Raw genomic sequence first — 72,089 nt, 5'->3', positions numbered from 1 at the left:
CGCATAGAAAAAAGAATGGCACAAAACGCCCCAGTCAGGTGACTGAGTACAGAGCGCTATGAGCATCAAATGTCCCAGGTAGGGGACAGGGAGAAGGTTCCAGAAAGGGTCTGAGATGCAGGGACAAAGACGGGACAGGAACAGGTCCCAGTTAAGTTAAGTTGAAAGAAAGGAGCAGAGAAACAAGCTCCAAATTAAAGAAAAAGTTGCATTTAGGAAACTAAGTGAAACAGAGTGAAAGATCCAAGAAGGCAGCCAAAGGTTGGTGACTGTGTGCTGTGGGCTGTTTGGGCAAAGGTAACCCTTTGGGGCAGTGAAGTTCTGCTTGGCACAGCTGAAGATCTGAAAATGTGCTTGTGCGGTAAAGCTTGAGTGTACGCGGAAATCCAGGGGACAGGAATCTCGGAAGGCCAGATTGCAACCCTGCAAGGTGGGCCATTGTTGAAGCCATCCAAATGGGAGCAACTTTTGGATAGAGTCCCAAGGAGAGATCTTCAAATGTGGAGATTGAAAACCCTCATGAGAAAGAGAAAGTTTCCGTGGAGATTGGTTGGCTCACAATGTGACAAATGTCTGGGTGGGTTGTTGAGAAATCCATGGAATCGGGTTTGGTCACATATGACATTTATAACGTGGTATGTCCAACCACAGTTTGCCTATTAATTCATCTGTACCTCATACTTACCCTGAATGTTAGAGTATAAGATAGATATTGTAAATCGCTTTACCTTTCTGAACTTGTACGGTAAAATTTAGTTTTGCTTGTTCAAAACCCATGGAATCTTGTGGCTTTTTTCACTTAGTAAACATCTTGAATCTCAAACTTTGTCTCCTGTATGAAATCCATTGATCTGTGTGTCCCTGTGGATATTGAATTATTTGGCAATTTTTTTTTTAAAAGGCTACAAGTTCACTCTGGTCGAAGAAATAAAATAACTTCAGCTAGATAACCAGCAAGAAACCTGGTGAGATGTTATTTACTTGATAAAGAGAAAAAAAACCTGCTGTTTCCAGGCTGTAAGCTCCTGCAGATTAGCTGAAAATGCCTGGCCTGGGAGAAGCTCTCTCTGAACGTTTCATTGTGAACTCAGAGTGTGAGTGTATGCCTTGGAAGAAAACTGTGAAGGATGACTGCTTTTCTTTCTCCCTCCTCCTCTCTCCTCCTGCATTGCCTGATCCAGAGTGGAGTGCTCACCTTCATTCAGAAAATTCTCATCTCAGTATAACTCATCTGTATTTTGAAAACCGGCAAAGCTGCGACAAGCGAGCGTTAACAAAGAATGGGTTTCACCGAAGATCCAACTGAAAGAACTTTCAGACAACTGCTGTGACAGTGTTCTGTCAGATCAACAGCATCAGGACCTTTTCAAAATTCATCCTTTTTATAGTGCTCCTTTACACCGACCTCTGCAGAGATCTTATTTGTCTTGCTCTGTTTTGTTTTGTGCGTGTGTATGTGTGTTGGGATTTTTAAGAGCGGGTAAATTGTTACACTTCCGGATTATAATTTGTGTGTTAACCAGTTTTGCAACTTATTTTAAAAAGGAAGTTTTGTTTCATAGTAAATCAATTATTCTGAATTTGTTGAAAGAAATATGGTTAAAGTCTCTTTTATTCTGGGTCTAGCAGTAGCGAAGGTAAGCAACTGGTCATTTTTGTGAGTGAATTAAATATTTACACTATTGTTGCAATGTGTGGAGTAGTGAGGCTAGAGAATCTGCACACTCCTGTAATCCCGGTCATTATACTACATTAAACAAAATGTTACTGGTCCCTAACCAGATCTCTCCAACAACTCAGGGTCTAGCCAAGGATCGTAACAACCATATAAAAGATGCACTGTAGCAACTCGCCCAGCTTCTTTTGACAGCAACTTCTAAACCCCTGATCTCTATCACCTAGAAGAACAAGGGCAGCAGATGCATGGAAACACCACGAGGTCCCCATCAAAATACACACCATCCTGACTTGGAACTATATTGCTGTTCGTCCACTGTTGCTGGGTCTAGATCCTGGAACTCTCTCCCTCCCCTTCAATGGTTTAATTTATCTGAATTTGATTATGTTGGTCTGTTCATTGGTCTATCTTCACTGTGCTTGATTGCTTAAGCCTAGATGGTGCCATTATGAGCTAAAGTAAAGAGCTTCCAGAGAAAGACCTGTGACTCCTGAGCTCTGAACATGTGTGGAGACATCTTGTAATTGCTGAGATATTTTAAAGCACTGTAAATGAACCTGTTGTAAACTTAGAACTGGTGTCAGCTCTATGTTGCTCTGAGGTAAATCAGATGTAAAAAATAAACAGCAAACCAGTGAATGTACAACACCTCCCCTAACAGCACTGTGGGTGTGCCTACACCATGTGGACTGCAGCGGTTTAAGAAGGTGGCTCACCATTACATTCTTAGTGGCAAATAGGGGTGGGCAATAATTGCTGGTCTTGCCACTGATGCTCAAATCCCAAGAAGAATAATAAAAAATGAAATTGCAAATCAACTGTGGAAGAGAGGGCTGCAGGTAAAAGTTATTATACTGGATCTTACAATAGATGAATGTTAAATAGGTTCAAAAATAAGTGAAAATTGAGCAGCATGCAAATCCTTTGAAAAGTTCAATGATTCAGTTAAGAAGCTGTACTTACATTCTGGGCTAAAGATATGAATTATTCATGTTTGCAAACTCAAGAAGATGTTAATTAAGCAGTGACAGGGTACATGGACTTGTCGAGAATGCTGTAGCTCTCCTGTATTGGTGCATTTGTGATACCTGGTGTTGCTGCTGCTACTGAGTTTGTGAAGCAGCCACTGTAGTGTCCCAGTGAAGAGCACTGTACCGATGGCTGCTACAATGGTACACACGCTGCCGTTGAATTTGGCTTCATATCCACACCAGCCTGATAGGATGAAACAAGCCTCTGTCAGGCGTAAAGCATTTTGAACTGAGGCTCAACCCAATGCCTAATGGTCAAAAATGTGTAACACAAAAGTGTCCTAATTCGACTGCAGCAAAGTCACTGAGAGAGGCCAGTGAGAAATGGCTGCAGGTGAAGTGTCACACCTAGAAGTTGTGTTGCAGCCTTCTGTGGTTAAAGAACAGAGGAAAAGTTTCATTTATATAGCGCCTTTCACAACATCCAAAGCACTTTACAGCCAATGAAATACTTTATTGAAATCTAGTCACAACTGTAATGTGGGGAAATCAATTTGTGCCCAGCAAGATCCCACAAACAGCAAGGAGATGATGACTGGGTCACTTGTTTTCAGTGATGTTGCTTTGAGGGTTAAATATTCACCAGGACACCAGGGAGAGCTGCACTTCTCTTCTTCAAACTAGTGCTATGGCATCTCTTAGATGCACCTGTGGGGTAGACAGGGCCTTAGCTCAATGTCCCACCTGAGAAAGGCCCAGCACTTCCACAGCATTGCACCGGAGTATCAGCTTAGATTTCAGTGCTCAAGGCACAATCTTCTCACTCAGAGGCAAAAGGTTGCCAACTGAGTCACGGCTGACATTGTTGGGACTAGAGTCCAATGATAGAGCAGTGTAAAATAAGCTTGAATTTTCCCCTGACCCGAGACTGTTTTACACTGATACTGAGGATTGGCAATCACTTACTGACACATCCACAATAGAATAAACAGATCGAGGGGCTCCTGATCATATTCCCCAAGGGGCAGTTTTCCCAACGGTGTACATCACAAGTGAAGCTATCAGATATTTATCGGACACACTGCATCCCAGTCTACAGCCCACCGTCATCAGGCACTATCCTACATAGCCAGTGCCCAATGGAAGTCACATCAGCCCTGAGCTCTAGTACTATAGAGTCATTCCAAACTGGGGCTTGATGGTGTCAGTACCAATACTCAATCAGCCTTGCATAGGTACCTATCCTTTGCGAGAGCCAAGCTTTTTACTATCAGTGCCTGTGAATATGAGGATGATGTTTACTGCTCTCACAGGTTGTTCCAAGTCTCTTTTTGCTATAATGGACTGTCTTGCCTCAAAATAATGAAAGTAAAGTAGTTTCAAAAATCATTAGCTGCGATAGAACACTGATAACTACATGCAATCCCATGTTTAAACTGTTGACAAGCAAAGTCACCAGGCAATCGGATTTCTGATGAGGCTTTTAGTTGGAAAACTGTGTGCAAGAGGGAGGTTTTGTGGTGCAGTGGGTAGTGTCCCTACCTGTGGGCCAGAAGTGCTGAGTTCAATTCCTGCTTCAGGACTTGATGGTCATGGAAGGTTCATAACCTGACCAAACAGGTTGATTATCAGCTTGTAAATCCTTCCAGGCAGCAAGAGCGGGAGAGTTTCCTGGTCAGCCAGACTGCAGAACTCAAAGGCAAGCCACTACAGTACTTTGCCAAGGATGAGCAGTGGAAGTACTCTTAGGGTATGGTACCTGGAGGAGGAGGAGGATGAGCTGTATGCAAAGATATGAGTAAAAGACCACTTCCAGTTGAAGGCTGGGAATGTGAAAGGCACTTTACTGCTTCATGGGTTTTGACAGTAAGCTCTTAATACGTTAGCACACTAAAGCAGACATGGTTTGTACAAGGGAGACATACTGATTATAATGTGCTTGTGGAAAGTTGTGACTTTTTGTTAATTGGTGGTGGAGTGTCTTCTCCTTAAACCATTATAGCTCTTGTGGTGATGGTTCTCCAACAATGGTGCTCGATAAGGAATTTGAAGATTTTCACCCAGTTATGAACAAGGAATAGTGCTGCTTGTTCAATTCAGAATGTTGTTCGACTTGGGACTGGGAACTTGCTGTCCCCCTGATCTTCCTCCTTCAGTCCAATGGGTGGTAGAGCTCACCTGCTGAAGTAAAAGCTAGTGAGTTGATGCAGCACACACCAGTGGAGGAGGGGATGGCTATTGATTCAAGGACAGGGACAATAATCAAACTGCTTTGTGCTGGATGGTGGCGAATTTTTAAAGTATTGTTGCAGTTGCACCCAGCCAGGCAAGTGAAGAGCGTTCCGCCACACTCCTGACTTGTGTTTTGCAGATGATGGAAAGACTTTAGGGAGATGGGCAGTGAGCCATCTGTGTCAGAGTACTCAGCTGTCCCGCTGTTGCAGTCACATTCTTGATGTGCCTGATCCAGTTAATCTTATCGAAGAATGTTGATGGTAAGGGATTCAGTGACGATATTGCAGTAGATGGTCTGGTGTAAGTGACTGCAGCTTTTCTTGTTGGAGAAGGCCATTACCTAGTATGAATGTTATCTTCCATTCCTTAGTTCAACTTTGAATGTTGTCTAGGTCTTGCTGTTGGCTGGAATGGGCTGCTTCATTATCAGGGGAGGCTGAATAGATATGGACACATTGAATCATCAGAGGACAACCCTATTGCTGACCGTATGATGAAGGGGTGCAGATCATTGAAGAAGCAAATGAAGATGGTTGGGCCCTGGACACTGTCTTAAGGAACTCTTACACTGGGGCTGAGATGATTGAAGCCCCCAACAATGATGACTACTTTCTTTAGTATTAGGTAGGACCCCAACCACTGGAGGAGTTCCCTTGCCTACTATTGACTTCAGTTTTGTAAATGTACTTAGTGCCATACTTGGTCAAATGCTGCCACAAATCAAAGCTGTTGGTCTTATGCCTCCCTCTCCACACTGCTCTTGTGTTCAAGTGTGGACCAAGGCTGTGATAAGGTCAGGAGCACAACAGATCTGATGTAACTCAAACAAACAGTTGCTTATTGGTGACCTGGTCTTGCTTGAGGGCAGAATGAATGACTTCTCCCATCACCTTACTGATAATTGGGAGGAGCGGATAGAGCAATAATGTGCTGGGTAAAATGTGTCTGTTTTGTGGATTGGATGCACCTGGGCAATTTCTCACATTGTTGGGTAGATACCGCTGTCACAGCTGTAAACTAGAGCCAGTTCTGGTATGCTTCAGTAACTCAGCCAGATGTTGTCAGGACCCAATGCCTTCTCTGTGTCCAGTGGAGTAAACGGAATTGCACCAGACAGTGGCATCTATATTGGTGGGGACCTTGAGATTAGGATCATCTATTCGACACTTTTGGCCGAAGATCCATTCAAATACTTTAGAATTGCCTCGCACTCATGTTCTGGGCTCTACTACAGTTGAGATTAGAAATGTTCATGGAGCTTTCTCTACCTTCTAGTTTCTGGGGCATGAACCTCCATTCTGGACTGGATATCATTGTGCTGCAGAGCCTTAATCTGACCCATTGGTTGTAAAACTGCTCAGCTCTGTCTAAAGCTCACTGCTTTAGATGTTTAGCATGCAGGTTGCATCACTGATGTAGCACCTCATCCTAAAGTATACCTGGTGCTGCTCCTGGCACACACGTCTCTCCTCCCTAATGAACCAGTTATCTCTAAGCCTAGCTGACATTATTTATGAATCCAAAGATTTCTTCGATGAAGTGAATTTCTAGGATGACTCCACAGGATAACATTTCAAAAAGAAAGAAAGATTTTTCTTGTGTTTTATGCCTTGGAGATATGCAGAGATGACACACCCCAGGTTATATGCCTGAACAGGAGTTTTATTCAATGCTTTAAAATGTCTGCTCTGATGCTTCCAACTGCTTGCCTACAGTTTAATTTCTCTTTCTCAGTCACCGCACCCAGGCCTAACTAATCACATATAGTGAGTAGTCAACAGTTGACAGACACACATAAACACCAAACAATTGAACACTACAATCTATATACTGCTTTTCACAACCACCGAATGTATCAAAGTGCTTTACAGCCAATGAACCACTTTTGAAGTGTAGTCACTATTGTAATGTAGGGAATGCCATAGCCAACAGCGCACAGCAAAGACCCATGCACAGCAATGTGACAATGGCCAGACAATCTGCTTTTTGTGATACTGATTGATCAATACTGGCCAGGACACTGGGGATAACTCCTCTGCTCTTTTTCGAAATAGTGCCAAAGGATCTTCTATATCAACCTGAGCAGGCAGATGAAGCCTTGGTTTAATGTCTCATCAGAAAGTTGGAACCTCCAACAAAGCAGCACTCCCTCAGTGCTGCAGTAAAGAGCCAGTGTAGATGTCTACTTTTGTGCTCACTCCCTGGAATGGTACTTGAACACAGGACCTTGTGATTCAGAGACAAGGATGCTACCAACTGAGCCTGGCTGGCAACCTAAAAGATTGAGTCTGGCGCATGCTGGAAGGGTGAAATTTTCTGATTGGCATTTCCAGCTGATGTAAGGAGCTGACATAGTAGAGCATTTATTGCTATATTGCAGATCAATGGAAAAGGAGAGGTCATTATTTCAATGCTGTATAATAAGCTCTTCAGGTCACATGCTAAGGTCAAGAAGAGCAACAAATCTGTAAAACATAACTGAGAGGATCATTAATGACAAATATCAGGCTTAGAAGAGAATAGTCTGTGTTAGCGCAAATGTAACACTAAAGCCAGCTCCGGGATGTCAGGTTAAGCTCAAAGGTTCTTGGAAATGGACACAGGGGGTTTGGCTGGAATGCTGACCATTTACAGATATAAACTTGGGAACTGGGTGAAGGGCAGGAAGCAGGAAGCAGTTTGGTGGAGTTATTATTATAATTAGCAGACCTCGTGCTATAAGTACAGGCTATTAAGGGTTAGAAACCTAACTGAGTTAGAACAATAGAAAGCTAGGGCGCAGAAAGAGGCCATTCAGCCCATCGTGTCTGCACCGGCCATAAACAAGAGAACCAGAAATAAACTACTTGCTCATTTTAATCCCACTTTCCAGTGCCTGGCCCATTTGGGAACCTTGCAAAGGAAGTGCTGGGCAAGGACTCAGAGAATTGCTGCCATACTGGTCGCACTGGCTTTTAATTGACAACTCTGGTATAATAGAACCTGTCTATCTGGCTACACAACTCATCCCACTCCTCACTCTTTCCCCAAAACCCCTGCAAATTTCCCACTTGCAGTATTCATCCAATTCCCATTTGACAATTACTATTGAATCTGCTTCCAACAGCCTTTCTAAGATGTCATTCCAGATCGTGACACCTTGTACATTCACATTAAGCTTCTAATCCCAAGCTTCTTGATAACGTTAAGTACCTGAAGCTGCAGCCAGTTTGCAGCTCTGTACATTCGTGCTCCTCTACTCCCCTGATGTCTTTGTTTCCTGCTGTGACACCATTCTGGAAACTGAATCTCCCCTTTGTCCAAGCGCCTACACTTTATGTGCAAGCCTGTTTAAGGTGGCTGACAAGGTTTGTTGCTGCATGTGGACAGTATCAAAGGCAAGTCCAGTCCTCTTTCCTTCTGAAACCTGCATTCTCCCCACAGAGCCAGCCTCTGGGCACCAGTATTAGGAAGGCTCCGTCTCTCCCTTAGCCTAGCACTTGACGTTCCATTGTTAACCAACCCAAGATCTGGCAGCTCAGCACATAACGATAGTCAAAGCAGGAACCACATGGCTGAACTACTCACTGAGTGACCGAGGGAGTCTTGCTAATTAACTAATGCAGAGGCTTGCTTCAAAATGGGAGCAAGGTGTACCTTAAATATATAATTTCGGTGAGGAATATCTTGTTGGAGTGGAAATACTGGAAAGCCTTAAATTAGACATTTATAACTTAGTAGTATGGCAATTGGACTTTGTTATTCATGGTAATATTTCTTGTGAAAGTCCCAGCATAATAGTTATCAACATGGTAGTGTCACTGGACTAATAATCCAGAGGCCCAGGCTAACGCTCTGGGGGTACAGGTTCAAATCCCACCATGTCAGCTGATGGGATTTAAATTCAATTAATAAATCTAGAATTGAAAGCTAGTCTCAGTAATGGTGATCATGAAGCTATCATTGATTGTTAAAAACCCATCTGGTTTACTAATGTCCATTTAGGGTATCTTAACCTGGACTGGCCTACATGTGACTCCAGACTCATAGCAAAGGGGTTGACTCTTAACTGCCCTCTGAAATGGCTTAGCAAGCCACTCAGTTCAAGGGCAATTAGGGATGGGCAACAAATGCTGGCCTTACCAGCGATGCCAAAATTCCATGAAAGAACAAAAGAAAACCTTAACATCAGCATGTAAAACGCAGGGTTCTCAAGGAGCTTGTTATAATGAAGATGTATTGCATTTATTCAGTGCTTCATTACATGTTGGGAGAAGCGGTTATGAAAGAAACTCCAAATTACTGATATCCATCTATCTCAATGATTCCTAGTGAAAATCAATATGTTTTCTCTAACTTCAGAAATAAATCCAGGTGTAAGTTAAATGTCTTAAGCTTCTTAATAATAAGCATGGGAAGCTGCTTCTCCATCAAGAAGCTCCCATTCCTTTTATATTCGGCTGTCCGTAACCTTTATTCTTCATGGGTGTGCTGGACACATCCAAACCCGATTACATCCTCAGTTGGCACCGATAAGAGGACCAGCAGTTAACGGAAATCAGATTGCAATTTTGGCCAAGCTGGATTGTTAGGTTGGTAGTTCGACTGCTTGTGTGTTGCAATGGAAACAGGATGGATCTGTACTTCTGCTAATTGTTCCCTGCCTAACCAAAGGGCGCAGAAGCCAGTTAGACCAGGCATACTATCAAGCTTCTGAGGGTCAGCTCCTCAGGACAGCCCACGTGGGGATTGAAGTTGGCACCTGGAATGTGGAACCTGAAACCTGGCAAGCTAAGCACTATTATTCTCATTGCAAAGGCACGCAGTGCCTCCATATGTGAGAAAATGGCTTGCAGCATTGCCAGCTCATTAACCTTGTCACACTTCAGTTTATTTAATTAATTCTTTTTAATTGAGTGTCGACACGCTGAGCTTTAAATGCAATATAAATGGAGGCCGATATATTTTAAGGTCCAGCATTTGCAAAACTTGGGTGAATTTCCTTTCACATTGTGTTGAAAGAAATGCCTGAAATCCTGAGACTGCTGTGTGCAAGTTGGATGTGGTGTGTGAGAAGCACTTGTCTAGTTGCTAGGGTCTTGTTAGGCTATTTCTAGCACAGACGCAAAGGGCTGAATGGTCTTCTTTTCTGCTGGATATTTCTATGGTCCTATTATTCTATTTGAACAGGGGTCTTCTGTGGTTTTGCTGGATGCTGATTGGAAGAAATCTGCCTTTTCTTAACTCAATTCTGGGAGGGCACCATTCCTCTGAATGGTCGAAGGTGAAAAGTTCACACACTATAAGACCAGTAATTCATAAGACATTCCAGTCAGCAGGGTGGTTTTAGCTGAGAAACATTCTCTACACTTCACTTCCTGGACATACAGATGATAGAGAGACAAATGGAAGCTAAGACGGGGTAAATTAAAATCACTGGGGCTTAACAATGCAGCAATTTTACTGAGCAAGGTTTTAAAAAGGTGAGTTGGCCACAATCCTAACCTCCCACCTCCTGCTTGTCACCCAAGTGAATCCTACGAATTTACCCACAAGATTGGTCAAAGGTAGAACCCAATGATCTGCCTCCGGTCCGTATATTCCAGCTTTTGAATGGACTGTCCAATAAACTAAGGCTCTGTGTTTTGTGCAATCAAACTGATTTTCTTCTATTGCTGATTGATGTTGAAGCGTTAAGTATTGAGACATTTGATGAATTTTTCCCTATCAGAAGGACAACTGTCATGGGTGTCAGCCCTTGGTGCCCACATGCAAAAGGCTTATGAAGAAGATTTGTCCCCCCCTCTGCTTTTCAATCCTAAATGGCTGACCCCCTATTCTGAGATTACGCCCTCTAGTCTAGACTCCACACTCTGGCAAACATTTTCTTAGCATCTACCCTGTCACAGCCCTTAAGAATTTTATATGTTTCAATTAGATCGCTTCTAGTTCTTCTAAATACCCAGGGATATAGTCCTAATGTACTCAATGTCTCCTGAGAGGACAGTCCTCTCATCCCAGGAATCAATCTAGTGAGCCTTTGTTGCACTCCTTCCAAGGCAAGTATATCCTTCTGGTTGCATATTTTATATATTTGATTGGCCTCAAAAGATACAGAGATGACACTAGTTTCTAAGTGTGTAGCAGGTTTTATTTACAGTGCTTTAAAATGTCTGCTCCATGCTTCAGCTCTGGCTTCCAGCTCTTTCGAAAATTTGTTATTTCTTCAGATTCCACACCTAGGCTCAAACAATCAAACACAGTGAGCATCAATAGTAAACAGACTCACATAATCAAACAAAAACATTAAACTCTACACTCTCTTTGAACATAAGAAGATAAGAAATAGAAGCAGGACCAGCCCACATGGTCCATCAAGCTTGCTTCACCCATTCAATGTGATCATGGCTGATCTCCTGCCTCGATTCCATGTTTCCTCCCACTCCCCATATCCTTGATTCCCTGACAGACACAAAACCTATCTATCCCAGTCTTGAATATACTCAATGATGCCACATCTCCAACCCTCTAAGGTAGGGAATTCCAAAGATTCACAAACCTCTGAGGGAAGAAATTTCTCCTCATCCCAGTCTTAAATGATCAGCTCCTTATCCTGAGACTGTGCCCCTGTGTTAGGAACTGAGGAACATAGGAGCAGGAGGAGGCCATTCGGCCCCTCAAGCCTGTTTTGCCATTCAACTAGAACATGGCTGATCTTCTATCTTAAAGCCATCTTCCTGCATTATCCCTGTATCCCTTGATGTCATTGGTGTCTAGAAATCTATCGACATTTGCTTTGAACACACTCAATGACTGAGCCTCACAGCCCTCTGGTAGAGAATTCCAAAGATTCACCACCCTCTGAGTGAAGAAATTCCTCCTCCTCTCAATCCTAAATGGCCTGCCCCTTATTCTGAGATTGTGGCCCCTGGTTCTAGACCACCTCCCAGCCAGGGGGAGCATCCTGCTTCTGTCGATCCCTGTAAGGTTTTTGTACACGCTAATTCTTCTAAACTCTAGAGAATCCAGGCCCAGTCTCCTCAATCTCTCCTCATAGGACAATCCCACCATCCCAGGGATCAGTCTGGAGAACATCATTGCACTCCCCCTATGGCCAGTATATCCTTCCTTAGATAAATAGACCAAAACTGCACAAAATACTCCAGGTGTGGTCTCACCAAGGCTCTACGCAAACTGCAGTAAGACTTCCTTGCTCCTGTACTCACCCATCCACTGCAGGTGTAACAGCGGGTGGGAGGGGAAAATATCGCGGGAGTGAAAAGGTCAGTTTCCCATCGGTGTAAAAACATGTTGCGATCCTCCGCTCCTGCACTCAATGGGGGCACGCTTTTCCCGCTCCGCCATGTCCTCAGGGTAGTGTCCTCGGTCCAACCATCTTCAACTGCTTCATCAACGAACTTCCTTCCATCATAAGGTCAGAAGTGGGGATGTTCTCTGTCGATTGCACAATGTTCAGCACCATTCATGACTCCTCAGACACTGAAGCAGTCCATGTACAAATACAGCAAGACCTGGTCAATAGTCAAGCTTGGACTGACAAATGGCAAGTAACATTCGCGCCACACATGTGTCAGGCAATGACCAATCTCCAACAAGAGAGAATCTAACCATCGGCCCTTGATGTTCAATGGCATTACCAGCAGTGAATCCCCCACTATCAACATCCTGGGGTTACCATTGACCAGAAACTGAACTGGACTAGCCATATAAATACTGTGGGTACAAGTGCACGTCAGAGGCTAAGAATCCTGCAGCAAGTAACTCACCTCCTGACTCCCCAAAGCCTGTCCACCATCTACAAGGCACAATTCAGGAGTGTGATGGAATACTCCCCACTTGCCTGGATGAGTGCAACTCCCACAACACTCAAGAAGCTCAACATCGTCCAGGACAAAGCAGCCCACTTGATTGGCACCACACCCATAACCATTCACTCCATCCACCACGGATGCACAGTAGCAGCAGTGTGTACCATGTACAAAATGCACTGCAGGAACTCACCAAGGCTCCTTTGACAGCACCTTCCAAACCCACGACCACTACCATCTAGAAGGACAAGGGCAGCAGACACATGGGAACACCACCACCTGGAAGTTCCCCTCCAAGTCACTCACCATCCTGACTTGGAGATATATCACCGTTCCTTCACTGTCGCTGGGTCAAAATCCTGGAACTCCCTCCCTAACAGCACTGTGGGTGTACCTACACCACATGGACTGAAGCAGTTCAAGAAGGCAGCTCACCACCACCTTCTCAAGGGCAACTAGGGATGGGCAATAAATGCTGGCCCAGCCAGAGAAGCCCACATCCCGTAAATGAATTAAATAAAACACAAGGAGGGTCAAAAGTTGTCTGGAAATAAAACCTGAGGATCACCATCTTGGAACCTCAAGCAATGGCACTGCAGAAAGTGAAACTAAGATGAAACACTGCTGGGGAAGGCTGTCAGGGCCTCTGGGAGGAGTGGGTCACAGCACTGGGCGGCCAATTAAAGAGGCACCCATCTGGGATCTGTATTACCACATGAGGAGGAATGCACAGCTGAGACATGTTAGGAGCATCTCAATAACTACAGAGGCAATCTGGAGCCTTCGATGTAATAGTGCACTCATGCGAGATTAATTCTGATGCGTTCCAATCATTGATCTCCCTGCAATAAGCCATTGTACCAATCGTGAGTGGCTCCTTCCACTACAGGATCTCTCAAGCTCCCACTCACAAGCATACTGGAGGTGAAGGACCCCCTCATTGCCAAGGCCCACAGTTACCTGCACCTTGGTGTCAGCTGTGGCTCAGTTCATAGCACCCTCGCCTTTGAATCAGAGGGTTGTGGGTTCATGTCCCGCTCCCAGAAAACCAAGAACTGTGATTGTACTCGAAGGAGTTGCAATCTGTGACTGTTGATAACTCGAAAGAGTTTGCTAGATATCAAGCTAGCCAGGCAGTCCGAGCACTGGGATTTGCTGTGGTTTCAGGATTTCCGCGGGTGCAAGGTGCTATCGACTGCACTCATGTGGCTGTAAGATCTCCCTGGAAAGAGCTGATGCAAAACATTAACAGGAAAGGCTTCCACTCGCTCAATGTGCAGCTGGTCACTGACCACCAGAAACACATCATGCCAGTTTGTGCGAGATACCTGGGAAGCTGGCTCGACTCAGGCATCTTGAGTAGATCACAGATCCCAGGCATCTTGGAGCGACCACACAACATCCAGGACTGGCTCCTCAGTGACAAAGGCTTCCTGCAAAATCCGGGGCTGATGACATCCATCAGGCAGCCACACACTCCATCTGAGAGGAGCCTATGAAGTCCACATCCCGTCAATGAATAACAAAAAAAGAGTGTGTGAGAGGGTGAACTGAGGCTTACCCTGGCTGTGCAGATGAGAACATTCATCTGTTTGTGGCACTGTATCACTGCTCTCCTGTGGGCTGAGGTGGCTTCATGAGGAGCATTTCCTGTTCACCACCACAGACACCTCCTCCCAAGCCGGGCTGGTGACATTGTTGGACCTCTGTCGGCCATCCTGAGGGTAGAGTTGGTCATGACAGGCCCCAGGCTCCGACAGCGTCCAGAAGGTGATCCAGTGAGGCATCACTAAACCTGGGGGCTGCACTCTTCCTCCTTTTGGGGGCCACCTCTCGCCTGGAGCAGTCCGGAGCTGTAAACATTGAAAGATCTGTGTGCGGGTGTGGTTTAAATATGGCGCCCGGAGGGAGGATTCACTGAAGTCACGGTCACTGGTTAAATGCTGTCTCCAGCTGGTGCATATTTAATGAGGCGAGAGGTGGTCAATTGGGCGCGAAAACACGCCATTGCAGTCAGCGGGGAACAATCCGCTTTTCCTTCCCACCACTGCACAGTCTGTGGAGGGGACCCCATCCTGTATATGAGACAGTTATAAACTTATCATTAATGTTTCTTTAAATACAGTGCAGCAGCAGCGGTTTGCATAGGCATGTTTCATTTCAAATTATCATTTGCTTTCTGTTTGGCAAAGAGACCTGATTACATGGAAACTGAACCTTGGTTACCATCTCACAGCAGCTCTTCGGAATCTGCAATTCTCTGCTTCGAGATTCAGGTTCATAAGACATAATCCTTAGCCTAAGTGAGGAGGCCCAATATTGCACCCACTCCACCCCCCCACCCCAATGACTCCCACACCCGCCCCACCCCGATATTGCGCCTGATTTCCATGAAGCGATACAGCTGCCTCTCTCTCTCCTTGAGGTCCTGTTGTAGGTTGACTTACTTATCGAGGCTCTTCAGTAAGTGAAAGGGAGGATTCGCATTTCGATAATACCTTTATCAACCTCAGGATTTCAGGATTTCTCAAAGTGCTTTACCACCAATGCAGTACTTTATTTTGAGGGGTAGGCACTGTTGTAACATAGGTGGGATGGGGCTGGGGGGCATTATCGCAGATTGAAGGGGGCGTGATCGAACCTTGGGTTGTGGAGGAGGGTGGCAGTAGCTGGGTTGTTGGGCAGGAAATGGGACAGATCAAACATTGGGCAGAAGCCTTGCAAGAATGCAGGAGCCTAATTTACATACACCATTCTTGCCTTTCAGTGGTGCTGGTGTGCACTCCTGCTACTGCTATAATCAAGATGGTGGCAATGCAGTTTTTTAAGATTCATTCATGGGATGTGGGTGTCACTGGCTAGGCCAGCATTTATTGCCCATCCCTAATTGCCCTTGAGAAGGTGGTGGTGAGTTGCCTTCTTGAACCGCTGCAGGGGAAGTGGTGGCATAATGGTATTGTCACTGGACTGGTAATCCAGAGACCCGGAGTAATGCTCTGGGGACCTGGGTTTGAATCCCACCACAGCAGATGGTGGAATTTGAATTCAATAAAAATCTGGACTTAAAAGTCTAATGTTGACCATGAAACCATTGTTGTAAAAAAATCCATCTGGTTCACTAAATGCCCTTTAGGGAAGGAAATCTGCTGTCCTTACCTGGTCTGGTCTACATGTGACTCCAGGACCACATCTATGTGGTTGACTCTTAAAAATGCCCTCTGAACGAGTACAATTAGGGATGGGTAATAAATGCTGGCCTAGCCAGTGATGCCCATATCCCATGAACAAATAAAAAAGTTCCTGTGGTGTAGGTACACCCACAGTGCTGTTAGGGAGGGAGCTCCAGGATTTTGATCCAGAGACAGTAAAGGAACAGTGATATATTTCTAAGTCAGGATGGTGTGTGACTTGGAGGGGAACTTCCAGGTGGTGGTGTTCCCATCTATCTGCTGCCCTTGTCCTTCCACATGGTAGTGGTGCTGTCTAAGGAGTTTTGGTGCATCTTGTAGATGGTACACACTGCGGCTATTGTTCTGGCAGAAATGAGTGTACATTCCCTGTCTGCCATATCAAGCATAGTAGGCCAAATTTCCCTGCAGTCCAATTAAAGTGATGGGCAAGGTACAGCACCTGATAACAATGCGATCGAGGGTCACTCTATGGGTTAGTGGCTAAATGCATAGACTAGGCTTGTATTCCCTAATGTATAGAAGATTGAAGGGTGTCCCAATTGACATATTTAAGATGATTAAAGAGGGTGACGGGTTATTAAGGGAGAAACTACTCCCTCTGGTGGGAGAGCCCCTAACAAGAGGGGCTAATCTTAAAATTCAAGGAAGGTCACTCAGGGTGATGGCTTCACACAGGGTAGTGGGAATTTGGAACTCCCTCGCCCAAAGAGATGTTGCGGCTGGGAGTCACTTGGAGATGCTAAAACTGAGATGGAGAGATTTTTGTTAGCGAAGTCTATTGAAGGTGAGGGAAACAAGCTGGTTAGATGGAATTACAATACCAATCAGTTATTGCCTCATTCAAAGGCAGAGCAGGCTTGAGGGCGTTTTCTTTTAAGAGTTTCATGGTCTGTGTGCATCACTGGCTGGGCCAGCATCGATTGGTCATCCTGAATTACCCTTGAGGAGGTGGTGGTGAGCTGCTTTCTTGAACCACTGCAGCCCATGTTGTGTAGGTACACCCACAGTGCTGTTAGGGAGGGAGTTCCAAATGATGAAGGAATGGTGAGATAACTCCAAGTCAGTATGGTGCATGACTTGGGGCTGGACTTGCAGGCAGTGGTGGTGCAATGTTTTGAGGACATCCCTAAAGCCTTTCCTCTGTTCTGCTGGGAGTCCCCTGCCACAACTGAGTTCCCAGTTGAGCAAGTGCTTCAGAAGTCTGGTGTCAGGCCTACAAATGACATGTCCCACCTGGCACAGCTGGTTTTGAGTCTTTAGTGCCATGATGCTGGGCATGTTGGCGTGGGAGAGGACGCTGCTGTTGGGCTGCCCTTCTTGCCACCAATTTGGAGAATCTTGTGAAGGCACCACTGGCAACCTTCCCAGTGAAGTGCTTTGAAGTGGCTGCTGTAGGTTGTCCATGCCTACAAGAACATGAGATAGGAGCAGGAGTAGACCATGTGGCCCATCGAGCCAGCTTTGCCATTCAATATGATAATGGCTTCAGCTCTACTTACCTGCTTGCTCCGGAGCATATAGGAGCGCAGAGGTCACTGCTGCCCAATAACCCTTAGAGATCTGGTTTGAGATCCTGGTCCTCAAATACTCTTTTCCTCAGTTGGCTGAAGGCTGAGCACATTGAAGACCTAGATGAATTTTGTCGTCTATGTCTGTCGTTGTCAAGAAGAGGCTCCTAAAGTATGGAAAATGGTCCATATCTTCTCAGATCCGTCTGTTAATCTTAATTGAATGGGGGAGATGTTGTGCTGTAGGAGCTGGTTTTAAGAGGGCCTTAGTTTTCCAGGTGTTTAGTGACAGGTCCATTTTCTCATATGCTTCTGAAAAGGAGTGGACAATGACCTTAGCTCAATTACTGAGTGAATGCGCACACATATGAACACATGAATTAGGAACAAAAGTAGGCCATTCGGCCCCTCAAGCCTGTTCTGCCATTTGATATGATTATGGCAGCTCTGGTTGTGGTCTCAACCCTACTTTCCTGTCTACTCCCTTTGATTCTCTTGTCTAGCAAGAATCTATCACTCTGCCTTAAAAATATTTAATGACCTTGCCTCCACCGCGCTCTGAACAAGAGAATTCCACAGACTAACGATCTTCTAGGAGAAAAAAAATTCTCTTCATCTCTGTCTTAAATGGGAGGTCCCTTATTTTTAACTGTGTTCCCTAGTTCTAGTCTCTCCCACAAGGGGAAACATCCTTTCAGCACCCACCCTGTCAAGTCCCTCAGGATCTTGTATGTTTCAATAAGATCACCTCTCATTCTTCTAAACTCCAATGGATACAGGCCCAGCCTGTCTGACACTTCCTCATCCCAGGAATCAGTCAAGTGAATCTTCTCTGAACTGCTTCCAATGCAACTACGTCTATTCTTAAGGAGAACAAAACTGTACACAGTAATCCAGATGTGGTCTCACAAATGCCTTGTACAAGGGTAGCAAAACGTGCCCACTTCTATACTCCATTCCCCTTGCAAGAAACAACAATATTCCATTTGCCTTCCTAATCACTTGCTACTAACCTTTTGTGATTCATGTACCAGGACACCCAAGTGACACAGTCATCACCTGCATACTAAAGCTCAGTGACTGAAGTCAGAGTGATTTTGATTTTGGGTTGAAGCTGGAGTATGGTGTACAGCCTCCTGCCTGTCCTGTGGATTGTCTGTACGCCTGTGGGGAATTTGCTGGAGGTGAGGCACTACGACGAGGAAGATAAAGAAGAGAGTTGATGCAAAGACATACCCTTGCTTGACCCCAGTCTTCACTGAGAAAGGGGCTGTGGTGGTTCTGTTGGTGAGGATCACGGTTTGCATGTAATTGTGGAGTAGGCGGAGGAGAGTGACAAATTTCTGAGGGTAGCCAAATTTGAGAAGGGTACTCCATACTGCTGACAGGGTCAAAGGCTTTTGTGAGGTAGAAAAAGGCCATGCACAGCAGTTGGAGCTGCTCCTTGCGTTTTTCTTGGATACGTTGGGCAATGACAGTCATGTCTGTAGTGCCTCATGATAGGGGAAAAACACACTGTGACTTTGGGAGGAATTCTTCAGCCACTGGGAAGAGGTGGTCGAAGAGGATCCTTGCAATGATCTTCTCTGCGGCAGACAGCAGGGAGACTCCGCTGTAGTTACCGCAATCGGCCTTGGCTCCCTTCTTGAATATAGTCATGATCACAGCCCCCCTCAGATCACCCCGGCATGTGGTCTTCTCCCCAGGTGAGGGACATGAGGTTGTGCAGCCACACCACCAGTGTGTTTCAAAGTTTCGGCAGAGATTTCATCGGCTCCAGAGTTTTTGTTGTTTTTCAGCTGCCCAATGGCTTTTTCAACTTCGCTCCAGACCAGGGAGGGACCGAGACTGAGCTTCATGGAGAATTGAATAATGGATCAAAGACAGAGTCTAGGTTGAGGAGTTCTTCAAGCTAAGGTAGGAACACCAATCATTGGATAACCAGTAAGTTTACCAAGTTATAAGCAAGGAAGTTCAAGTTTTAGAGAACTGGCTTTCAAAAGGATTGTTTCCCATGGCACGACTCCCAGACTTGTCACACTTCTGTTGTTTTTTTGATGTGTTATTTATGACCAGTAACGTTATTGGCTATTCTCTGTACTTCCCAAATTCACAAATAGGAGAATGTCTCCCCATATAATTTTGGGGAAATGTAAATCCAATATACCATCTAATAACTAATTTACATAAAATAGAGTGTTATATGAGGTAGCTTCCTTTACAGGCAAGGAAGACTTGCATTTATAAAAAGCCCATCTAATCTGTTTTATTGGTGTTGACTGAGGGATAACTATTGCCCAGGACGTGAAGGAGAATTCCCCTATGGCTCAAATGCTGCTAAGGTATCTTTTACATTCACCTCTGACACCAGATTGTGCCACGGTTTAACATCTCATCTGAAAGAGAGCACCTCCAACAGTGCAGCCATCCCACAGTAGTGCACTGGAGTGCCAGCTGGGATTTTGTGCTCATGTGTTTGGGGAGAGGCTTGAATCCATAACGAGAGGTGAGACTGCTACCACTGAACCACTACTGACACTAAAGGTAAGTCAGGGCGAGGGCTGGTGGACAGGGGAAGGATGGGGAGGCTTGCACAGGGGAGGCTATAACTTTCCTTGTGGGGTCTGGGGGATCACTCACTCCTGGAGGGCTTCTTGGCTGCCTCATTTCAGGGGCCTCTCAAACCCCATTCCTATCGACTGGTGTTCCTTGAAACTTCCCTCATTGGTGTCACAATCCAAAAAGGAACTTCATGCTTCAATCAATCTACTTGGATAAAACTCTTGACCAGGAAAGTCATTTTCATTCCATCAATTAGAACAAGTGCTCCTGACAGAACACTCCGAGACCAGGTGGCACCTGTCTTTCCCCTTTGCAGATGCTGATGTTCTCGGTGTAACTTTACAATATTCTGTTTTTGTTAGGGACATAGGAATAATTACATAGGAACCTAGGAACAGGAATGGATTATTCAGCCGCTTGCGTCTGCTCACCATTCAATTCGATTATAATTAATCTGTATCTTAACTCTGTTTATCCACTTTGCACCTCCCTTAATACCCTTACTGAACAATCATCACAATTTTGAAATTTCCGATTGACCCATAGCCTCCATAGCTTCTTGGGGGAGAGATTTCCAGATTTTCACTGCGCTTTGTGTGAACAAGTGTTTCCCATCCCCTAAATGGACCAAGCTTAATTTTAAGGCTAATGCCCCCTTGTTCTGGATTCTCCCACCAGAGGAAATAGTTTCTCTTTCTTCTACCCTATCAAAACCTTTAAATCATTTTAAACACCTTCATTAGGTCACCTCTTAAATCTCCTCAACTCAAAGGAATACAAGTGATCTGTCGGCATAACTTAACCCTTTGAGCCCCGGGATTTTAGCTTCTGATGAATCTGTGCTGCATCCAATCCGAAGCCAATGAATCATCCTTGAGGTGAAGTGACCAGAACTGATATTCCAGATAATGTCTGACCAGGTCTCTGTACAGCTGTAACATCACTTCCACCCCTTTGTCGGTCATGAAACTCAAACAAGTGAAGATAGAAAGACTGAAGTACTCAGGCACATAGGCCTGAGTTCTCTTGGTTTCACTGGACAGTTTGCTAGAATTTGGACTATAGTTTGGACCTTTTACACAAAGCCGTTGGGCAGTTGAACAATTTGAAACTCTTCAAGCACAATCCCAATCTTTCCATCTTCTAGTAGGTTAGATTGTTGGACAAATCCCTCACTTCTGTCTCTTCACCACTCCTTCTTTTAGACTCTGAAACAGACAGAAGAAGACTAGAAGCAAATAAGCACAATGATTTTTTTTACTATCTGTTCTCAGGATGTGGTGACCTTGCTACATTTATTGCCCATGCCTAGCTGACCTGAGAAGGTGGTGGTGGACCTTCCCCTAGAGCTGCTTCAGTCCGTGTGGTGAAGGTTCTCCCACAATGGGTGTTAGGTAGGGAGTTCCAGGATTTTGACACAGAAATGGTGAATTAACATTGATATGTGTATTGAGTCTTCTCCTAATCTAGTGCCTGGGTCGTTTGATTAGTCTGTCTGACCTTTCACCGATCTACACTGTAGCAGTTATTTGACAATTGAGTGACTTGCAACACCACTTCAGGGGGTGCTAAGAGTTAACCACAGAGTGTAGGACTAGTGTGGGTGAGAGAGTCCCTGCCTTGAAGAACATTAACCGAATCAGTTGGATTTTTCAGACAGTCCAGTAGCTTTGATAATTGCTCTCTCAGACTGTTCAGCTTCAATGGGGTCAATAATAGAATACTCAGTCCATCACTCACCAATATGACAAAAGTGGTAGTGGTATTTATGGATTTTAACTTCATGATTAGTGCCAAAAAAATTAGAGTACAATTCCAAAAAAACTGCCCATTTACATAGAATTATCATAATACTTTGCTGGCTTATCTTAAATACATCTTTGCTATTCTCCACAGAATGCCTTGCTCCTTATTGGATTTATTGGCGACTATCTTAAATTTAGGGCAGGAAGGCATCCTGTCTCTTTAAATTGTAAATTTACATTGGGCCTGAACTTCCAGGTCGTGGCAATCAGAGTCAGACTGCCACTCTGCCCCTACTTCCTTACCCTGAAACTTTATCGATCCTGTCTCGCCCGACCTCCCAACTCAGTCCGGGTGGGACCTGTGCAGGGCAGCGCGCTCCTGAGGCCTTCAGTCGAGCACTGCTCAATCGGGCGGAAGGAAGCCACACTGGCTGCTCTAACTCAGGTGGTTTAAAGCTCCAACCGCTTTCAAGCCAGGGAGAAGGTAGGTTTGTCAGGTGAGTGGTTAGAATTTAGGGTGGGTGTTCAGCCAGTCGGGTGGGGTGGGGGGTGGGGGCTGGGGATGATGGTGGGAGGATTCAACCAGATGTGGGGGGAGTTGGGGGGGTTTGGCTGGGGGTCAAGGTGGAGGAGTTTGACCAGTTGGGGAGGGGCACATAGTTGGGGGGTGGGGTGTGGGGGCGTTTGTGCTCAGGCAGTTGTGGGGGGTCAGGTTGGGCCGGGCCTGGGGGGGTTAGTCGGGGGCTGGGGGAAGTCCTGTAAGTGGGGGGGGGTGGGGGGGAGTTGGGTGGAGGAGGGTTGGGGGAGTCCTGTTGTGAGGGGATAGGGGAGTCTCATGGAGGGGACAGTCCCATTGGAGGGGTAGTATTCGGGCGATAGGGTGTGTTCCCTGGGGCTTTGGGCGGGTCAATTAAGGCCCGTCCAGCGTGACGTCTACATGGAAGCGCTATGCGCTCCCTGTGCGGGCGGGGGGGTGGGGGGGGGGGTGGTGTTGCCTGAGCCAAGAATGTACCGTTTCACGCAAGCACATGAAACAGCGCACTCATCTCCCTGAGGCTAAGTGCTGCCTCAGGGAGATCGACTCTACAATAAAAAATGTGAAAAATAGAAAAAAATAATTTCCCAGGCATGTCCCCTCATGTGACACTGTCACATGAGTTGGGACATGTCCATAACTTTTAAATACACTTTAATTACATTTATTAAAACCTACATGAAACCTCATCCCGCCCGTGGATGAGTTTTGATGCTTTTTCTAATGCCCGCCGGGACTCCCGGCCTGCCCGCTAACCATAAGGTTGGACGGGCAGGTCCAGTAATTACTTTAATGACTTTGTCAATGGCCTCAATTGGCCATTGACAGGTCGGCGGGCGCACAGCTGATTCTGCTAAGCCCTCGCCTAACTGAAAATTGAAATGGAGCAGGGTAATGTTGGGAGTTCTGCCCAACGTCATCCTGCATCATTTTACGTGTCGGCGAGTGGGCCCCGCCCCCGCTCGCCAGCTGGGAAATCCTAGCCATGGTTACAAGGTTAGGAAATAAATATTCCAGGGAACATCACTTTTCAAAAAGATAGGCAGAAAGGAGAAGGGGGAGGGATAGCCCTGATTGTAAAGGACAGTGGTGAGAAAGGATCTTGGCTCAGATGATCAGGAAGTCGAACAGTATGGATGGGGAAAACACCCATGTTAGAAAAAATTTGTTGGACCCCTAACAGTAGTTGTACCATTGGACAGGGCATTAAGCAAGAAATAATTGGAGCTCATAAAAAAAGGCAATGTAATAACAGTGGAGGAACTTAATCTTCATGTAGACTGGACCAGTTGAATTGGCAAAAATGACCTGGAAGATGAGTTTGTAGAATGCTTTCATGAATTTTTCCTAGAGCAATACATTTTGGAACCAATTAGGCATAAAGTTATTTGACATCTAGTATTGTGCAATGAGACAGGGCTAATTAGTAATCTCATAGTAAATGATCCACTGGGAAAAAGTGATCATAAAACAATTGAAGTTTGAAAGTGACACACTCCAGTTCAAAACAAGAATCTTAAATTTAGACAAAGCTATTTCATGAGGGATGAGCTGGCTAAGGTTGATTGGGTACATAGACTAAAAGGTAAATGAACAATGGGAAACATTTAAAGAAATAATTCAAAATGTTCAACAAAAATACATTCCATTGAAAAACAAACATTCAGCAAGAATGATCCATCCGTGGCTTACTAAGGAAGATAAGTATAGTATTAGATTAAAACAAATGGTTTATGACATCACAACGAATAGCAGTAAGCCTGAGGATTGGGAGGGTTTTCAAAACCAGCAAAGGGCCACCAAAAAGTTGATAAAAATTGAAATAAATAGAATATGAAAGTAAACTAGCCAGGAATATAAACACAGATTATAAGAGTTCTACAATTATAAAAAAAAGAGGAGAGTAGCTAAAGTAAATGTTACTTCCGTAGAGGCAGGGACATGAGAAATTATTGTGGGGAAAGAGGAAATGGCAGAGACATTGAGCAAATATTTTGTATCTGTCTTCATTGGAAAGGTACAAATTACATGCTGGAAATAGGAAGTAACTAAGGGGTTGATAAGAGTGAGGAACATAAGATAATAAATATCAGTGGAGAAAAAAGTATTGGAGAAACCTAAGGAACTAAAATCTGACATATCCCGAGGAGCTGATGGCCTTCATCTGAGGGTTCTAAAAGAGGTCATTACAGAGATAGTGACTGTGCTGGCTATGATTTTTCAAATTCCTAGGGCAGAATTTTCTGCCTGTCGGGCAGGCAGGTCCGACCCAATCTCCAGCGGGCGGGGAGCCAATCCCCGCTGGAGAAGTGGGCCCCGCCGCCATTTTATGTGGGCGGGCCAATTACATGACGTCCGGCGGGAAGCGCTATGCACTTCCGGTGTGGGCGGGGGGGGGGGGATCGCCCAAGAGCGCACATCTCCCTGAGGCTAAGTGCTGCCTCAGGGAGATCGCTGACAGTTCTAAAAACATTAAAAATAGGGGGAAAAAATCCTTAACATGTCCCCCTCATGTGACAATGTCACACGAGATGGGACATGTTCATAATTTGCACTAAAACTTTATTGAATTTTTAAGATTCCTATATGAAACCTCATCCTGCCGGTGGATGAGGTTTCATGTGTTTTCTATTTGCCGCCGGGGCTCCTGGCCGACCCGCCAACCTTAAGGTTGGACGGGCAGGTCCTTTAATTGTGTAATTGATCCTGTCAATGGTCTCAATTGGCCATTGACAGGTCGGCGGGCCCACAGCTGATTCTGCTGCGCCCCCACCTTCTTGAAGATTTAAATGGGGCGGGATGACATTGGGGGTTCCGCCTGACATCATCCCCCGTCATTTTACACATCGGCGAGCGGGCCCCACCTCCTGCTCACCAATGGCAAAATTCAGCCCCTAGATTCTAGAAAGGTGCCAGCAGTTTGGAAAGTTAGCAAATGTAATTCAAGAAAGGATGGAAAAAGAGAACAGGGAACGACAGACCAGTTGGTTTTATATCAGTGTCCCGTCCAGGAGACAGGGAGAATATATATATTTATATATCTATGTCAGCCTGGCTACTCCATAAAATTATTATTTTTTCAGTTTTCAAAATGGACAATTGCTGGCCTGATGAAATGGCTGCAGCTGATCATATGCTCGTAGTTCTGGAAGATTCTAAACTGTTTCAATGGACAAAGGCTACCTCATCATTCTCCTGGAATGCAACTTGTATTGTATAGACATTCCAGCCAAGCCAACACAAAGGGTTCACATAATAAAAGCAAAATACTGCGGATGCTGGAAATCTGAAACAAAAACAAAAATAGCTGGAAAAACTCAGCAGGTCTGACAGCGTCTGTGGAGAGAAAGACAGAGTTAACGTTTCGAGTCCGTATGACTCTTCATCAGGATTCACAGATGACGTGTCTGCACCAGCCAGCTCTGGACAAAGGCAGAGCTGTTTGGGACTTGTCATCTCCAATGTTGTACTAATGGTTCTTCAGTTACCTGTTCAGAACACAATGGTTTTTAACAAGGGTTAGCTGAATATTTTGACCCAAAAATACCCTGTCCCATGGCCGAGAGTTGAGCTGTTTGAATTCCTTTAATTGTGCAGCTTTCAATTTTATCTTCATTTGCTGTTTAACCTCCGAAGAGAACCGGACTCCAAAGGCAGCCTGCCTTTGACCTCCATTTCTCTCCGAGTCTGATCTCCAGAAAGAACTCTGTATTTCACCTTCAGAATGAACAAATACCCAGGAAACAAGAATACTTTGCTGCATCTTCGAAGGACTCAACCTGCAACCAAGTTCCTAGGACCGAGATCAGGAATTCTGCCAGGCAAATCCACCTGAAAGAACCTTCTTGGACATTGATTCTGGACTCCAGACTCACATGAAACCATAATTGTTATTTTTGCTGTGGGGCTATTAATAGAGGATTGGATCCAAAACTGAAGAGTTGGGGAAAACACACCAACACTTATGAAGGTGAAAATCAAAAATCAAAAACCCCTTTCTGTTTACGGATGAGTAGTGAATGGAAAACTCAGGACTGTTTTAAATTAACCTCCTCCCATCGGTAACATCGGTCATTGAGAAAATGCTAGAATCTCTTATAAAGGAAGCCTGAACAATACCCTTAGAAACCGTAGTATGATCAGATAATGTCAACATGGTTTGATGAAACTGAAATCATAACTGGAAAACTTATTAGAGTTTTTTGAGGTTGCAACCCGTGGGGTAGATAAAGGGGAACCAGTAGATGTAGTATACTTAGATTTCCAAAAGGCTTTCAACAAGGTGCCACACAAAAGGTTAATACACAAGATACAGGCTCATGGAGTTGGGGTAACATATTATCGTGGATTAAGGATTGATTAACAGACAGGAAGCAGAGAGTAGGCATAAATAGGGCATTTTCAAGTTGGCAGGCTGTGACTAGTGGAGTGCCTCAAGGATTAGTGCTGGGGCCTCGGCTACTTACAATCTAAATTAATGACTTAGATAAAGTCACAGAGAGTAATGTGCCTAGGCTTGGTGATGATATAAAGCTAGGTGGAAATGTAAGCTGTGAGGCAAACAGAGTGGCTGCAATGAGCTATAGACAGGTTAGGTGACTGGGCAGCAGGATGACAGGTTTAGCATAATGTGGAGAAGTGTGAGGTTATTCACTTTGGTTGTAAAAATAATTTTTTCAAGGCATGAAACTTGCAGGTTTCCTTCCCCAAAGGGTAGTGAGCCAGATAGGTTTTTGTGACAATCAATTGTTTCATGGTCACCATTATAGAGATCAACTTTATTAACTGAATTCAAATTTCAGCAGCTATCACAGCAGGACTTGAACCTGTATCACCAGAGCACCAGCCTGGGCTACTGGATTAGTAGCCTAGTGATGTTACCACTGCACCACCATCTCCCTCAGTGTAAGAGTAAGGAAGTCTTTCCACAATTGTGCCTGGTTTTGGTAAGACCATACCTGGAGTATTGAGTGCAGGTTAAGTTTCCATAAATAAGGAAGGCTATACTTGCAATGGGGGCATTGCAGCGAAGGTTTGCTTGGTTAGTGCCTGGGATGAGGGGGTTGTCCTATGATGAGAGGCTGAGTAAATTGGGTCCAAATTCTTTGGATTTGAGAAGAAAAAGAGGTGATCTCATTGAAGCTGAAAAGATGCTGAAGGGGCTTGACAGGGACACAGAGTTTGATTCCCCTGGTTAGGGGGATCTTGAACATGGGGACCCAGTCTCAGGATAAGGGGTCCATTATTTAGAACTGAGATGGGTTGTGAATCTTTGGAATTCTCTACCCCAGGGCCAGGATTTTCCCTATGGCGGGTGGGCTGGGCAGGAGTGAGTGCGGGCAGGTGCGGAACCAATCGCCGCCCGCGATCAGCTCCACGCCGCCATTTTATACATGCAGGCAAAGGAAGTCCTGCCCAGTGTAAATCGTGGCTCCCGAGGTCAGTGGGAAGGGACGGGTGGTGGTGGGAAGCCAATGGCTGCCGGGTCCTACAGCCACCCGATGACCTATTCAAACACGGCCCAGGCAGCCGTCCTAAGGCTGACACTGATGTCGGTCAGGAGCATGATGGGGGATAATGCCCTCAGAGAGCAGGCCAGGCGGGAGGGCACATCGGGGGGGCATTCGGCCCCGAGGTTCTCGGATGAGTGCCTCGCTGCCCTCCTCGAGGAGGTGGCACCACGCCGGGGGATCCTGGTGAAAAGGGACGGGAGGGGGGGCCCCCCCCACATAACAAAACCTGCCTGGGAGGAGGTGGTTGAACGGGTCAGCTCCCACGACGTGGTGAGACACACCCGGGTTCAGTGCTGCAAGAGGTTTAATGACCTCTTGCGATCAGGAAGGGTGAGTATCGTGTTGGCCCGGGTCACTTAGCACAGCAGTTAGGTTGGCCCCCTCCAACTCAGAATTTTGTTTTTGTTTTTATTCATTCAGGGGATGTGGCCTTCGCTGGCTGGGCCTAGTTGCCCCTGAGAGGGTGGTGGTGAGCTGCCTTCTGGATCCGCTGCAGGTGGGGTAGGTGCACCCACAGTGCCGTTTGGAGGCAAGTTCAAGGGTTTTGACCCAGCGACAGTGAAGGATCGGCAAAACATTTCCAACTCAGGATGCTGAGTGACTTGGAGAAGAACTTCCAGGTGGTGGTGTTCCCATCTATCTGCTGCCCTTGTCCTTCTAGGTGGTAGTGTTCATGGGTTTGGAAGATCTTAGGATGTGAGTGGCAAATGTGATGGAGGCAGCATCTGGGCTGCTTGGAGTGAGTGTCTGGCGGCTCCAGGGTCAGGAATCGGCTGAACTCAGCAATGTTTCACTCAGGTGGGGTTGGCCAGGCTGCAATGGCACTGCAGGTGGACTCATCAATGCTCCTCTCTCCTTTCAGGAGAAGACAGCCCACAGTAATGCTAAGGGGTTGTGGACTGGCGGAGGACCACCCCACCTTCTCATCTTGTCCAGATACGAGCAGGAGGCCCTGGAACTGGAGAGGCTCCATGTGCCCAGGTCAACCGGCCGCGGTGAGGTTGGGGTGCCAGTGGGAGGTAAGAGCGCAGTGCACTGAGGTGAGAATGTCTATAAGAGCAACCATTCCACTGTTGTCTGTATATTGATTCCAGCCTCCAACATGGGTTACCCATTGATAATGGGAGGAGGAGCGCATCCTGATCCGGGTGCTAGGCATGCACATTAACAATGTAACGACTTCTACTAATTAATTATCGTTGTTCTTCCTTTCAGCCTCACCAGAGCACGCCCGGACTCAGGAGGCAGGGGGTCCGCCACTGACCCCGAGGGCCCAGAAGATATAAACACACCAGCGTCACACCCTCTCAGCCAGGCAGGCACCAGCACAGATACCAGCACCTCAGTGGGGATAAGATCATTGGTTAGTATCTTGGTGCACAGCAGTGAGGGCATTTCACACTCGCCTGAGGTGCAGGTGGAGACAGAGTGCCCATGTCGCTGGCGGTTGGAGGACTCCAGGGGACCAGGTAAATGCTCAGTCAGAGGCTGATGATGAGCCTCTGGAGTCGTACCTGAGGCAGCAGATGCTGGACATCCAGCAGGGTGTGTGGGAGGATCTGGCGGAGATACTTGCGAGAATGCATGCCTTGGTCTCCGTGATGGAGGAGTCCATGTGGAGCATGTGAAATGCAATGACCCTCATGTCCGAGCGTCATGCCCCCTCCATGAAGAGAGTGGTGACTCTCATGGAGAGGCTCCTCCAGGAGAACAATCAGGGCTTCCTGGGGTTGCGCTTGGACCTGCAAACCCTCACAGCGGCATTGACCTCAGCTGGTCAGTGTCAGTGTGGGAGATGTATTGGGCACCCAGTATCCTAGCTAGGTGCCCATCCATCAATGGTGAACAGGGAGGTCCAGAATGACCTTACATTGGTGCACGAGCTGCCTGTTGTCTCTGCGGGCTCCTCTCAGGGCGCTCTGGATGACGACAGCAGCTCCTCTGCCCCTCTGCCAGTGACTGTGGCATCTGATGAGGCTGCGATAACTGGGGAGATGCCAGCCGTGGCACTGGCTGCTCCCTCCCAGGCGGGGCCAGCACAGGCTCCACGGGCCAGAAGACGACCACTAAAGTCATCAAGGCCAACAGGACAGCAGAGTGAGCAGGCTGGCTCCAACGCCAGTGCCAGTGAGGAGGGAGCACCTAGACATAGCAACGGGAAATGCAAACATAAAGCACCTTAGGCACAACACGGGCTTATCACTGGTGGTTTTCTTTTGCCCCACGTTTAAGTTGTTTTTAAGTTGGTGTGATGTTCAACACCTTTTAATGGACTTTGATTTCTGTATTGTAGTATGCAATCATTAACTGTTTTGGTTCTCAACAAGCCTCTGGGTGCTTCATTAGTTCTGCAGGTGAAGGGGAACCCATGATGTTATGAGTGGCTTGTTTGTCATTGAGCTTTATTGACAAGGCACAAATTTAATGTTCCTAACCAGGTAAATGTTGCTCTCAGGTATCGAGTATGGAGCCTGCAGCCCTGGCATGTGTTGAATATCCATCTGTGGTGGGATAACTGAAAGTTCATTGGATCAAAGCCTCCCGGGGGTCCCTGCCTCCCTGGAGGTTGCTCGGGTCAGCGTCTACCCCCTCAGCGTTCTCCTGAGCGTGCTTGTCCTCGGACTCATTACTGGACTCGTCTGCTGCCAGAGCAGCTGCGTCAACATCTTCTCCCTCCACTGAGTCCCCCCTTTCCAGCGCCAGATTGTGGAGAGTGCAGCATGTAACCACTATCACCGACACACGATCTGGGGGGTACTGGAGTGCACCCCCTGAACGGTCCAGGCATCGGAAGCACATCTTGAGAAGGCCGATGGTTCTCTCCACCACAGAACTTGTGGTGCCCTGGCTCCTATTGTACCGCTGCTCAGCTTCTGTTCTTGGATGGTGGAGAGGCGTCATGAGCCACCTTCTGAGGGGATAGCCCTTGTCACCCAGCAGCCATCCATCCAGCCGGGCTGGAGCACTGAAGAGCCCCGGCACCTGGGAGTGTCTGAGGATGTAGGCGTCGTGGGAGCTGCCTGGGTACCTTGCACAGACTTGTAGAATCAGCATCCTGTGATCACACACTATCTGCACGTTCATGGAGTGGAAGCCCTTCCTGTTGATGAAGGCACCGGGCTCACCTGCTGGCGCCTTGATGGCCACATGTGTACAGTCTATAGCACCCTGGACACGGGGGAAGCCAGCAATGGCCACGAAGCCTCTGGCTCGCTGTGTCTGGCTGGCCTAGTCGCAGTGGTAGTGGAAGAAGGTCAATGCACATCTGAACAAAGCATCTGTAACCTGCTTGACACAAGTGTGGACAGCTGATTGGGAGACACCGCAAAGATCACCCACCGAGGCCTGGAAGGAGCCAGAGGCATAGAAGTTGAGGGCAACTGTGACCTTCAGAGCCACTGGGATGGGGTGTCCACCCACACAGTTAGGAGAGATCTCAGGGCCAATCATCTGACAGATAGAATTGACTGTCTCCCTTGAGAGGCGGAGCCTCCTTTGGCACTGCACCTCAGACATATTGAGGTAGCTGCTTCGCCTCCTGTAAACCCTGGCAGCAGGATAGTGGCATCTTCTGCAACCCCTTCCGCCTTGGATTACCTGTTGGCCCTGTGCCCCTTGTGCCTGCGTCTGTCCTCCCAAAGGTGACTCCATTGGAGGCTGAGTATGGACTCCTGGCCCCCTCCCCCTTCTAGCCCTCCCTTCCTCCTCAGAGGAGGCGCCTCCAGTGGAGATCACAATCCCCATTCTCAGGATAAGGGAAGACTGTCTGAAGGCCCCAAGTGTTATGATTCCTCCAGAGCCCTGAACTGAAGCCTGTTCTTTCTGTTGAAGCAGCTCTGAAGCTAAATGAAGTTGTCCTGTTCACACAAGCCAGTAACAGTAAGTAATAAACTAAAGTTCTAACTTCTCCCATTAGCGAGCCCACTCACCCCTCTTATCCCGCCCGTGGATGAGGTTTTTCAAAATGTGGCCTACCCACCTGCCCGCGCGGGCTGTGAAAAATCATATTCAATTGCTGCCTCAAGGGCCTTAACTGGCCGTTAATTAATGGCGAGTGCGCCTCAGAACTCATAGCGCCTTCCTTCCGAAATATCGCGATGGCACGCAGTGATGTCAGGACGCACACCCGACGTCATCGCGCGCCATTTTACACATCAGCATTTTGGGCCCACCCCCGCTCACCGACCTGAAACTTCTGCCCCAGAGGGTTGTGGATGCTCCATCACTGAATATATTTAAGGCTGAGATGGACAGATTTTTGGTCTCTCAGGGAATCAAGGGATATGGAGAGTGGGCAGGAAAGTGGAGTTAAGGCCAATGATCAGCCATGATCGTATTGAATGAAGGAGCAGGCTCGATAGGTCATGAGGCCTACTACGTTCTTATGTTCCTATTTATTGAATTGCTGTTTGTGGAAGCTTCTATGGTGCAATCTTGGTTGTTGTGTTTTCTGCATTACAACAGTGACTGCACTTCTAAGTGTACTTCATTGGCTGTAAAGGCTTTGGGATGTCCTGAATGCACTATTTTCTAATCGGCCATTCATCCCACCCGAGATTTTCCCATTGGCGTTATTGTAAATGGGTTACTATTGGAGTCAGTCAACCTGACACTTGTCAAAACTAAGCAGAAAACTTTGTTGACTAATTTCTTTTGAAATATTTTACACTGTACCCGGAAGTTAAACTGGAGAAGGGCATACAACAAGTGGGTGGCTTGATTTTGAAGGTTTTCTTTGTGGTCGATGCAGCTAATTTGAAATCTGAATTATCTTCAATAACTCAGTGGTGGAATTTCTTGCAATGAATAAAAAAGGACAGGGGGATACATTTTCTATGTAATTAGTAGAAACAAATACTTATAAAGCACCTTCTGACATCTTTGAAATTACACTGAGATAATTCCAGTGAATTATCTTTGGAGTGTCATGATTAACAAACACACAGTTCAGCCCTCTGCATTCCCCTAATTTCACCAGGAGGCTATTAATTACAGAGCAAAACGCAAACGCTACAGACAGAGCTGGGGGGAAAATGCTGCTTCTAATTTAAAACCCAGATTGCGTCAACCACTTTGGATTCACAATGTCTGAGTGTTGCAGTGGGAGCTCAGACTGATGTCGTGCCAGTTCAGCTTGTCTTCCAGTCAAGCACATCTTATTGCCATAGACAGTCAGATTCCTTAGCATTACACATGTTAACTTTATGAGTTTCACATACAAGGACACACACATTCTCCTGAATACCACCATTTAATAGCTTCCCACCATTTAAAAACTATTTTATTCTCTGTCCTTTAACCAATCCGCTCTCCATCCTGGTATATTACTCGCAGGCCCACGAGCCCTTATCTTATGCAACAACCTTTCATGTGGCATTTATCAAATGCATTTTGAAAATCCAAATGTACCAGATCCACTGCTTCCCCTTTATTTACCCTGCTAGCTACACTTGAAAAAAAACTAGTTACACTCTCAAAAACCTTCAGTAAATTTGTCAAACCAGAGTCATAAGGCAATCAGCCTTTGTCACTCAGTTGGCAGCCTCTGGTTTGTTTTACTGGCTCAGACTGTGAAGGTGAAGCAGGCAGCTGCAGAATCACGCCATCATGACTGCTCTCAGGACATTGGCTGGATATTGAGGGAGTGGATCCGTAGCAACTGCAGCACATCCCTAACTTTACATGTGGCACTTGCATAATGACATGTGCAGCCAATGGCACCCTTCACCCATGGGTAAGTCTGCCACCCTGGCAAAGTATGCTCACTCTGTCTGCTTCTCTCTGGAAAGAGAGGATGCAATTTATTTCCCTGCCTCTGCTTACACAGCATCAGTGACCTCTCTTATACACCAGGGACTGGCCAACTGTGAGATTTTGGACATGTCACCTGCTTCAACTTCGAAATAACTCAACATGGCCACCGTCACCTTCATTGTCATTGGCGATGTCATCCTCACCCTGTTCTGTGTCAGAAAGCCTGCCTGCATCAGGTGGATCATTTCAGTGAGTACCTCCTTAGTAATGCAGGGACACCATACATAATGTTCCTGGCTTGTGCTGAGGTAGAAGGATTGCCCCTGAAGACCTTGGAGTGGATATAACCTCCAGTTGAGTGCCCTTCTCCCGTCCCCCTCCTCCTTCTCTGAGCACCTTGTCCTCCTCTGTATTGCCCCTACTCATTCTCACTGTCATGCTAGAGACAAATGGGGATGGAAACTACAGCATCTACGGAGCATGTGGTCTGAGCAGAACATCTGAAGACAGAACCAAGGCCTTCATCACATGCAGCATCGCTCCCTGGAGACTTCGCCAACTTAACTATCAGTACAAGCTACTCAACACTTACAAATTCATCAACATCCAGCAGAAGTCACCTATCAGCAATTGACAGGAAAGTGGTTGACGATTCCTTTAAACAGTGCTGGTGGGGCTCCTCCCTGCTGCTGCTGAATCTGTCATCATCACTGTGGCTCCTAGATGAGGTTATCCTTGGTTGTCATTCCCAGGTGTCCCTGGTGTATTCCCTGAAGGATCTCGAGCCTGAGGACTCTCGGGACAGCCAATCTCTCATCATGAATCGACAAGTCAGCCATGACACTGAGAGGTCATTGTTGCTTGAGGTATTGCTTCAGAATGAGATTATTTGGAATGTATGCTGGCCATCCATTCATGCAATATTCCTGAATTTTAGCACATTCTTCCTCTGCTTTTTGTGCCTTTTGAATTTCATTTAGCCTCTGTGTTGTTACTGGTAGAAGTTTTGTGATCAATGAGGTATAGGACTACACATCTTCAATGGAATTTATGGCCTTTTGTTCAGGATTTTCAGCAGGAATACGTCCACGGTTGTTTGTTGTTTTCCTTGTTCAAGTTTGTCCACCTGTTTCTTGCTTGGTGCAAGCTGCCCTTCCAGGTAATGAATATGGCTCTTCACTGGAGTTTATGGGAAATCTTCGGCCTGGTTTTCTCGAGGTTTTCACTTGGTTATATTAGATTCTGGTTCTCCTGCTTCAGAGCACTTCTCTCAGTCATCTCAAGACCTCTGAATAAGTTTGGAAATCCTGAATTCTGTCTGTTTCTCTTGGTTTCCCAGTTCATCTACTTTATAGTTGAGTTGTAGACCTGTGCGAGCTTTTCCGCTTAACAGTGAACATCCTTGGTTGTGGATCATATGCATAGTTCCTGTGATTTCACTTCCTTTGTACTGGAGTTCAGTAGTCAACTGTCTCTTGATCTTCGGTTGAATGTCTCCTGGACCATGGACTCGCACGTTCGATGGCTGGAGGAAGTCTTGCTTTAGCCATTGTTATGTGTCTGAAGAATGGAGCCTCCTGCTCCAGTGTCCATTTTAAGGTTTGTTTTCTGTCCGTTGACCATAATGTCTGTGCTCCAATAGTTCCCTTTGACCCTGTAATTTCTCCCAACAATGACACTTCATTGTCTTTTTCAACTTCAACTTCCTGAATGTGACCTGTTTTAATTGGTTTCTCTTTAACTTTCTGTGATAAGAGCTTTTGTTTGTTGCAGCATACAGCTTTAAAATGTCTTCTCCTCTTACAGAAATGGTACTTCTTGTTTTGGGTGGGAGGCTCTTCATGCTGGTGCAGCCTTTTCCCGCCACACCATGAACACTGAGTAATGGTGGCTACAGTGCCCTCTTTGCTACTTGTGTGTCCTACAAACTGCACCGTGTCATCGTTTTTCACCACAAAGTCTCCTTGATGCCTTGAATAAATACACAATGTTGCTTCCTCACTTCTGCTTGCCTTGTTAACTGCACAGTCTTGGATAGTGTTAGATCCCCCCTGGACTGTAGAAAATCTGATAAAGTCTCCTCTACAACAAAGCAATCCTGAATTAGTTCGTCTTTCAGGGTTCCATATTTGCAATTCTCTGCAGGTCGATATAAATCACTAATGAAGGAATCTATGCTCTCTCCCGATCTTTGTGTACATCAACTGAACTTCACCCTTTCTAATATGGTATTCCCTCTAAGGCTGGAATATGTATCACAGGCTTTCATAACCTCTTCATATCTTTCCATTTCTTCTTTTATGCCCTGTCTGACCATTCTGTCATCTGCACTACTGCCTATGGCACAGAGAAGGGTACTGACCTATTCCTGGCTAGTCTTCACTGCTAGTCCCAAAGCTGTTCTGGACCTGGTAAACCTATGATGCCAGTTTTGCCACTTCTCATCTTATCTGGGCCTTCCATGTGGTTGAAGCACTCTGGTGAAGGTAAGATTTTCTCCATGGCTTCCCTTCACTGTAGCCTTTCATCAAGTTCTGTTGGCATTTTTCCCATGCTGTCCTTGTCCCACAGTTGTTCCTCTTGCTGCCTTTTCCAGCCACTGAGCTCTTTACTTGATGCTATTTCTGTTGTCTTTTCCACTGTCGCCATCTGTTATCATTATTGTGGGCTTTAGATGAGGTTGTCCTTGGTCAGGATTTATAGAGACTGCTGGAGGCAAGGCTGTTGATTAACTTTACCTTTTATTGAACATTTTACTAACTATGTACATTACAAGGCTTAGCGCAAGGCTTCACATAGGACTATATCTTAGCACAATCTGTTGTCATGTGATCTTACATCACTGATGATGTAGACTGCCTATTTACGTATTTAACATTAACACTTTACACTACACTGAACACATGTCACCCGCTCTGAAGAAGAGTCATATGGACTCGAAACGTTATCTCTGTTTCTCTCTCCACAGGTACTGTCAGACCTGCTGAGCTTTTTGAACAATTTCTGTTATTATTACATGATCCCCACTGACATATCATCATCTGCCTATTTCCTGTGGGTGCCTCCAGCCACTGCGCTAACTATCTTCCTAAAATGGCATCTGCAGCTCATAGCAGAAGAGTGTGTGAGCAGCACAGCTGTCATTTTGGACATAAAATGGCACCAACACAGCCAAAACATGGATTCCACATAACCACATTTTGTGGCCATAATATCGGGATCGAATAAATATGTGGATATGATCCTGGGAATCAGAACACTGCGAAGATAGGACATCAGGACCTGATCACTGTGAGGATAGGGTATCGGGACCTGATCACTGTGAGGATAGGGTATTGGGGCCTGATCTCTGTGAGGATAGGGTATCGGGACCTGATCACTGTGAGGATAGGGTATTGGGGCCTGATCACTGTGAGGATAGGGTATCGGGACCTGAACACTGTGAGGATAGGGCATTGGGTACCTGGTCACTGTGAGGATAGGGTATCGGGATGTCATCACTGTGAGGATAGGGTCTCGGGACCTGATCACTGTGAGGATAGGGTCTTGGGACCTGATCACCGTAAGGATAGGGTCTCGGGATCTGGTCATTGCGAGGATAGGGTCTCAGGGCCTGATCGCTGTGAAGAAAGGGTTTCAGGGGATGATCACTGTGAGGATAGGGTATCGGGACCTGGTCACTGTGAGGATAGGGCCTTGGGAGTGATCACTGTGAGGATTGGGTATCAGGTCATGATCACTGTGAGAATAGGGTATCAGGGAACGATCACTGTGAGGATAGGGTGTCGGGACCAGATCACTGTGAGGATAGGGTATGGGGGCCTCATCCATGAGAAGATAGGGCAACAGGGAAAGATCACTGTGAGGATAGGGTATCGCGAACTGATCACTGTGAGGATAGGGTATCGGGAACTGATCACTGTGAGGATAGGGTATAGGGATCTGATCACTGTGAGGATAGGGTATAGGGATCTGATAACTGTGAGGACTGGGTATCGGGGCATGATAACTGTGAGGATAGTGTATCGGAACCTGATCACTGTTAGGATAGGGCAACAGGGAATGATCCCTGTGAGGATAGGGTATCGGGATCTGATCACTTTGAGAATAGGGTCTCGGGACTTGATCACTGTGAGGATAGGGTATCAGGATCTGATCACTGTGAGGATAGGTTATTTGGACCTGATCACTGTGAGGTTAGGGCATAGGGACCTCATCAATGTGAGGATAGGGTATCGGGACCTGATCACTGTGAGGTTAGGGTATCAGGGAATGATCACTGTGAGGATAGGGTATCGGGACCTGATCACTGTGAGGATAGGGTATCGGGACCTGATCACTGTGAGGTTAGGGTATCAGGGAATGATCACTGTGAGGATAGGGTATCGGGACCTGTTCACCGTGAGGACAGGGTCTTTGGGCCTGATAATTGTGAGGATAGGTATCGGGTCCTCATCGCTGAGAGGAGATGGTCTCGGGACCTGATCATTGTGAGGAAAGGGTTTCGGGGCCTGATGACTGTGAGGAAAGGATATAGGGACCTCATCCCTTTGAGGATATGGTCTCAGGACCTGATCACTGTGAGGATAGGGCATCAGGGAATGATCACTGTGAGGATAGGATATCGGGACCTGATCACTGTGGGGATAGGGTATTGGGACCTGTGCACTGCGAGGACAGGGTCTTTGGGCCTGATAATTGTGAGGATAGGGTATCGGGACCAGATCACTGTGAGGATAGCGTATGGGGACCTGATCACTGTGAGGATAGACTATCGGGACCTGATGACTGTGATGATAGGGTATAGGGACCTCATCCCTTTGAGGAGATGGTCTCAGGACTCGTTCACTGTGAGGATAGGGAATCGGGGCCTGATGACTGTGAGGGTAGGGTATCAGGAAATGATCACTGTGAGGATAGGTTATTGGGATGTGATCACTGTGAGGATAGGGTATCAGGACCTGATCACTGTGAGAATAGGTTATTCGGACCTGATCACTGTTTGGATAGGGTATAGGGACCTCATGAATGTGAGGATAGGGTATCAGGACCTCATCACTGTGAGGATAGGGTATCGGGACCTGATCAATGTGAGGATAGGGTGTCAGGACCTGATCACTGTGAGGATAGGGCAACAGGGAATGATCCCAGTGAGGATAGGGTATCGGGGCATGATCACTGTGAGGATAGGGTATCGGGGCATGATCACTGTGAGGATAGGGTATCGGGATCTGATCACTTTGAGAATAGGGTCTCGGGACTTGATCACTGTGAGGATAGGGTATCGGGACCTGATCACAGTAAGGATAGGTTATTAGGATGTGATCACTGTGAGGATAGGGTATCAGGACCTGATCACTGTGAGGATAGGTTATTTGGACTTGATCACTGTGAGGTTAGGGCATCGGGACCTCATCAATGTGAGGATAGGGTATCGGGACCTGATCACTGTGAGGTTAGGGTATCAGGGAATGATCACTGTGAGGATAGGTTATTCGGACCTGATCACCGTGAGGACAGTGTCTTTGGGCCTGATAATTGTGAGGATAGGTATCGGGTCCTCATCGCTGAGAGGAGATGGTCTCGGGACCTGATCATTGTGAGGAAAGGGTTTCGGGACCTGATGACTGTGAGGATAGGATATAGGGACCTCATCCCTTTGAGGATATGGTCTCAGGACCTGATCACTGTAAGGATAGGGTATCAGGAAATGATCACTGTGAGGATAGGCTATCAGGACCAGATCACTGTGTGGATAGGGTCTCGGGGCCTGATCACTGTGAAGATAGGCTGTCAGGGAATGATTACTTTGAGGATAGGGTATCGGGACCATATCACTGTGAGGATAGGGTATCGAGACCTGATCACTGTGAGGATAGGATATCGAGACCTGATCAACTGTGAGGATAGGATATCGGGACCTCATCACTGTGAGAATCGGGTATCGGGATCTGATCTCTGTGAGGATAGGATATCAGGGAATGATCAGTGTGTGGGTAGGGTATCGGGACCTGTGCACTGTGAGGACAGGGTCTTTGGGCCTGATAATTGTGAGGATAGGGTATTGGGGCCTAATCATTGTGAGGATAGGGTATTGGGGCCTGATCATTGTGAGGATAGGTCTTGGGACATGATCACAGTGTGGATATGTTATGGGGACCTGATCACTGTGAGGATAGGGAATCGGGACCTGATCACTGTGATGATAAGGTATAGGGACCTCATCCCTTTGAGGAGATGGTCTCAGGACTCAATCACTGTGAGGATAGGGAATCGGGGCCTGATGACTGTGAGGATAGGGTATAGGGACCTAATCCCTTTGAGGAGATGGTCTCAGGACCTGATCACTGTGAGGATAGGGTCTCGGGACCTGATCACTGTGAGAATAGGGTATCAGGAAATGATTACTGTGAGGATGGGTTATTGGGACCTGATCACTGAGAGGATAGGGTATTGGGACCTGATCACTGTGAGGATAGGTTATTGGGATGTCATCACTGTGAGGATAGGGTCTCTGGACCTGATCACTGTGAGGATAGGTTATTCGGACCTGATCACTGTTTGGATAGGGCATAGGGACCTCATCAATGTGAGGATAGGGTCTCGGGACATGATCACTGTAGGGATAGGGTATCAGGACCTGATCACTGTGAGGATAGGTCCTCGGGACCTGATCACTTTGGGGATAGGGACTTGGGACATGATCACGGTGGGGATAGTGTATCAGGACCTGATCCATGTGAGGATCGGTCCTCGGGGCCTGATCACTGTGAGGAGAGGGTATCGAGACCTCATCACTGTGAGGAAAGGGTATCAGGACATGATCACTGTGAGGATAGGGCCTTGGGATTGATCACTGCGAGGATTGGGTTTCGGGACCTGATCAATTTGAGGATCGGGTCTCGGGACATGATCACTGTTAGTATAGAGCATCAGGGAATGATTACTGTGAGGATAGGGTGTCGGGACCAGATCACTATGAGGATAGGATTTCGGGACCTGATCACTGTGAGGATAGGATATCGGGACCTGATCACTGTGAGGATAGGGTCTCGGGTCCTCATAACTGTGAGGATAGGGTGTCCGGACCAGATCACTAAGAGGATAGGGTATCAGGACCTCATCGCAGAGAGGACAGGGTCTCGGGACTTGATCGCTGTGAGGAAAGAGTATCGAGACCTGATCAATGTGAGGATAGGGCAACAGGGAATGATCACTGTGAGGATAGGGTATCGGGGCATGATCACTGTTAGGATAGGGCAACAGGGAATGATCACTGTGAGGATAGGGTATCGGGGCATGATCACTGTGAGGATAGGGTATCGGGACCTGATCACTGTGAGGATAGGGTATCGGGGCATGATCACTGTGAGGATAGGGTATCGGGACCTCATCACTTTGAGGATAGGGTCTCGGGATCTGATCACTTTGAGGATAGGGTCTCGGGACCTGATCACTTTGAGAATAGGGTCGTGGGACCTGATCACTGTGACGATTGTCTCTCGGGAACTGATCACTGTTAGGATAGGGTATCGGGACCTGATTGAAGTAAGGATAAGTTATTGGGATGTGATCACTGTGAGGATAGGGTATCAGGACCTGATCACTTTGAGGATAGGTTATTCGGACCTGATCACTGTGAGGTTAGGGCATAGGGACCTCATCAATGTGAGGATACGGTATCGGGACCTGATCACTTAGAGGATAGGGTTTTGAGACCGGATCACTGTGATGATAGGGTATCGGGGCTTGATCACTATGAAGATAGGGTATCGGGACCTGATCACTGTGAGGATAGGGCATTGGGTACCTGGTCACTGTGAGGATAGGGTATCGGGATGTCATCACTGTGAGGATAGGGTCTCGGGACCTGATCACTGTGAGGATAGGGTCTTGGGACCTGATCACCGTGAGGATAGGGTCTCGGGATCTGGTCATTGCGAGGATAGGGTCTCAGGGCCTGATCGCTGTGAAGAAAGGGTTTCAGGGGATGATCACTGTGAGGATAGGGTATCGGGACCTGGTCACTGTGAGGATAGGGCCTTGGGAGTGATCACTGTGAGGATTGGGTATCAGGACCTGATCACTGTGAGAATAGGGTATCAGGGAACGATCACTGTGAGGATAGGGTGTCGGGACCAGATCACTGTGAGGATAGGGTATGGGGGCCTCATCCATGAGAAGATAGGGCAACAAGGAATGATCACTGTGAGGATAGGGTATCGGGGCATGATCACTGTGACGATAGGGTATCGGGGCCTGATCACTGTGAGGATAGGGTATCGGGGCATGATCACTGTGAGGATAGGGTATCGGGGCATGATCACTGTGAGGATAGGGTATCGGGACCTCATCACTTTGAGGATAGGGTCTCGGGATCTGATCACTTTGAGGATAGGGTCTCGGGACCTGATCACTTTGAGAATAGGGTCGTGGGACCTGATCACTGTGACGATTGTCTCTCGGGAACTGATCACTGTTAGGATAGGGTATCGGGACCTGATTGAAGTAAGGATAAGTTATTGGGATGTGATCACTGTTAGGATAGGGTATCAGGACATGATCACTGTGAGGATAGGTTATTCGGACCTGATCACTGTGAGGATAGGGCATAGGGACCTCATCAATGTGAGGATACGGTATCGGGACCTGATCACTTAGAGGATAGGGTTTTGAGACCGGATCACTGTGATGATAGGGTATCGGGGCTTGATCACTGTGAGGATAGGGCCTTGAGTTTAATCACTGTGAGGATAGGGTATCGGGGCCTGATGACTGTGAGGATAGCGTATAGGGACCTCATCCCTTGGAGGATATGGTCTCAGGACCTGATCACTGTGAGGATAGGGAATCAGGACCTGATCACTGTGAGGAAAGGGTCTCAGGAAATGACCACTGTGAGAATTGGGTATTGGCGCCTGATCACTTTGAGGATAGGTTATTCGGACCTGATCACTGTGAGGATAGGGTATCGGGACCGGATCACAGTGATGATAGGATATTGGGGCCTGATCACTGTGAGGATAGGTTATTGGGATGTGATCACTGTGAGGATAGGGTATCATGACCTGATCACTGTGAGGATAGGGTCTCAGGGCCTTATCACTGTGAAGATGGTGTATCGGGACCTGATAACTGTTTGGATAGGGTATCGGGACCTGATCACGGTTTTGATAGGGTCTCGGGGCCTGGTCACTGTGAAGATAGGCTGTCAGGGAATGATTACTTTGAGGATAGGGTATCAGGACCATATCACTGTGAGGATGCAGTATCGGGACCTGATCACTGTTAGGATAGGGGATTGGGACCTCATCACTGTGAGGATAGGGTCTCGGAGCCTGATCACTGTGAGGATAGGCTACCGGGACCTGATCACAGTGAAGATAGGGTCTTGGGATTGATCACTGTGAGGATAGGTTCTCGGGACATGATCACTGTGAGGATAGGGTATCGGGACATGATCACTGTGATGATAGGGAATCGGGTCCTCATCGCTGAGAGGAGATGGTCTCGGGACCTGATCATTGTGAGGATAGGCTATCAGGGCCTGATGACTGTGAGGATAGGGTATAGGGACCTCATCGCTTTGAGGATATGGTCTCGCGACCCGATCACTATGAGGAGAGGGAATCGGGGCCTGATCACTGTGAGGAAAGGGAATCGGGGCCTGATCACTGTGATGATAGGGAATTGGGGCCTGATCGCTGTGAGGATGGGGTAGAGGGACCTCATCCCTTTGAGGATATGGTTCAGGACCTGATCACTCTGAGGATAGGGAATTGGGACCTGATCACTGTGAGGATAGGGTCTCAGGGCCTGATCACTGTGAGGATAGGGTATCAGGACCTGATCACTGTGAGGATAGGGTATCAGGACCTGATCACTGTGAGGATATGTTATTCAGACCTGATCATTGTTTGGATAGGGTATAGAGACCTCATCAATGTGAGGATAGGGTATCGGGGCCTGATCACTGTGAGGACAGGGTCTTTGGGCCTGGTTACTGTGAAGATAGGCTGTCAGGGAATGATCACTGTGAGGATAGGGTATCGGGACCTTTTCACTGTGAGGACAGGGTCTTTGGGCCTGATAATTGTGAGGATAGGGTATTGGGACCTGATCTCTGTGATGATAGGGTATCAGGTCCTTATCACAGAGAGGACAGGGTCTCGGGACCTGATCACTGTGAGGAAAGAGTATCGAGACCTGATCAATGTGGGGATACGGTATCGGGACCTGATCACTGTTTGGATAGGGCAACAGGGAATGATCCCAGTGAGGATAGGGTATCGGGATCTGATCACTGTGAGGTTAGGGCATAGAGACCTCATCAATGTGAGGATAGGGTATCGGGACCTGAGCACTTGGAGGATAGGGTTTCGTGACCGGATCACTGTGATGATAGGATATCGGGGCTTGATGACTGTGAGGATAGGGCATAGGGACCTCATCCCTTTGAGGATATGGTCTCGCGACCCGATCACTGTGAGGATAGGGAATCGGGGCCTGATCACTGTGAGGATAGGGAATCGGGGCCTGATCACTGTGAGGATAGGGAATCGGGGCCTGATCGCTGTGAGGATGGGGTAGAGGGACCTCATCCCTTTGAGGATATGGTCTCAGGACCTGATCACTCTGAGGATAGGGCATTGGGACCTGATCACTGTGAGGATAGGGTCTCAGGGCCTGATCACTGTGAGGATAGGGTCTCAGGGCCTGATCACTGTGAGGATAGGGTATCAGGAAATAATCACTGTGAGGATTGGGTAGTGGGACCTGATCACTGTGAGGATAGGTTATTGGGATGTGATCACTGTGAGGATAGGGTATCAGGACTTGATCACCGTGAGGATAGGTTATTCAGACCTGATCACTGTTTGGATAGGGTATAGAGACCTCATCACTGTGAGGATAGGTTATCGGGACATTTTCACTGTGAGCACAGGGTCTTTGGGCCTGATAATTGTGAGGATAGGGTATCGGGTCCTCATCACAGAGAGGACAGGGTCTCGGGATCTGATCACTGTGAGGAAAGAGTATCGAGACCTGATCAAGTATACGGTATCGGGACCTGATCACTGTTAGGATAGGGCAACAGGGAATGATCCCTGTGAGGATAGGGTATCGGGATCTGATCACTTAGAGGATAGGGCTTTGAGACCGGATCACTGTGATGATAGGGTATCGGGGCTTGATCACTGTGAGGATAGGGCCTTGGGTTTGATCACTGTGAGAAGTGGGTATCGGGACCTGATCATTGTGAGGATAGGGTATCAGGGAATGATCACTGTGAGGATTGGGTATCGGGACCTGTTCACTGTGAGGATAGGGTATCGGGACCTCATCAATGTGAGGACAGGGTCTTTGGGCCTGATAATTGTGAGGATAGGGTATCGGGTCCTCATCGCTGAGAGGAGATGGTCTCGGGACCTGATCATTGTGAGGATAGGGAATCGGGGCCTGATCAATGTGAGGATATGGAATCGGGGCCTGATCACTGTGAGGATAGGGAATCGGGGCCTGATCACTGTGAGGATAGGGTATTGGGACCTGATCACTGTGAGGATAGGTTATTGGGATGTGATCACTGTGAGGATAGGGTATCAGGACCTGATCACTGTGAGGATAGGGTATCGGGACCTGATCACTGTGAGGATAGGGTCTCGGGGCCATATCACTGAGAGGATGCAGTATCGGGACCTGATCACTGTTAGGATAGGGGGTTGGGACCTCATCACTGTGAGAATAGGGTATCGGGACCTGACCACTCTGAGGATAGGGTCTCGGAGCCTGATCACTGTGAGGATAGGTTATCGGGACATGATCACAATGAAGATAGGGTCTTGGGATTGATCATTGTGAGGATTGGGTATCAGGGAATGATCACTGTGAGGATAGGGTATCGGGACCTGATCACTTTGAGGATCGGGTCTCGGGACATGATCACTGTTAGGATAGAGTATCAGTGAATGATCACTGTGATGATAGGGTATCGGCACCTCATAACAGAGAGAATAGGGTCTCGGGACCTGATCACCGTGAGGAAAGGTAATCGGGACCTGATCACTGTGAGGATAGGGTATGGGGGCCTCATCCCTGAGATGATTGGGTCTCAGGGCCTGATCAGTGTGAAGATTGTATAGCGGGACCTGATCACTGTGAGGATAGGGTATCAGGACCTCATCACAGAGAGGACAGGGTCTCGGGACCTGATCACTGTGAGGAAAGAGTATCGAGACCTGATCAATGTGCGGGTACGGTATCGGGACCTGATCACTGTTAGGATAGGGCAACAGGGAATGATCCCAGTGAGGATAGGGTATCGGGGCATGATCACTGTGAGGATAGGGTATGGGGGCATGATCACTGTGAGGATGGGGTATCGGGGCATGATCACTGTGAGGATAGGGTCTCGGGGCCTCATCACTTTGAGGATAGGGTATCGGGATCTGATCACTTTGAGGATAGGGTCTCGGGACCTGATCACTTTGAGGATAGGGTCTCGGGACCTGATCACTGTGACGATTGTCTCTCGGGAACTGATCACTGTTAGGATAGGGTATCGGGATCTGATCACAGTAAGGATAGATTATTGGGATGTGATCACTGAGAGGATAGGGTATCAGGACCTGATCACTGTGAGGATAGGTTATTCGGACCTGATCACTGTGAGGTTATGGCATAGGGACCTCATCAATGTGAGGATAGGGTATCGGGACCTGATCACTGTGAGGTTAGGATATCAGAGAATGATCACTGTGAGGATAGGGTATCGGGACCTGTTCACCGTGAGGACAGGGTCTTTGGGCCTGATAACTGTGAGGATAGGGTATTGGGTCCTCATCGCTGAGAGGAGATGGTCTCGGGACCTGATCATTGTGAGGATGGGGTATTGGGACCTCATCCCTTTGAGGATATGGTCTCAGGACATGATCACTGTGAGGATAGGGTCTCAGGGCCTGATCACTGTGAGAATAGGGTATCAGGAAATGATCACTGTGAGGATAGGGTATTGGGACCTGATCACTGTGAGGGTATGGTCTCGGGATCTGACCTCTCTGAGGATAGGGTCTCGGAGCCTGATCACTGTGAGGATAGGTTATCGGGACCTGATCACAGTGAAGATAGGGTCTTGGGATTGATCACTGTGAGGATTGGGTATCAGGGAATGATCACTGTGAGGATAGGGTATTGGGACCTGTTCACCGTGAGGACAGGGTCTTTGGGCCTGATAATTGTGAGGATAGGGTATCGGGATCTGATCTCTGTGAGGCCAGGGTATCAGGAAATGATCAGTGTGTGGATAGGGTATCGGGACCTGTGCACTGTGAGGACAGGGTCTTTGGGCCTGATAATTGTGAGGATAGGTCTTGGGCCATGATCGCTGTAAGGATATGTTATGGGGATCTGATCACTGTGATGATAAGGTATAGGGATCTCATCCCTTTGAGGAGATGGTCTCAGGACTCGATCACTGTGAGGATAGGGAATCGGGGCCTAATGACTGTGAGGGTAGGGTATAGGGACCTGATCACTGTGAGAATAGGGTATCGGGACCTGATCACTGTGAGGATAGGGTCTCGGGACCTCATAACTGTGAGGATAGGGTGTCGGGACCAGATCACTATGAGGATAGGGTATTGGGACCTGATCACTGTGAGAATAGGGTATGGGGGCCTCATCCCTAAGAAGATTGGTTCTCAGGGCCTGATCAATTTGAAGATTGTATAGCGGGACCTGATCACTGTGAGGATAGGGTATCAGGACCTCATCATAGAGAGGACAGGGTCTCGGGACCTGATCACTGTGAGGAAAGAGTATCGAGACCTGATCAATGTGAGGATAGGGTATCGGGACCTGATCACTGTTAGGATAGGGCAACAGGGAATGATCCCTGTGAGGATAGGGTATCGGGATCTGATCACTGTATGGTTAGGGTATCAGGGAATGATAACTGTGAGGATAGGGTATTGGGACCTGTTCACCGTGAGGACAGGGTCTTTGGGCCTGATAATTATGAGGTTAGGGTATCGGGACATGATCACTGTGAGGATAGGGTATCGGGACATGATCACTGTGAGGATAGGGTATCGAGACATGATCACTGTGAGGATAGGGTCTCAGGACCTGATCACTGTGAGGATAGGTTCTTCGGACCTGATCACTGTGAGGATAGGGTGTCGGGACATGATCACTGTGAGGATAGGGTCTCGGGACCTGATCACTGTGAGGATAGGGTATCAGGGAATGATCACGGTGAGGATAGGGTATCGGCACCTGTTCACTGTGAGGACAGTGTCTTTGGGCCTGATAATTGTGAGGATAGGGTATCGGGTCCTCATCGCTGAGAGGAGATGGTCTCGGGACCTGATCACTGTGAGGAAAGGGTTTCGGGACCTGATAACTGTGAGGATAGGGAATCAGGAAATGATCACTGTGAGGATAGGTTATTGGGATGTGATCACTGTGAGGATAGGGTATCGGGACCTGATCACTGTGAGGATAGGGTATCGGGACCAGATCACTATGAGGATAGGGTATCGGGACCAGATCACTGTGAGGATAGGGTCTCAGGGACTGATCACTGTGAGAATAGAGTATCAGGAAATAATCACTGTGAGCATAGGGTATCGGGACCTGATCACTGTGAGGATAGGTTATTGGGATGTGATCACTGTGAGGATAGGGAATCGGGACCTGATCACTGTGAGGATAGGATATCAGAACCAGATCACTATGAGGATAGGGTATCGGGACCTGATCACTGTGTGGATAGGGTATCGGGATTGATCACTGTGTGGATAAGGTATCGGGACCTGATCACTGTGAACATAGGCTGTCAGGGAATCATTACTTTGAGGATAGGGTATCGGGACCATATCACTGCGAGGATGCAGTATCGGGACCTGATCACTGTTAGGATAGGGGATTGGGTCCTCATCACTGTAAGGATAGGTTATCTGGACATGATCACAGTGAAGATAGGGTCTTGGGATTGATCTCTGTGAGGATTGGGGATCGGGACCTGATCACTGTGAGGATACGGTATCGGGACCTGATCACTGTGAGGATAGGATATTGGGAGCTGATCACTGTGAGGATATGTTATGGTTACCTGATGACTGTGAGGATAGGATATAGGGACCTCATCCTTTTGTGGATATGGTCTCGCGACCCGATCACTGTGAGGATAGGGAATCGGGGCCTGATCGCTGTGAGGATAGGGTCTCAGGGCCTGATCACTGTGAGGATAGAGTATCGGCACCTGATCACTGTGAGGATAGGGTATCAGGGAATGATCACCGTGAGGTTAGGGTATCGGGATCTGATCACTGTGAGGATAGGGTCTCGGGACGTGATCACAGTAAGGATAGGTTATTGGGATGTGATCACTGTGAGGATAGGGTATCAGGACCTGATCACTGTGAGGATAGGTTATTTGGACCTGATCACTGTGAGGTTAGGGCATAGGGACCTCATCAATGTGAGGATAGGGTATCAGGACCTGATCACTTAGAGGATAGGGTTTTGAGACCGGATCACTGTGATGATAGGGTATCGGGGCTTGATCACTGTGAGGATAGGGCCTTGAGTTTGATCACTGTGAGGATAGGGTAACGGGACCTGATCACTGTGAGGACAGGGTCTTTGGTCCTGATAATTGTGAGGATAGGGTATCTGGTCCTCATCGCTGAGAGGAGATGGTCTCGGGTCCTGATCATTGTGAGGATGGGGTATAGGGACCTCATCCCTTTGAGGATATGGTCTCAGGACCTGATCACTGTGAGGATAGGGAATCGGGGCCTGATGACTGTGAGGATAGGGTCTCAGGGCCTGATCACTGTGAGAATAGGGTATCAGGAAATGATCATTGTGAAGATAGGGTATTGGGATGTGATCACTGTGAAGATAGATTATTGGGATGTGATCACTGTGAGGATAGGGTACCAGGACCTGATCACTGTGAGGATAGGTTATCGGGATCTGATCACAGTGAAGATAGGGTCTCAGGGCCTCATCACAGCGAAGATGGTGTATCGGGACCTGATCACTGTGAGGATAGGGTATCAACACCTGATCACGGTTTTGATAATGCATCAGCGAATTTATCACTGTGAGGATAGGGTATCGGGACCTGATCACTGTGTGGATAAGGTCTTGGGGCCTGATCACTGTGAAGATAGCCTGTCAGGGAATGATTACTTTGAGGATAGGGTATTGGGGCCATATCACTGAGAGGATGCAGTATCGGGACCTGATCACTGTTAGGATCGGGGATTGGGACCTCATCACTGTGAGGATATGGTCTCGGGACCTGACCACTCTGAGGATAGGGTCTCGGAGCCTGATCACTGTGAGGATAGGTTATCGGGACCTGATCACTGTGAAGATAGGGTCTTGGGATTGATCACTGTGTGGATTGGGTATTGGGACCTGATCACGGTGAGGATAGGGCATCAGGGAATGATAACTGTGATGATCGAGTATCGGACCCTGATCACTGTGAGGATAGGGTATCGGGACATGATCACTGAGGATAGGGTATTGGGACCTCATCACTGAGAAGATAGGGCAACAGGGAAAGATCACTGTGAGGATAGGGTATCGCACCTGATCACTGTGAGGAATGGCGTTCGGGGCACGATCACTGTGAGGATAGGGAATCGGGGCCTGATGACTGTGAGCATAGGGTCTCAGGGCCTGATCACTGTGACGATAGGGTATAGGGATCTGATCACTGTGAGGACTGGGTATCGGGGCTTGATCACAGTGATGATAGGGTTTCGGCACCTCATAACAGAGAGGAGAGGGTCTCGGGACCTGATCACTGTGAGGAAAGGGTCTCAGGACCTGATCACTGTGAGGAAAGGGTCTCAGGACCTGATCACTGTGACGATAGGATATCGGGACCTGATGACTATGACGATAGGATATTGGGACCTGATCACTGTGTGGATAGGGTATCGGGACTTCATCACTTTGAGGATAGGGTCTCGGGACATGATCATTGTGAGGATAGGTCTTTGGGACCTGATCACTGTGAGGAAAGGGTCTCAGGACCTGATCACTGTGAGAATCGGGTATCGGGACCTGATGACTGTGACGATAGGATATCGGGACCAGATCACTGTGAGGATAGGGTATCGGGACCTCATCACTTTGAGGATAGGGCAACAGGGAATGATCACTGTGAGGATAGGGTATTGGGACCTCATAACTGTGAGAATAGGGTATCGGGACCTGATCACTGTGAGGATAGGGTATCGAGACCTGATCACTGTGAGGATAGGGTATCAGGACCTGATCACTGTGAGGATAGGGTATCAGGACCTGATCACTGTGAGGATAGGTTATCGGGACCTGATCACTGTGAGGATAGGGTATGGGGGCCTCATCCCTGAGAAGATTGGGTCTCAGGGCCTGATCAATGTGAAGATTGGTTAGTGGGACCTGATCACTGTGAGGATAGAGTTTTGTGACCTGATCACTGTGAGGATAGGTTATTGGGACGTGATCACTGTGAGGATAGTGTATCAGGAACTGATCACTGTGAGGATAGGCTATTGGGACTCGATCACTCTGAGCATAGGCTATTGGGACCTCATCGATGTGATGATAGGTTATCGGGACTTTATCACTTTGAGGATACGGTATCGGGACCTCATCTCTGTCAGGATAGGGCATCAGGACCTGATCACCATGAGGATAGGGTATCGGGACCTGATCATTGTGAGGATAGGGTATCAGGGAATGATCACTGTGAGGATTGGGTATCGGGACCTGATCACTGTGAGGATAGGGTCTCGGGACCTGATCACTGTGAGGATCAGGTCTCAGGACCTGTTCATTGTGAAGATAGGGTATTTAGACCTGATCACTGTGAAGATAGGGTATTGAGACCTGATCACTGTGAAGATAGGGTATTGAGACCTGATCACTGTGAAGATAGGGTATCAGGGAATGATCACTGTGAGACGAGTTTCCACCTCACCCTGTGCTAAAGGCTAACTCAGTCTGGGAGTTAAATCTGTGCAGCAAATTCTGCATAAAACATCATTTGGTTTTAAGGACTTCTGTTCAATATAAACAAGATCTAACTTCAGTTTTTAAATGATAATTAGTCAGAAATGTATCAGTTTTGGCTGGGGCTCATTCTAATTCTTGCCTGAAGTAACTGGAAGAAATGAGAGTAAACAAATAAACCCTGTAACATCAATTGACAGTTTCATAATCTCGCTGCATGCTGAGTACATACAGATTTCAGCAACAGATACAAACCTGAAATGACATTCTTCTGACTTTTGCTTCAAAGTGCACCAAGATAATATAATGGGAGGACCACAGTCTGGTCCTATTGCAGCAGGTTTAACAAAGCTAACTCAGTGCAGACTGGAGACTGAAGCTGACAGCTAGCTGATCAGAATGGCTCTGTTACACACTGGGCTGCACATTAATCAACTGTGACAAGTTCATCTTCAACAGATATCCAGAAACATTGTTTTTTTACCTCAAACTGTGATAAATGTTTGGAATAATGCACCAAGGAAGGTCGTGGGGACAAACACATCAAAATACAATTAGATATCACGTTGGGAGATGTTAGTGCACTAGTGGGGCATTGAATGTACTTCAAAGATTCTTCTGATATCTCACAGCCTAATTTGGAGGCAACTGCACTCTCGCAGACGCTCCTTGTGTGCAGTTGCCGGCTGGGCTCCCGAGATTTCAGATTGAGTAGTCTACCTAATTTCTTAGTAGCTGGGAATGATCAGATCCTTGTTTACAATCAGGCTGAGTTTGGAGGAATATGGGGAAGGGGGAGATGGGACTGAATCAATTGTCAGATGAGTTAATTTTTCTTACAGAGTCTGACTTGGAAATGTGAGACATTTGGAGAAATTGTCCGGTACTGTTGGCGTCGGGCGCGGACAATATGCCGAGAAAGCCAAAATCGGTTTTATGCCATCATGAAACCATTTTGTGACTGTCTGTTCCACCCGTCAATGGCAGGCCTTGCTTCCCACTACTGCACATTGGAATCGAATTTCAATACTTTAGAACTCATGATAAGCCCTGCTCACCGGAATCATCTCCCCATGCGGGACCATCTGGACACGCTGACATGTTTCACAACTGTACATCATCGGTGTGCACCTGGTGAGCTGCACTTCACTCGGGACTGTCAGCCTTATTTGCCCACCTTGCTTCGGGCAGCATCAGCACCAGGCTTCACAGGCAGCACCACATCACATTCATGGGGGGCTCATGGGCAGGTCTGCACCTACCAGAACAGCCATAAGGCAGGGGTGGCTTTTCAATGGCTACAGGGTCAGGGTTTGCTTGGGGAAGGGGAAGAAGTGGCAAGAGGAGAGGCTGCAGGGTGAGAGCTGTACTGGGGAAGGGGGGTATCCCAGGGTGTGTGTGGGGGGCACATGTTGATCTGTGCAAGTGGCCTCTAGTTGGTGAGGGCTGGGGAGGCAGCCTCCAGAGGAGATGAGGCCAGTTGGAGATGTGAGGGTGTGTGTGAGAGAGTGAGTGGTGATGTCCATTGAGCTGGCAGTGAGTGAGATGCCAGTGAATGTGTGATGGGCTTGTGAGTGTGTGAGTTTAGTGTGATGAGAATGTTCCCTTACCTTGGCAGAACGGATGAGATCATTCATCTGTTTTCTGCACTGGACGGTGAACCTCTTGTGTGCAGCATTGGCACTGACCACCTCTGCCACCGCCTCCCAAGCCGGAGTGTGAGACTGATGGGCCTCCCAAGCCAGAGCGGGGAGAGAGGACATCGCGATGGACTCCACGGCATCCAAAAGGCATCCTAGGAATGTGTCACTGAATTGGGGGGGAGGGGGCTGCACTCTTCTTGACTTTTGGGTCCATGTCTTCATCGGAGCAGCCCTGGCCTGCAAGCATTGAGAAGTGTGTGTGTGGCTGCAGTTTAAATCTGATGCCCTGCGTGAGGAAGCAGTGAGGTAACGGTGTGGAGGGTCAATCAGAGGCCCCCCACCAGCAAGACGCTGTGTTTCCAGTGGCTGCATTATTAATGAGATGGGAAGAGGACAATACAGCCTGAAGATCCACCATTGCAACTGGTGGGTAAAATGGCTTTTCCCCACCTGCTACTGTACTTAAAGTGCAAATCTGGGACGATTCCGCCCTCCATCTCAAAATAATACTGTAACTCAAATTAATACAGCATCTCAAAATAATACTGTAACTCAAATTAATACTGCATCTCAAAATAATACTGTATCTCAAATTAATACTGCATCTCAAAATAAAACTGTAACTCAAATTAATACAGCATCTCAAAATAATACTGTATCTCAAATTAATACTGCATCTCAAAATAAAACTATCTCAAATTAATACTGCATCTCAAAATAAAACTGTAACTCAAATTAATACTGCATCTCAAAATAATACTGTATCTCAAATTAATACTGCATCTCAAAATAAAACTGTAACTCAAATTAATACTGCATCTCAAAATAATACTGTATCTCAAATTAATACTGCATCTCAAAATAAAACTATCTCAAATTAATACTGCATCTCAAAATAAAACTGTAACTCAAATTAATACTGCATCTCAAAATAATACTGTATCTCAAATTAATACTGCATCTCAAAATAAAACTGTAACTCAAATTAATACTGCATCTCAAAATAATACTGTAACTCAAATTAGTACTGCATCTCAAAATAAAACTGTAACTCAAATTAATACTGCAACTCAAAATAATACTGTATCTCAAATTAATACTGCATCTCAAAATAAAACTGTAACTCAAATTAATACAGCATCTCAAAATAATACTGTATCTCAAATTAATACTGCATCTCAAAATAAAACTGTAACTCAAATTAATACAGCATCTCAAAATAATACTGTATCTCAAATTAATACTGCATCTCAAAATAAAACTATCTCAAATTAATACTGCATCTCAAAATAAAACTGTAACTCAAATTAATACTGCATCTCAAAATAATACTGTATCTCAAATTAATACTGCATCTCAAAATAAAACTATCTCAAATTAATACTGCATCTCAAAATAAAACTGTAACTCAAATTAATACCGCATCTCAAAATAATACTGTATCTCAAATTAATACTGCATCTCAAAATAAAACTGTATCTCAAATTAATACTGCATCTCAAAATAATACTGTAACTCAAATTAATACTGCATCTCAAAATAAAACTGTATCTCAAATTAATACTGCATCTCAAAATAATACTGTATCTCAAAATAATACTGCATCTCAATATAATACTGTATCTCAAACTAATACTGCATCTTAAATAAATACTGTAGGCGGAATTTCCCCTAAATTGCACCAAGCGTGGTGAAGGGTGTGAAAAATGATGCCTTTCCTGCTGGCCGCAAGAGCAGATATTTACACCATATCATTGGTGAGAGACTGAGTGGTGATGTCCCTTGAGCTGGCAGTGAGTGAGATGCCAGTGAATGTGTGATGGGCTTGAGCGTGTGAGTTTAGAGTGATGAGATGGTTGACTTACCCTGGCAGCACAGATGAGATCATTCATCCTCTTTCTGCACTGGATGGCCAACCTCTTCTGTGCAGTGTTGGCACTGACCACCACTGCCACCGCCTCCCAAGCTGGCGTGGTGAGATTGCTGGACATCCTGCAGCCAGAGCGGGCCTCCGAAAGGCATTCCAGTGACAGGTCACTGAGATAAAAACAAAAAGCTAAAAGCTACTGCGGATGCTGGAAATCCAAAACAAAAACAGAATTACCTGGAAAAACTCAGCAGGTCCGGCAGCATCGGCGGAGAAGAAATCAGTTAACGTTTCGAGCCTTCATGGCCCTTCGGCAGAACTGAAGCCCTCCTAACTATACTCAGTTCTGCCGAAGGGCCGTGAAGGCTCGAAACGTTAACTGATTTCTTCTCCGCCGATGCTGCCAGACCTGCTGAGTTTTTCCAGGTAATTCTGTTTTTGTTTTTGACAGGTCACTGAACTCTTCTCAGCTTTCACTGGAGCAGCGCTGGGCTGCAAGCAGTAAGACCCGTGTGTGTGGCTGCAGTTTAGGTATGGCACCGGAGTGAGGAAACAGTGAGGTAATGGCATGGCGCGTGATTCAGAGACTGTCCACCAGCGCGAAGTGTGTATCCTGTGGCTGCATTATTACTGAGACAGGAAGTGGTCAATGCAGCACCAAAACCTGCCATTGCCGCCAGCGGGTAAAGCGACATTCTTCATACCCGCCAGCGCACTTAGTGCAAACCTGGGACGATTCCGCATTGAAAGTCTACTTCTTTTGTCTGTACTGAGTGTTTATTTGTGGGGGAACTTTTGTGAAGTCACCTTCATTGCTGAGGAATGGAACACTTTCCATTTCAGCCAACAAGCTCAGGTACAGAATGGATGAAATGCTTAGGAAAATGTCCCTCACTGCTCTTTGTAATCTACACCGAATCCAGAGGAACCCTTCCTTTCCTTCTCTCTTCCAGAATAACTTGTCTCAATCTCTACAACTGCCATCCTTTGGTTTGTCTGAGTGAGACTGCCAGTTCTGTGCTAAATCAATGCCAAACTAGGTTTTGTGCTATGCAGGCGCCGGGTTGAGACTTGCCTCTGACATAATTTACTTAAAGGGTTGCTGAAAACATCAGAAGTGTGACAATAAGAGTAGGCCATTCAGCCCCTCCAGCTGGCTCCACTATTCTATCATGTGGTTGATCAGCAAACTCCATTTAGCCACCTCTGAGAGTTTTGACGAAGGGCTGACCATGAAACCCTGCCTGTGAGTAACAAGTGGGACACGCTGGCTCTTGATGTACTGGATGCCTTACCGTCTTTTGGAAAAAAAAGCTGTAAAGAACCAGACTTAAAGATAAAATGAGAGAATAATAACAAGCCTGTATGACAGAGACAGAGGTCGAGGAGATTAGGAACGGATTTTGTGGCATCAGGTTGGTGGGGTAATAAGAACAGAGATGCATGCCTCTGCTTCTGCTTCTGTTTTAGTTGTGTCGACATTACAGACTAATACCCGCATTCTACCAACATTTATAGGGGTAGTGCTAGCTAAGCCAGACCTGACTTACTGAAATGGTAATCCTGATAATGATAATGTCTGCAAGTCAAGACAGCCAAATAGTACAAAGGCAGAGAGCATCCTCCTTCCAAAAGTTAAAGCTCGCGAGGCATTTTATTGCCTTGACGACACTCCAAAGGCCCAGTTTGATCACCTGCCGGGAAACCATGCTGTATTGTCGTTTAATGTGACACTGGTATAAGAACAATACTATTATTAATGACTGTATATTAAAGTTTGTTGTTTAAAACCACTCAAGGCAGAATCACATGCTTGCTACAGGAGGAACAATTATGTTTTGCGACATTAACCATAGGAATAAATCTGCTTTTACCACCTTTGCTCCCTACTACTTGATATTCTTTGCTTAACAAAAGTCTACCAATTCAGTCTTGAAGATTTTAACTGACCTGAACATCCACAGCCTTTTTGGGGGAGTTGCAAAGTTCCATTACTTATGACATTGTGTTAAAATTTGGTTGCATTGTAGCAATTCAACAAGTCAATTCAACAACACCCCTTTTCCTCCGTTACTACCATTGACAAAAGTGTCACCACTACCTCCGAGTTCCCTTCTTGAGTCACACCATCTTGACAGGGACATATATCATTGTTCCTGCATCGTCGCTGGACCAGTGTTGACAAAACAGCACCCACGCCACATGGACTGCAATGGGAAGGCTCACCACCACCTCCTCAAGGGCAGTGAGGGATGGGAATTAAAAATACTGCTTTGCTGGCAATGCACACATTCTGAAGAAGAGGTTTGGTGTCAGAAGATTCTAGTGCTTCCCTGGAAGTGCAGCTGATAGCAGAGGGCAGCAAACTGTGCTTCACTTAACCTATTCTGAAGTCTAAGCCATGTCTTATCTCATTATTTCCATAGCTTGCGTGTTCCAACATTTCTCACTACATGAACGCGAACTTGTTTGCATAATTACCTGCAACAGCACATTAATCATAAGACCTTCTTTATTCGACACGACAGAAGCTAGTTATTAATTCACTGATACAGAAATTAATTAGAAGTAAACAGTCTACTTGACTTCCAATTCAGAACTGATGACGGCACCAGAATAATGAGTTCAGCTCAGCCATAGGCTCAGTGCAGCAAGAAAGAGTCAGTCTCACAAACACAAGGTCTTGAGTGCAGGCCAGAATGATAGAGCTCAGCTCTAACATCCTATTCCTCAAGTAAATTTATCTGCATGCTAACAAAACCTTTTTGAATGCGGTGGACAGCTGAGCTGATGGTCGCGAGATAACTTGAGGGCCTGAAGTTTTCGATTGCTGGGCGCGTGCGATTGGCCCGGGAGCAGATGGGAAATGGGCCACCGATTGTGATCGGCACCCCGGCCGCCATTTTACGCCAGCCAGTGTGAAACGCGCGCTGAAATTCTCCGCGTGGCCAGGGTGGGGGTGGGAAGAGGGCGGGGTGCCGACGTCACTGAGGGGGTGGGTGAGTGTTTCGAGAGAGCTCCCTGAAGGCAGACAGCTGTCCCATGGAGCTGCAGACCTCCACAGAATAAATGAAACAACAACAATGCTGCAAAATATGTCCATGCAGCACAATCAAGCACCTGAAAGCGTAGCTCATAAAAAAAAGTCTCCAGATATCTCTTTTTATTTTATTTTCCCCACGGAGATTTCATCCTGCCCTGAATTCAGGTTTGAGCAAGAATGTGAATGGTGCCTGGGAGAGTGGCCTGTCCGCCAACTCTCAATGTGGATGGGCCACATCTAATCACGGTTAATTGCATCGTGAACGGGTTTAATTGCCCACTTAATTGTCGTGGGGGCGAGCTTCTGACTGCCACACTCGCCCCCGTGAGTGTGCAATGCTGTTGGGGTGCTTGCCCTACTTCACCATGCGCTATTTCGTGCCTGTTCAGATCGGGCACGCGCCTGCCTATGGGATGTGAAGTTGTGGTCGAGGAATGGGATGTCGTGCTGTGCACTGCCTCCCTGTGACAAGCCCCTACGGGCTGAGGAACTGCCAACGAGGGGCCTGAAGGAAAGGCTTGCATTTATATACCGTCTTTTGCAACCTTGGGACATCTCAAAGCCCTTCACCAGCAAGGGAGTAATTTTGAGATTTAATCGCTGCAGCAGCCAGTTTGCACACAGCAAGATCCCATGAAGAGCAGCGTGGCAGTGACCAGGTTATTTGTTTGTTCTCAGTGATGGTGATTTTTCCCTCATTAGGCAGGATGGGCGGGTGCCAGGCGGGGGATGGACGGGGGTGAGCGGGGGGTGGGCGGGGGATGGGCGGGGGATGGGCGGGGGATGAGCGGGGGTGAGCGGGGGATGGGCGGGGGGGTGAGCGGGGGATGGGCAGGGGTGAGCGGGGGATGGGCGGGGGGTGAGCGGGGGATGGACGGGGGTGAGCGGGGGGTGGGCGGGGGATGGGCGGGGGATGAGCGGGGGTGAGCGGGGGGTGAGCGGGGGATGGGCAGGGGGGTGAGCGGGGGATGGGCAGGGGTGAGCGGGGGATGGGCGGGGGGTGAGCGGGGGGTGAGCGGGGGGTGAGCGGGGGGTGGGCGGGGGATGGGCGGGAGATGGGCGGGGGGGTGAGCGGGGGGTGAGTGGGGGATGGGCGGGGGATGGGCGGGGGATGGGCGGGGGATGGGCGGGGGATGGGCAGTGGTTAGCGGGGAATGGGCGGGGGGTGAGTGGGGGATGGGCGGGGGATGAGCGGGGGATGGGCGGGGGGTGAGCGGGGGATGGGCGGGCGGTGAGCGGGGGATGGGCAGGGGGTGAGCGGGGGGTGAGCGGGGGATGGGCGGGGGTGAGCGGGGGATGGGCGGGGGGTGAGCGGGGGATTGGCCGGGGTGAGCGGGGGATGGGCGGGGGTGAGCGGGGGATGGGCGGGGGGTGAGCGGTAGATGGGCGTGGGTTGAGCGGGGGATGGGCGGGGGTGAGTGGGGGATGAGCGGGGGTGAGCGGGGGTGGGTGAGGGGTTGAGCGGGGATGGGCGGGGGGTGAGCGGGGGTGGGTGGGGGGTTGAGCGCGGATGGGCGGGGGGTGAGCGGGGGTGGGTGGGGGGTTGAGCGGGGATGGGCAGGGGGTGAGCGGGGGTGGGTGGGGGATTGAGCGGGGATGGGTGGGGGGTGAGCGGGGGTGGGTGGGGGGTGAGCGGGGATGGGCGGGTGTTGAGCGGGGGTGGGTGGGGGGTTTGAGCGGGGATGGGTTGGGGGTGAGCGGGGGTGGGTGGGGGGTTGAGCGGGGATGGGCGGGGGGTGAGCGGGGGTGGGTGGGGGGTTGAGCGGGGATGGGCGGGGGGTGAGCGGGGGTGGGTGGGGGGTTGAGCGGGGATGGGCGGGGGGTGAGCGGCGATGGGTGGGGGTGAGCGGGGATGGGTGGGGGATGCCTCACGGAGACAAAAAGTTGTTAAAATTAAAAATGAAGATTTTTCAATGTTCTAAAACATGGCCCCTCATGAGGCCCTGTCATATGAGCGGGGACATGTTATTAATCAAAAGTTAAAGTTTTCTTTTATTTTAAATTGCTGATGGAAATTTCATCCCACCCGTGGATGAGGTTCCCTAAAAAATCCAAATGCCGCTTGGCCTTTTCACCTGCCCGCCAACGGAAAGGTTGGATAGGTAGCAAAATATTTATTTCAATTACATTTTGATTGGCCTTAATAGGCCTTATAATTGTCGGCGGGCGCACTGCCAACTCCTGCGCACACCTACTGACTGAAATATCGGGCGATGATGTAGGAATGCTCGTCCGAAGTCATTGCGCGTTGTTTTACGCTGTGCGGGTAGGGCACATGCCCACTCGCTCAGTGAGAAATCCTGCCCATGGGGAACTCCCCAGATATTTGCCGAAATGGCAGCTTTTTTGTTTGCCTGTGAGCGCTGATGGGGTTTCAGGTTAACATCTGTATGAAAGACAGCCCCTCTGTCAGTGAAACACTGGGGGATTGGAGTGTCAGCCTTGATTCTCTGATCTTTGGAGTGTGACTTAAGCACATAACCTTCTGACTCAGGGACAAGTTACTGACTGAGCTGTGTAAAGAGGGAGCAGGGCGATTGGCTTTACAATATCCTAACGTTAAGCCAGTGCAGGCATATGATGGGATGAATGATCTCCTTCTGTGCTTGGACCTTCTGTCCTTCAGCTCAGATTTTGTCACACCTCCGGATCAAAGAAGTCATAAGGAAGTGTGACAGGAAAGAGGATCCAACAATGAGGTATCACCTTCGAGCTCAATGTCAGTATGGTAAATGTAGGACTATTGATTAGACACAGTTAACTTATCTGATTGTTTTTTGGTGATATAATATTATTAAGTGCAGAAGTTACAGACATCATAGCAGATTCCAAAAATGTAAGCAGCATCCGTGTCCATTACTTTGCTTGCAAACGCCTTCCTATTGTGTTTTCAAATTAAAAATTATTTCAATTTATCCTTGCCCTCTCCATGTTGGTACCGCCTCCCAACCACCTGTGCCCTCATGGTGGGGAGTGTGGGAACAGCCTCAGAGAGGAAAGTGAAGGCTGGAAAGCTGACGTGAGAGATACCAGCCAGAATGGAGCTGATTGGGTCACTCCGCTGTCAGTCAGACATGGAACCCACAATGCTCTAAGTGAATGGGATTGATTTTATGCACATAATTTGTGTTATGTAACTATCCCTCTGCTAATTTTTCTGGAGAAACAATCCTGCTTTTGTTGGGAGACTCATGGGTTAGGAGACTCTCAAGCCTGCAACTAACTGGGTTGACAATATTCACTCTGGAAAAGTAAAGGAGGCTCTCATTCAGGGGGCAATAGTGCTTGTAGCTTTGCTGCTGGGTAGCTGAAGGCAGCAGGAGAGGGAGAGGAAGCTGGAGCTGTCGTTCTGGGTCAGGTGATTAGTCAAGAAGCTAGGGGAAGAGGTGCTGGATGGGCCAAAGTAAGACAGTGTTACAACTGAGTAGGACACATGTCAGAAGTTCCCCTCGCGTTCCCACTCTTTGATTGATTGTTAACAGTGGGGCTTTGTAACTTGTAAGGATGAAGGTATTAATTCAATGTCTGTCCATTTACAAGCTGATTGTAAAGAAACAAGTCTGACAGGCTTTCTTCAGTTTCAACAAAAGGTTTTTTTATTGAACTGAAAAGCCACACACACATGCACACCCACACACCCACACACGTACGCACACACACACGCAAACACACAACGCGTACACGCACACACCCACAAACACACACACCCACACACACACACACAGGCAAACACACACGCACACACACACACAAACACACACGCGCATGCACATGCACACGCACACACACGCACACGCATGCACACACACGCGCACACACACACACACGCACAGGCAAACACACACGCAGACACACACACACACACACACATACAGACACCACACACACACATGCACGCACACACACATACGCACACACACATACGCACACACACAAAAGGTTTTTTTTATTGAGCTGAAAAGCCACCTGGGTAAAGATATAAAGATCATTTTTAAAAGTAAACCCACATCCCAACCTTCGCAACACATGCACGCAAACACACACAAGTACATGAACACACCTACACACGCGTACACACACACACCCCCACACACACCCACACATGCACGCACACACACAACGCGTACACGCACACACACACGCACATACACACACACGCACACACGCAAACACACAACGCGAACACGCACACACACATGCACACACTCACGCACACACAACGCGCACACGCACACACATGTACACCCACACACACACAAGCACACACGCAAACACATGCACACAAACACACACACATGCACACGCAAACACACACCCATGCACACACAACACACACACACGTACACATGCACACATACACACAAACACACACGCACATGAACACATACATATAAACACACACGCACACACATGCACATACAGATGCAAACACATGCACACAAACACGCACACACGCACACGCAAACACATGCACACAGACACACACACACTCATGCACACACATACATACAAACACGTACACACACAAACACACACACACAAACACACACAGACACCACACACACACATGCGCATGTACACACATGCACACACACACGCATGCACAAACACACACACACAGACACCACACACACATGCACAAACACACACAGACACCACACACACACGCACAAACACACACACACAGACACACACACACACACACACCACACACACACACACACACAGACAGGCAAACACACACACACACACAAGCACACATACACACAGGCACAAACACACACACGCAGACACCACACACATGCACAAACACACACACACAGACACCACACACACGCACAGGCAAACACATACGCACAGACATCACACACATGCACAGGCAAACACACATGCAGACACACACACTCAAACACACACAAACACACATACAGACACCACACTACACGCGTACATGCGCACATCCACATACTTCTACACACACACACCCACACACACACACGCACGCACACACACAACGCGTACACGCACACACGCACACACACACGCACGCACACACGCATACACACACGCAAACACATAACGCATACACGCACACACACACACACACGCACACACACAACACGTACATGCACACACGCGTGCACACACACACCTGCGCACACACACACAAACACATGCACACAAACACACACACGCTAACACACGCCCATGCACACACAACACACACAGACGCACACATGCACATGCACACATACACACAAACATACACAGACAGACACCACACACACACACAGGCAAGCACACACGCAGACACACGCACTCACAAAAACACACACACATGCAGACACCACACACACACGTACACGCACACACACATACGCACACATACATACATGGACACATGCACATGCAAAATTACAATTCCAACAGTAGGAGGTTACTCTTTGGCCGAATTAAAATTCACTGATTAAAAGCAAAAAAAGAGAGAGTCCACTGTTTCTGAGTCCTTCACTGGGATCCGAGCTTGAGGCAGATGTTTTCCATGGTGCTCTTGAAATTCCAGTGGAGTTGAGGCTGATGTAAACTGCAATTTCTGGAGACAGTCTTTTTGAATCTGTCTTTTCCAAAAGTTGATGCAATTGTGTCTGAGGTTCTTTTGATGGACATTCTCTATCTCTGTGGTGGCTTCCAAACATATCAGAGATAGGCCTTGAACTTGCGAGAGATGGGAGAGAGATGGTGTTACTGCTCCATTGACAGGTTTCTTCCAGACTCTTGTTTTTAGCAGCTTGGGTGATGTACTAAAAGCCATTTCAAAATGGTGATTCTGGTCACACGATTTCATGTGAAATAGTGATTTCAGAAGGTAAATGCTTATCTTATCTCTGGACAGACAGTGGCTATTGTTTTATGGCCTAGGTGATTAGTTTCTTTAATGTCTCAGCCAGTAGCTCCTGAATGACCCATTCTCCATCTTGATAAGACAGAAAGGACACCTTCCATATAGCCATTGTCCCAGTAGACTTTCTGTCTCCGCTTGAAAGGCATCTTTACATAGAAATACAAATGGTGAGGGCCAGGACAGTTTCAGTAAATCTTTGCAATAATTCTTGACATCAGCAGGTGTGAAATTCCACAGGACCTGGCCTTGACATGTCTTAAATGTAATCCACATTGCAGCCTCCAGAAACTGGCCAAGTCAGACATCAGGTGACCTGTGGCAGCCATCTTAAGTCAGTGTCTTTGCTTGTTTTCAAAAAAAAATCCTTTTAAAGCAGTTCATGTTTAAATATTTGACCAGCCGATGAAATTACAGATTAATATCAATCATGCACACATCATATCATCATGGCAGGCTATTATTTAAAATGAAAGGGAAGAGAGCTAAAAATAGAAAATAGAGCTGTAAAGGAGTTAAAAAAGCTAAGTTGTGGTTAATGTGCACCAATATTCAACAAAAAGCAATTGAAAGAAACAAAAGATGACAATAAACTAAAACATTTTGGAGCAAAGCAATAAAAGTAAATTACCTGTGCATGGTTAAGTTTATTTACTTTTTAACTTTCTGCTATTCGTTGGATAGAAAGACAGTTGTTGGTATTTATAATCAAACTGAATCCTCGTATCCCAGAAGTATTCTTCACAACAAACAGTTCATGATTTTTTATGACATAGTTCACTGTAATAATATCTCTAGTGATAAAGCAAGCGTAACTCCGATGGATGCAATAAAATGTGTGATTAAAAGCAAGATTAATTGAGATTAAAATCTTTCATTGAGACATTCATCATGATTCTTTATTTTTAATGGTTTGAGAACTCTAATTATATTATCCCTGACACAAGCGCATAATCTAGGCTGACACCAGTGCAGTACTGAGGTCGTGCTGCACAGTCTGAGGTGCTGAGACACTAAATCGACTAAACCGAAGCCTTGCCCGCTTGATCAGGTGCATGTAATATATTCCAGAGGCCTAATAGAGCAGGGGTGGGGGAGGGGGGATTGATGGGTGTCAGGCTAACATTCATCCCTCAGCTAACAAATACCACCAACTAACTGGTTATCTATCTCAGTTGTTGGTTATGGGATCTTGCTGTGTGTAAATGGGCGGCTGTACTTCCTAAATTGTTGTGGCTGGAATTCAAAAGTAATTCAGTGGCTGTCAAACACTTTGAGGGGGGGGTATCCCGATCATGTGATGAGGTGTTTCCTGAATGGAAGGTTCTTCCTTGAGCAACCTGAAAGGGCATTTACTTGCATGAAAACAAATGCGACAGATAATTCAAAGGTGAATGGGTAACTTATAGTCCAATGCATTTGACCCTGAGATGGCAGTGAACAGGATGATGTAGGGCCTGTGGTCACTGTCATTATGTTTGTGAAAATTTCCCGACTGTAAAATTTTCTTTACAGTCCACGCAAACCTGCAGCACGGGCAAACCGAGAAATTGTGAAAAACATCATCAAATCAGTTACCTGAATAATTTCATAAAATTCACAGTCTCCCATCCACTGATGCCCAGTGGCAGCAGTGTGCACCGTCTACAAGATGTAGAAGCAACTCTCCAAGGCTCCTTCGACAGCACCTTCCAAACCTGTGACCTCTACCACCTAGATGGACAAGGCCAGCAGATGGATGGGAACAGGTCCATCCTAGTACCTCTCCAAGTCACTCACCATCCTGACTTGGAAATATATCTCCGTTCCTTCACTGTCACCGGGTCAAAATCCTGGGACTCCCTCCCTAACAGCACTGTGTGTGTACCTACACCACATGGACAGCAGTGGGTTAAGAAGGCAGCTCACTGCCAGCACTTTCAGCTGGGCTGTTGGTGCAGTGCCTGTTGTTAAGATTGGCATGTCCCTTACATCGCTGGCTTTGAGCGGGTTTCCACCAGGCTAACAGGACCCCCTGACTGCTCCCCGTTAACGATGGGCCCAGGGTGCACTGCTGTCATCACTTAGCATAACTGATGGGCAGCCTCTGCCTGTGCCTATCATCCACAGCCTCCCGGGGATGGCAAAGCCACTGCAAGCAAGATCAAACGTGTCTAGCAGAGAGCAATTCCAGTGGAACCCTCCATCCTAATGTCTTGCCTATTGCTTTAGTGCCTCACGAGCATTTCAAGAAAATTGCATCATATAATTTTAAAAGCAATCATAACATTATTATAGATTTAAATAACGTTCTTCAAGATGTCCCATAAAGTGTTTTATGCATCATTAACCCAAAGGTGATGTAGCTGGGGATGCTTGTTTCTATTTGCTAAAATCAATACAGTTTAAACACATTAAACTCGGCAGTTGCTGGCTGGCACAGCTGATGGAGGCACGGGGTGGGATCTCTATAAGGACCAGTTTCGTATCAGATTCCAGTCTGCCCTGAGGAGCTGATCTCACCCGGACGTCAGTGAGTCATTTGGCCTCAGTGCCCCCTTTTTGGTCAATTGCCTTTTAATTGCAGTGGGAAAGCAAGCTCAGCCAAGGCGGTGTCCCCGTGCTGGTTAACGGTCCCCGCTGGATAATTACTGGTTGTCCTTGCGATCAGAATGGCTACTTCCATTCGGGACCAGGGGCCGCTGCTGATCCCCATGAAATTATACCCGGCAGGAGGAGGAAGATGGGCTGCCAGAGGAGGTAAAAGCGGGAGCATAGAAGCTCCAAGCGAATTGTGCCTCACTGTTTTTGGTTTCTGAGTGCAGCTTCTGGGGACAACGTTCATAGAGTCTGACAGCGTAGAGGGAGGAGACCTCCCAATTAATCCTACTCCCTTGCTTTTCACCCATAGCCTTGCAAAATGTTCTCATTTCAAGGTTTGGATCAATATTATGGACCGAATGTCCTTCCTCTTTGTTATAAGATCTTCTGATTCAATGCCCAGTTCCCTGTAGAATCTGCTTCCAATGCCCTTCCAGCTCGTAACCACATGCGGATTATAAATGTGTTTAAAAAGAACATTCTAGAGACTGAACCATATCCACTGGGTATGAAATAAGACAGAACGCACTGGGAATACTCGGTAGGTCAGGCAGCATCTATGAAGAGAGAGATGGAGGCCGGAATTTCCTGGCTTCTCCGGCTGGTGGGGTCTATTGGTCCCACCGGAGCCAATGGGCTTTTGAATGACATTTCCCGGCCCCGCCCCCACCATGACGGGGCTGGGAAATTCCACCTGGAGTTACTGTTTGCGGTTGACTCTACAGGACAGGAGAGATTAAATGACAAAGATGTCATTGAATAAAAGGAAAGGGCAGCGATTATGATTGTGTTAAAGGAACAACATATTTGTGCAGAGTGTTAATGGCAGGGTAATGAACAGCTCTGTCCAAGGTTCAGACTGGCATATGGCAATAAAACTGAACCAAAATGGAGGACAGAGTTCATAGTCTGAAATTGTTGAACACAAAGTTGAGTCCAGAGGCTGTAAGATAGCCCATCTTGTTGTCCCTGAAACTTACCTTGTGCTGGATTGGAATGCTGTAATAGGCCAAGGACAGAAATATGAGGGTGAGAGCAAGCTGGTGAATTAAAAAGGCAAGCAACCAGTATCTCGGGGTCACGCTTGAGGACTGAGCGGAGATGTTCCACAATGTACTCACCCAATATTTTGATTCAGCACTTTACAGCCTTCCAGAATCAACATTGAGTCCAACAATTTCAGGCTGTAAACTCTGTCCCCCATTTGGTTTCCTTTTCTTGGCATATTTCACTTTTTCTTTTATTTTTACCTTTAGACCGTAGCACACCTGCCCAGGTACATCTTTTGTTCCTTTCTTGCCCCATTCCCATTCCTTTGGCCCTGGAAGATTAATTCTTCTGTCATTAAACCTCTCTTGACTTCTGCTCTATCACAGACTGTGGTAAAGTGAGGTAGCCTGTCCCTTTAAGAGAATGCAAGTGTACTGATCATGTGACAGCACTGACAAATCACTGTACAGTGCGGGCAACTGGGAAATGGTAAGTCTAGTTCTGGAGGTTTCTGAGTGAGCACATATGATCTGCTGCTTTGCCCTATGTCTCAATAAATCATCACTGTTTATTCTTATATCAGTCTCTCTCCGTTATTGATTTCAAGCAGCAATTGATGAGAACATACAAAGGTGTGCAGTTAGAGTACAGTTGGCCAACAAACTCATTTACCCAAGGCATAAAACAGACCTTCCTTTAGCCTTGTCCCACCCACTCCTTTCTCCAAGCCTATTACATCTCTAACTTTCCCCAGTTCCGACGAAAGGTCATTGGTCTGAAATGTTAACTCCGTTTCTTGCTCCACAGATGCTGCTGGACCTGCTGACTATTTCCAGCATTTTCTGTTTTGACTTCAGATTTCCAGCATCTGCAGTATTCTGCTTTTATTCCACTGGGCCTGAGTTAGGGCTGATTTCAACATTTGGCATATCTCCCTGGAGCCAAGGAGATTGCGGGGAGACCTGAGAGAGATGTACAAGATTCTGACAGGTTTAGATAGGGTAAACAAACAAAAACAGTTCCCGTGTTTATTTGCTGGTGGTGCAAGGTCAAGGGGGTCTCAGATTTAAGATTTCGGTCAAGGGGTGCAGGGGGATGTGAGGAAGACCTTTTTTTAACGTAGTGAGTGGTATTGAGCTGGAAGCTGCTGGGTAGGAGAAGAAGAGATGATCAATAATTTCAAAAGAAAACTCAATGATCACTCGTGGGAAATAAACTTACAGGGATCGAGTGAAGAAATGGGGCTGACTGGATTGATCTACAGAGAACTGGCATGGACTCAATGGGTTACGTACGAACATACCAATTAGAAGCGGGAGTAGGCCACTCGGCCCCTCGAGCCTGCTCCGCCATTCAATAAGATCATAGCTGATCTGATTGTAACCTCCCACCTACCCTCCATAATATTTCACCCCCTTGTTAATCAAGAATCTAACTAGCTCTGCTTCAAAAATATTCAAAGACCCTGCTTCCATTGCCTTTTGAGGAAGAGATTTCAAAAGACTTACGACCCTCTGAGAGAAAGAATTTCTCCTCATCTCTGTCTTAATTGAGTGACCCCTTATTTTTAAACAGTGACCCCCTAGTTTTTGATTCTCCCACAAGAGGAAACATCCTCTCCACATCCACCCTGCCAAGACTCCTCAGGATCTTAATGGTTTTGATGAAGTCACCTCTTACTCTTCTAAACTCCAGTGGGTATAAGCCTAGCCTGTCCAACCTTTCCTCATAAGACAACCGGCCCATTCCTGGTATTAGCCTAGAAAACCTTCTCTGAACTGCTCCTAATGCATTTACATCTTTCCTTAAATAAGGAAACCAATACTGTACACAATACTCCATATGTGGTCTCACCAGTGCCCTGTACAACTGAAGCATAACCTCCCTACTTTTATATTCAATTCTCCTAATTATTTGCTTTACCTGCATAATAGCCTTTTGTGATTCATGCACTAGGACACCCAGATCCCTCTGAACCTCAGAGCTCTGCAATCTCTCACTGGAGGCAATGGCGTTGTGGTGTTGTCACTGGACTGGTAATCCAGAGACTCAGGATAATGCTCAGGGGGTCCTGGGTTCCCACCCCACCACAGCACTTCAATAAAAACCTGGAATTAAAAGTCTAATGGTGGCCATGAAACCATTGTCGATTGTTGTAAAAACCCATCTGGTTCACTAATGCCCTTTAGGGAAGGGAATATGCTGTCCTGGTTTGACCTACATGTGACTCCAGACCCACAGCTCTGAACAAGTGCATTTAGGGATGGGTAATAAGTGCTGGCCCAGCCAGTGACACCCACACCCCATGGATGAATAAAAAAACAATTAGATAATGAGCTTCTTTTTTATTCTTCTTGCCAAAATGAATGATTTCACATTTGCCCACATTATACTCCATTTGCCAGATCTTTGCCCACTCACTTAACCTATCTATGTCACTGTGTAGCCTCCTTATGTCCTCTTCACACCTTACTTTCCTACCTATCTTTGTGTCATCAGCAAAATTAACAACCATCCCTTCAGTCCCCTCATCCAAGTCATTTATATAAATTGTAAACAGTTGAGATCCCAGCGCTGATCCCTGTGGCACAACACTCATTATGCTAACCTGAAAAAGACCCCATATATGGCTACTCTCTGCTTCCTGTTAGCCAGCCAATTTTCTATCCGTGCCAATATGTTACCCCCTACACCATGAGCTTTTATTTTCCACAATAACCTTTGATGCGGAACTTTATCAAATTGAATGGCCTTCTGTGCCATTATGATTCTATAACTCTCTATGGCTAGGAGCAGTGCGGGCTGAGAGATCAGGCAGGAAGGTCATTGGTCCCCAGGTCCTGATTTCCCATCAATTTAAAATCAGCCCGTGGAAATTTTGGGGGTGCTGAGCTAATGGTGTGTGAATGTTTGCTTTTTGTGGGTGTCAGGTGGAACACCCGATTGGGCATTTGACTGTCTTGAGCTGTGAAATCAGGTCTGCTGATCTTTTCAATGACTCAAGTACAGATATTTGTGGTTATTAGGTGGGAGATGGAGTTTTTGAAAGGCGAATAGAGGATAAATCACCAGTCTCGGGATTAATGGCTCCGATGATTACTGCTGTGTTCTAATGTAGGATGTTCCAATCCAAATGGCAAAATTCTTATCACAATGCACTTTGTCAAAAATATTGATCAGAAACAGCCAGCCATGTTCAGAATGAACCCTGGGAATCTTTCAAATGAAGTAATATACTATGAACAATCCTTGTATTAACAGGTCTCCAAGGTGAAGCTTTTGGTATTCTACCTAAATGTGTCTCTAACTGGAGAATGAAAGATTTTCATTTATGTTTTTATTATTCATTTATGGGATGTGGGCGTTGCTGGCTAGGCCAGCATTTATTGCTATTTCTTATTGCTCTTGGGAAGGTGGTGGTGAGCTGCCTTCTTGAACTGCTGCAGTCCATGTGGTGTAGGTACACCCACAGTGCTGTTAGGGAGGGAGTTCCAGGATTTTGACCCAGCGACAGTGAAGGAACGGCGATATATTTCCAAGTCAGGATGGTGAGTGAATTGGAGGGGAACTTCCAGGTGGTGGTGCTCCCATCTATCTGCTGCCCTTGTCCTTCTAGATTATAATGGTTGTGTATTTGGAAGGTGCTGTCTAAGGAGCCTTGGTGAATTCCTGCAGTGCATCTTGTAGACGGTACACACTGCTGCTACTGTGCGTCGGTGGTGGAGGGAGTGAATGTTTGTGGAAGGGGTGACAATCAAACGTGCTGCTTTGTCCTGGATGGTGTTGAGCTTCTTGGGTGTTGTTGGAGCTGCACTCATCCAGGCAAGTGGGGAGTATTCCATCACACTCCTGACTTGTGCCTTGTAAATGGTGGACAGGCTTTGGGGAGTCAAGAGATGAGTTACTCATTGCAGGATTGTTAGCCTCTGACCTGCTCTTGTTGACACTGTGTTTATACAGCTCGTCCAGTTTAGTGTTTGGTTAATGGTAACCCTCAGGATGTTGATAGTGGGGGACTAAGCGATGGTAATGACATTGATGGTCAAGAGCAGATGGTTAGATTCCCTCTTGCTCCAAAGCACTCTACAGACAGTGAAATATGTTTGAAGTGTATTCACTGTTGTAATGGGGAAATTACAGCAGCCAATTTGCACACAGCAAGCTCCCACAAACATCAAGATGGTGTTGGCTCAGGGATGCACATTGACCAGTACATCAGAGAGAACACCCCTGCTCTTCTTCAAAATGGTGCCGTGGGTTCTTGTACATCCGCTTGAGAGGAAAGATGCTGCTTTGTTTTAGTGTCTCTTCCAAAAATGGCACCTCCAACAGTGTAGCACTCCCACAGTGCCGCACTGATTGAGTCAGCCTGGATTTGGTGCTCAAGTCTTTCAGTTGGGACCAACAGCCACGATATTCAGGCTCAGACGCAAGGAGAACAAAGCCAGGACATGTAATGGTGCCTTTGGGGCTTAGCTTAATAAGGAGAAACATGAACATGGAAAATACAGAGTCAAGAATGATTTCAGATAGTATGGCCAGG

The sequence above is a fragment of the Cetorhinus maximus genome, chromosome 22 (assembly GCF_964194155.1).
Source record: "Cetorhinus maximus chromosome 22, sCetMax3.hap1.1, whole genome shotgun sequence".
In the NCBI taxonomy this organism is placed as follows: domain Eukaryota; kingdom Metazoa; phylum Chordata; class Chondrichthyes; order Lamniformes; family Cetorhinidae; genus Cetorhinus; species Cetorhinus maximus.
This window is presented reverse-complemented; position numbering follows the sequence as displayed.